This window comes from Chenopodium quinoa, unplaced genomic scaffold (genome assembly GCF_001683475.1).
Source record: "Chenopodium quinoa cultivar QQ74 unplaced genomic scaffold, ASM168347v1, whole genome shotgun sequence".
Lineage (NCBI taxonomy): Eukaryota > Viridiplantae > Streptophyta > Magnoliopsida > Caryophyllales > Amaranthaceae > Chenopodium > Chenopodium quinoa.
This window is the reverse complement of record NW_018742292.1, coordinates 2,389,849-2,461,452: the sequence shown is the minus strand read 5'-3', so window position 1 is coordinate 2,461,452 and position 71,604 is coordinate 2,389,849. Positions and strand designations below refer to the sequence as shown.

Genomic DNA, 71,604 nt, shown 5'->3' with positions numbered 1-71,604 from the left:
TGAAAATTCTAAATCTAGAGTTTTCACGGTCAAATTTGACCTGAAAACCTTCGTTTTGAACATGGGAAGAGAGAGAAAGGGAGAAAAAAGACCATTTTGCCTAAATCTGAAAACCCAAACTGGTTGTTGTGCGGTTTTGTTGTTGGTGGTTGTTGTTGATGTCAGTGTTGGTTCAATTTCAGCGGTCAGTTTCGCCGGTAGTGGTTAGAAGATGAAAGTGAAGAAGAAAAAGAGAAGAAGAAGAAGAGAGAAAGAAAGAGAAGATGAAAAAGAACGAGAAACAAAGAGAAGAGGAGAGAGAAGGAGAATGGATGAGAGAGAAAGGGGAAGGAGAAAGAGAAGGGGCGGAATGGAAGGAGGGGAGGTGTAGTGTGTTTTAGGGTTTTGTTTAAAAAAAAATTTTCTTTTAAATATTCTGACGGAAATTCCGTCGGAAATTGAAATTCTCGACGAAAAATTCCGTCATAAATTGAAATTCCCGACGGAAAATTCCGTCATAAAGTACATATTTTCCGACGGAATAATTTTCCGTCGGAAATTTTTGACGGATTTCCGACGGAAATTTTGAATTCGTCGGAAACATCCGACGGAATTTAAATCCGTCGGAAATTTCCGTTTTTCCGACGGATGTACGTGTCCGTCGGAAATCGACCTAATCCTAGTAGTGGTCGCACTCTTCCACTTTAACCAACCCGTTTTTGTCCTATGACCTACATCTCCATCCAATTCTCGCCTCCCATACGGCTTTCTTTAATTATTTTATAGCTTATTTATACTTCTCATAATTTTCATCACTTCTGCATTTCCCTTACATCTTATAGAAATTTCGTTTGATCTTTATTTCCTGTTGCACTTGTTCATTCCACTAAGATGTATCCTTAATTACTCGCTGGCATGCTTCCCTTAGATTCTCCTACGATTTCTTCCGCCACTTTCTTTATGCCTATGCTCCATTTTACTCCACATTGCATCTACATCCAAATAAGTGATGGTACCCACCAAATTCCTACCTCCTCCATCTTTCTTTCAAATTTTTGTTGGTATATTATAGTTAAATATAAAAAAAATATAATATTAATAAAACAACCTGATAATATTATCTGATGAATATCATTTAAATTTAACTAGCCTGATCCAATGACAAAGTTTTGAATGAAATCTTGAATTATTTTTTGGAAAAAATTATTTTGAGAAACTGGGTTTTTCAAAAAAAATTTACTATAAAATGCGGGTATAATATTTACTTATTTAAAATAGAACTCAGAAATTATCACGTTTGTTACATTTTAACAATAGTTCTTTTTACTTTAGCTATATGTTATTTACAATTCTATAATAAGTTCTTTAACAATATGTTTTTCTTTTTACTTTAGCTATATTTCTTTACATTTCTGTAATATGTTCTTTTCATTAATTTTTGGAACAGATGTATCATATGCATGCCTTCACGAACCACGGATTAAATATTTACTTATTTGTTCTCATTAAGGTTAACTATCTTTTTAGTCAAAAACTTTTAAAAATAGTATGTATACGGACAGTTATAACTCTAAAAGTATTTGCTTACATAATTTCCCTCATTATATTGCCAACAATTAAAAGAGCTCCTCAAACATGACAAGTTATGACGCGCACATCGCTACCATTTGTCTAGATAAAATTACTCTTAATAGTCTCAAATGAGACACGGTACGCGGTCTCTCCAAATCTCCAATCTCCTTCAAGTGATGTGCTAATATCTCAATTAACTATAGTCATGAGTCTTTTTTATTTTAATTTGTATAACCTTCTTCTAGTCAAAGTCATATATATACCTTATTTAAACAACACAACTTCTTACATCCATTATTAATAAGTTAGATTCACCTCATTACATACTCACATCAAATTCCCTCTTCTCCTATGATACCTCCCAAACTCTTGGCTCTTTGAAAAGCCAACTTTCAACCCTCAAAAAAAAAAAAAAAAAAAAAAGAAAAAAAAATCCTTACAAAGTCATGGTAGACAACACAACCATAGTCCCAATAGCTTACATTAACAACTCAACCTCGGTACCACCATGGCTAAACAAAGGCGACAACGCATGGCAAATGATCGCGGCCACCCTAGTCGGTCTCCAAAGTGTACCGGGCCTAGTAATCCTCTACGGAAGCATAGTAAAAAAGAAATGGGCAGTCAACTCGGCCTTCATGGCACTCTACGCCTTTGCAGCCGTAATAATATGTTGGGTAACATGGGCATACAAGATGTCCTTTGGTAAACAACTTCTTCCATTTTGGGGTAAGGCCGGTCCAGCTCTAGGGCAGGACTTCCTCCTAAGCCAATCCGAAATCCCGGAATCAGTCCATCGGAATCACCTGCTTCTCAAGCAAATGTATCCGATGGCGGCCATGGTGTGGTACCAAGGGATGTTTGCAGCTATCACTATGATACTGCTAGCAGGGTCATTATTGGGTCGGATGAATATAAGGGCGTGGATGATGTTTGTGCCGCTTTGGTTGACGTTTTCGTATACGGTGGGTGCGTTTAGCTTGTGGGGTGGTGGCGTCTTGTTTCGTTGGGGTGTGTTGGATTACTCTGGTGGTTATGTTATTCATGTTTCTTCTGGTATTGCTGGCTTGACTGCTGCTTATTGGGTAACCATTTTCTCTCCTTCCCTCAATTTGATTGTTTTTAATCATTATTTTTTTGGTACTTTATGTCATCTTACATGACTTTGACAACATTCATCTTTGTTCTGAGTTTTAGGCGATAAGTTGTTGTTTGATCATTTTTAATGTGGTAGGTGTAAGACCTTAATGAAATAATGAGGTATTATTTCTAAAATGAAATTGCAAGAAGGTTTTTATACGAAGGATCTTTTTTTTTTCCCTTGGTGGAAAATAATTACTATTACAAACTTTAGAAGAAATAAAAACAGAGTAACATATTATAGAAGCTTCACAAAACGATATTCGATTCATTTTGTTTGCTATACTTGGTGTCTTGGTCATATTTCTATACCACACCTTAATACCTTATCTCTTGTCCAGGATTTTTTTATTTTTATTTATTTATTTATTTTTTATGAAAGAATCTTGAGTTGAGAATCTTAGGTGGCTAAAATGAATGAAAATTAAAATACACTACTATAACTAATTTGGTCAATTAATTACTAGTAAGACTTAGTAGATTCCAAAAATCAAAAAAAAAAAATTATACTTTGTGTATATATCAAAACCTGGACTTATTATATTATAAATTTGAATATAAATGTAAAGATTTTTTATATTAAAAGAACATATTAACAAAGACAGAAGGGTTAATTAATGAGCTAGCAATATTATTCCTTTCGTTGTCAATGATTGTTTTATTTATATTTTCTTTCTAAATTATATTTGATTTAGATTGTAAAATCATTGAACATTTGATTTTATAAATTTGATTGTAAATTGTTTATATTAGTCAATACAAGTCTAGAGCTGGAACATGTACATCATTGACTTGTAGTTAGTAATTAAAGTAAGGAGGCTTTAAGTATCTTGCCTTTCTGTTGGTTTATTTTTTGTTAGTACTCTATTAATTAGACTAGGCATGTCCATCACCTAACTACAAACTATCGTTCCTTTATTATTCCTTATGTAGGATAAACATTGGACAATAGATTCGCAAAATGTTTATGCAAATAAATTTTAGAACATAATTTAGTATAATTAATGGAAATGCATAGTTAATACTCCGTACGAGTCATTGTCCATTCTTTTAACGGTTATTTCACCAAATGTCACTGAGTAATTGCGAAATTCACCAAATGCCATTCGACTTTTCAAAATCCACCAAATGTCATTTCCGTTAGTTGACCGTCAATGTCCGTTAGTTGACTGTTAGTTGACCCCACCCACTTGCCACGTATCACCTTCTTATTGGTCCGTTTTTTAAAAAAAATATATTTTTTAAAAAAATTAAAAAAATAACAAAAATAAAAATTAAAAACTTTTAAAAATAGTAAAAAAAAAATTAAAAAAAATAAAAATTACAAAAAAAAATTTAAAAAAAAAAAATTAAGAGGTGGCAGCCACCACCTCCTCCCTAACTGCCCACCCCAAAACCCTAGCCACCACCACCTCCTCCCTGATTGCCCACCCTAAAACCCTAGCCGCCACCACCCCCTGCCACCGGGGCTAGCACCGGAAGGCGCGTCGGCCGCCGGCGACCCCTCCCCTTCCCCTCCCCTATCCCGTCGTGACCCCCAAACCCGCGAAATCCCCCAATCCTTTCGATTTCCGGCCACCCCCACGAAACCCCGACCAAACCACCCACGCAACCCTCTTCTTTGAAAGCCGAAACCCCGACTAACAGAAGCCTCACCATCGAAAATCTCACTGTCGCCGGATTTGAGGTAGGTTTGGGTTGGTTTCAGGGATAAGAAACGGTGGCAGGGGAAGGTGTTTAGGGGATGGTGAGCTGGGCTGCTTCTTGTGCGATGGTAGTAGGGTGGGTGGGTCACGACGGGGAATGGGAGGGGGGTTGGCGGTCGCCGCTGGCACGCCTGCCGGTGAGGGACAGATCGCCGACGACAAGGGATTGGGGTTCGGTGACAGGGAGGGGTGGTGGCTGGGCTTCTGGCTGCCGATTTTATTTTTTTAATTTTTAAAATTTTTTTAATTATTTTTGGTTGTTTTTAATTTTTTTTATTTAAAAAACGGACCAATTAGAAGGTGACACGTGGCAAGTGGTGGGGTCCACTAACGGTCAACTAACGGATGTCAGTCATTAATGGCACTCGGTGAATTTTGTTAAAACTCAATGGCATTTGGTGAATTTTGAAAAGTCCGATGGCATTTGGTGAATTTCGCAATTGCTCAATGGCATTTGGTGAAATAGCCGTTCTTTAATTTTAATTTAAAGAAAGTTGTCATCGTACTAGTAGATTCAAAAAACCTAATAAGGTGTTAATGCACATATATACAAGGAACACCCTACATGGGACATGGCTACATCAGTTTTAGTTTGCGAGGCGAGTTGCACAACAAATGATACAAATAAGGTTCAAGATTTGAAGATCGGCACACTTGTTAATGTGTAACTTTAACCAATAATATCTGTAATTATTAATACATATATATTATTAAAAAACATATATTATAAAAAATTGATATATAAAAAGTATATATTGAGACGATTCTATCAAGTACCAATATGACTATGTTTTATGTTATATACTTACTCTGATTCATATTATATGCAAGTTTGGTGTATTATTTGTGAGATATAAAAATTTTAAAATTGCATACAATACGAACTAAAGGTAGTATAACACAAATAGAAATTAATAAAGTACATGTAAATAGTGTAAAAGTAAGTGACGAAATTATTAAGAAACGGAGAGAATACATACGTATATACTCCATATAAAAGCAACTTAGCGTAAAACTTGGTCCCCTAGCAACGGTACGGATCTTGTTTTTTAAGTATTAGACAATAGACATCTGTTTAAACTAGAGTCTTATTTTGTTTGTACAATGATAGTTATGGCCGCCTTGATTGACTAAATTAATATAATTGGTAAAACATTAGTTGTACAAAGAAACTATTACCATTGCATCCTAAACTATGGCATGACCCCTTCTGCCCTTCATGACAATTTCCTATCAATTCAAATATTTCTATTACTCAGCTTTCTTTTTCTTTTTTTTTTTTTTGTACAAAAAAAGGAAAACTATAAAGATTAATAGTTTTTAATGAGTAATGCAAGTTGTTTGTTGCATTATCTATTCTCTTTCTTCAATTAAAGATTTAGAAATAGTACTTAGCTTTTAATATTCTAGAAGACGTGGAAGAGATAATTAGAATGAGAAGATTCAATACATAAGATTTGGACAGAGAATTTTGTTTATTTTGAAAAAAACAAATATATATCTTTAAAAAAACAAATGAAAAGACCAAGTCTATTATGCTTGATAAAATTAGTTAATAATTTTGATGATCTGCGTCAGGAAAAATCTTGCGTGGACATGGTCCACAATAATATTATTGTGGACTTAATGCTTATACGCACACAACAGACATTATATTTAATATAGTGATTCTAATTTTTACATAGTAACCTTATTTTTGATATAGTAACCTTTATTAAATCTTGTGTGACCATTAATATTATTGTGAACCTGAAGTACGATGTTACGTTGAACATAGTGACCTTAATTTAAACATTTTGACCTTATTATTCAGATTGACCAATTTATAAAAAATTTCATAAAAAAAAATAAAATAAAAAAAAATTACCTCTCATAGCCTTTATAATATCAAATGACTTTAATTTCTACTTAATAACCTCTATTTCAATATAGTGAATTTTTTTTATTAATAAAGCAACTATAATGTCTCTAATATTAATGGTCCACAATAAATTAATGTGAACAAGGTTGGTTTAAGAGTTTAGCTCTGAGTCATCATTTGATAACCACAAATATTTCAAGTATTACACTTTTAGAATTTTGTCTCCATCAAAACTATATACTGAAATGATAAAAGTAGTGTTTGATAATTAGTTGGGTGTTTTAAGGTATTGGTTTCCAAATATAGAGTTAGAGTTTTATGAAATTAAAGTTAGAAATACTTGTTATAGGTAGCTTTTGGACTTTAAATTAAAATGTAATTTCTAGCTAATGTATTGTCAAACACTATTAATTAGAGGCTTAGAGCTATTAATATTTTAACTTTATTGTAACATGAAAAAACATACACTAAAAGCTTCATCAAAAGATATACTCTTGAACACGCCCCGCTGTTTTAATTTTACCCATAAGAGGTTGATTTTGTTTCGTGTTGTACATGTACTATAAGGCCTTGTTTAATTGATGTAGGAAGTAAATTTCCATGAAAAATTCTAATTCATGATAAATTACTTCCTTTATTAAAATTCCTAGGAATTGCATAAATATATTTGGTTGTCATGTGGGAATTTGTAAATCCTAGAAATTGTAAATGACCAAGGGAGGAGTGGGTAAGTAACTTCCCATGTTTTGTTGTAAGTGAAAATTCTCATGAATTGTGACTTCCCTCATTTTTTGCTTTTTAATGTCAACCAAACAACATACCTAAAAGGAAGTTTATGGAAATTTTGAGTGCCCATGAAAACTAAAGGCAACAAACAACACCTAAGTAAGTTTGCTTGGTGGTTGTTAACTGTTGTAATAGATGTTACTGTAAGGGTAAATGTTAGCTAATTGCCAACAAACTAACCATACAAAAACAAAACAAAAGTAAATAAAAGAAGTATGAAGTATCATACGAAGTATTATATCTATTATTTCAAATTAAATTTCTCAAAATCAATCATCAAATGTCAAAATTACGCGAATTCTCTCTATTTTTCACTTTATCCAGAAGTAAAGATGTCACTTTTTTCCATCACTCTCTTTTTTCATAATCGTGACAAATGACAATATTGCATTTATTATAACAACTTGGGAGTATGCGTGCATAAGTACATGTACTTTCATCCTTATCACATTCTTACAAATTATATGGTAGGCTGGTAGCCCATTAAAATTATTTGGTGGCATAGATTGACAAATATTTTGAATCAATCAATAGGATATAATGACTCAAAAAAAAAAACAAAAAAAAAAAAATGATTGCATTGGCTTGATGACTCTTATCGGAATAAAAATCTATAATTTCGATGACGCGCTACAATTATCCTATTCTTTACATCTCTAAGAATTTAAATGGAGTAGAAGTTTGATAGTAAGACATTCACACCCCAAGCATTTTGGCACCTTATTTCGTAAGACGAGCATGACTTATAAGCATTAACACTAGACCAACATTAATACATCTACCATAACATCATGATCTAAGTTAAAAATAGAGTTCATTTTTGGAGCTTATATAGTTATATTATACGGAGAGAATAAAGTGTTCATGTTTGAATTATGACAAGTTGACAAATGACCAATTTGTTCTTGGCCTACCACAATTGATTGATGTTGATATAATATATGGTTCGTATTACATACAAATACTTTGTATATATGTCTATAGAGAAGCCAATATAGTTTAAGACTTTAAGCCATGTTTCTACCCTAATTGGCTTAACCTACAATATTTCTCAAGACAAAACGAATTTGTACTTGATAATATAACTAGAAGCAAAATATCAAATCCAATTTTTAATATTATACTACCATACATATTTTGAATAATTTGATACTAAAGAGGTCGATTTTGACTTATGATGAACGAACTTGAATTAATATAATCAATATTTGATTATCCTTATCCATCCGTTCTTTTTTTATCTTCTTACTTTTCATTTTGCTTTTTTTTTTTAATCTTTCCACTTTTATTTTATTCCTTTATTTGTAAAGAAAAACTTCACTTTTCTCACTTCTAATCCCACCACATGATCCACATAAATTATCTACCTAGAAAGTAAAAACAGGAATCTACTTTCTACTTATGACACCATTTTATATGAGCATTGTTAAAAGATAAAAAAAATAATTAAAAAAAAATGAAAGAAGTATATCATATTAAAAAAAATAATAATAATAATAAAAAATAAATAAATAAATAAAAACTAAATATGAACCTGTGATCCGATTGAAATTGGACCTAACTCGGCTTCATGAATACGAATGAATTAATCCGAACGGAATACAATCAATTTTGTCAACCTTAATTACCATGTTAATTATGTAGCTTGATGTCTTGTGTAGTTGTGTGTGATCTAAGTGAGAAGATAATGCATGCGTCATCTTAATGGACAAAATATACGTAAGATCGAGTGCAATTGGAAAATTTGTATGTAGGTGGGTCCAAGATTGAAGAAAGATAGAGAAAGGTTTCCTCCAAACAACATATTATTGATGTTGGCAGGTGCAGGACTACTATGGTTGGGATGGTCAGGTTTTAATGGTGGAGGCACATTTAGTGCTAATATTGAATCTTCCTTGGCTATCATTAACACCAATGTTTGTGCTGCCACAAGCTTGCTCATGTGGACGTTACTCGATGTCATCTATTTCAAAAAACCTTCCGTTATCGGAGCTGTTCAAGGCATGATGACCGGCCTCGTCTGCATTACTCCTGGTGCTGGTAATTAGTTACTCACTGTGTCTCACATTATTTTAGATGCAGGAAGAAGATGAGAGATGATGATGATGATAGGAAGAAGATGAAGATCGAAGAAGATGGAGGAGAGAGATGGTGGGGAGATGAAGATGGAGGAGAGAGAATTGATCTGATTTTTTTGGGGAAAAAAGTTAGATAATTAAGTTAGATTAGGGTTATAATAAATTGTAATTATGTGTAGTATTATGTGTTAATAATTTTTAAATGAGGGTAGTTTAGCCATTTTACCATAAAAAAGTTACTGAAAAAGGAAAAAAATCAGTTTGTTGCAAATAATAGATAGCACCTATTTATAGTATATGTTGCAACTAACCATTAATGGAGGAAATATATATATATATATATATATATATATATATATATATATATATATATATATATATATATATATATATATATATATATATATATATATATATATATATATATATATATATTTATTTTTATTTTTATTTTTTTTTTTCAAATCTAATTGTTGTAGAATGTGGTAGCTATTAATAAAATGTACTCGCAGTAACTAGATTATTAGTGGTCTAGTTCTAGATTTACTTAAAGGTTCGTTAGCTGTAAGAAATTAAAGTAGACAAGAATTTTTTAGAATTGAGCATGCATGCTTGTGAAAGTCAAGCTATATATACATTCACTAGATTAAAGCCACTAGGTCTAGCTCATAAATCTAGTGCTTCAATTTTGTAGGTTCTTTTATTTTCACTGGTTGTGATGCTGTAATGTAAAGCTGTCAAACGGATCGTCTCATGTCATCAAATTTGTATTCATATTATTATTAGTTAATAAATTAGTCGAAACTCACGTGATTCACTTAATCATAATCAGTTGTATTTAAAACTTTCTAAACTAATGCAACACGTAAAATTAAATGATTAGATGTATCAACTCAATGACTCATTACCTTGTTTGAATTAAAGTTTTCAAAAAACTTTATTACTCCCTCGTTAATTTTTATTTGCTACTTTAGGGGGAATTGCGATTCACGAGGCAAAAGTGAACCGAGGCAAAAGTTAAGGGGCAAATATCAGTGGGATTAATTGAATGTGATTAAAGTGTTTGGAGAGAGAAAGGTTTGGCCCACCACTAAGAAAAGTAGTGGGAAAACTTGTACAACTTTTGGAGGGATTGTATTTCCCCCCAAAATTTCAAAGAAATTTTGTTCTAGGCTAAAATTTGGAGAAATTTCATTTCCCACCAAAATTTTCCAAAATTTTAAACTTCAAAACAGTGTACTGTTTAAAATCTGCAGACTTATATAAGCACTGCATTTCATATTACAGAGGCAATTAAATACAACGTCTCCATGGCAAACAACATTTAATGGTTTCTTATTCACCCAAAACATAAACATTGTTCCTCCAGAAGATAATCTACCTTACAAATTACACGACGTTAGCCCATTATATACCCAAAAAAATTCCTACAATTAAGTTAATACTACCCAACTAAGACCCAGAACCCTTCATAGGCAGCTACAGCTCCTTCTTCCTTCATCTTGTTCTCAAAAACACAGCAGCCACCGTTACATCAATCAGCTGAAGCTAAGGAAACAAACAAGGTCAGACAACCATGGCAAACTCATTTGAAGCGACGTACTTCGATGTGGATCAAATTTTGACAGAAGAACAAGAGGTAGAATTGTACTACGAATACGTAGAAAATATGCAAGATTTAGGCATGGATTACTACGACTCTGAAGATGATATGATGCAAGACACAGAAGGAGAAGACCAAGGCCAGCAAAACACTGAACACACACAAGCTGAGGGTGGTTTCCAGGGGACTCAACAGAGACAAAGAAAGCAGCTCACCATGAAACAAAGAAGAGAAATAATGGATTCAATGTTGGTCAACATGCATCAAGGCAACTTACCAAGAGGTCACTTAAAGCATTTGGCAGTTAATTACAATGTGCACAAATCAAGCATCACAAGAATTTTTGCAGACATAAAGAAACAAATGGCATAGGGCAATTTTATTGATGTCAGGAGCAAAAAATTTGACAGAGTAGGCAGAAAGCCAAAGGAATTTTCTGATGAATTCCTACAATCAGTGCCTTTACATTTAAGGCAGACATAAAGGAGCTATGCAGCAGCATTAAAGATCTCCCATGTAACACTTCACAATTTGAAAAAAAAAGGGGAAGGTTAAGAACACACACAAGTACCAACAAGCCAGCCCTGACATCAGACCATAAGGTAGCAAGAATGAAATGGATTTTGTCACACATAATTAAATCCGGTTACAAGTAATGGGGACCCAACATTTGTTGAAATGAACAATGTGATACACATGGATGAGAAATGGTTCTATATGAACCCTGACAAGAGGAGGTTTTACCTCCTACCTAGTGAGGAAGATCCTTATAGGCCTATACAGTCTACAAGATTCAAGCTCAAAGCAATGTTTATGGGCTTAATTGGGAAGCCATTGTATGACACAGATGGGGGACTACTTCATGATGGGAAATATGGAATATTCCCATTTACAGTCAAACAACTAGCCAAGAAGTCAAGTAAAAACAGAGTAGCAGGAACATGGGAAACAAAAGCAATACAAAATGTAAACAGAGAGGTCATCAGAGACATGTTGGTGGCCAATGTCATTCCAGCAATTATTTCAAAGTGGCCTGACAGTCAGCCAAAAATTATTGTAATCCAATGGGACAATGCAAGGCCCCACCAAGTTCCTACTGATGCAAAGTTTATGGCAGCAAAAACAGCTCATGGATTTAACATTCAATTTGTTTTCCAACCACCACAATCACTAGATTTGAATGTGCTTGACTTAGGGTTGTTTAGGTCAATTCAATCATTGCAATATCAGTCTTTTCCTAGCAACCTAGATGAGTTAGTTACAAAAGTGCAAGAATCTTATGAGGCATTCAATCCTCAAGTCAACAAGTACATTTGGTTGTCTTTGCAAAAGTGCACGATTGAGATCCTTAAGGTACAAGGTGGGAATAAGTACAAATTACCCCAAATGAACAAGAAAAAACTCGAAAACCTTGGAGAGTTGCCAAATAATGTACCAGTGCAGAAGGAACTTGTTTTGGAGGCAGTGAAGTACCTAGACACTATGTTTAGGCCAGTAAATGAGGGGATTGAACAAGGAACAGAAGAATTTGAGGTAGATGCAGACTGAGGGACTCATCACATCAAAGTAGAGACACATGGACTGCCACACATAACCACTTACAGTTGGTATGGTAATTTTATTTTATGTTCTGTTTTTTATTCTGGTATTAGGTGGTTAGGTGTATTTTGTTTATTACAGTGATGAATCATGTTAGGCAGTCTAATGTAAAGTACTTTTGTAACCACATGTTCAATGGAATAGAAATGGTTAAGAATCTGATGTTAAGTGGGCACTCAATCCATCAGAAGTTTTTTTTTCCATGTTTCAATAAAGCACCAACCACAAGGTTACCTCAACAATAACAGCATAAAGCACATCATTGGAGCAAAACACTTGTGGGTTGGGAAGGTCAATAGAGTCCTTTCCTCATTTGGATTTGGACAGAGTACACAACACAGACACTTAGGGGACTGAATACAAGTCATGCTACCACATAAAGGACTGTCATGTGTTCTCTACTTAATTGATCATTGAGAACACTTCAAGGTATGACCAAGGCACCTTTAAAAAATGTACAGACACATTAGCCTCATCATTCATCAATCAAACACCCATATGCCATTTTCCAACAATCCAACAACTGCTAAAATATACTCCAACACATGCATACATGCAACATAGTCCAGAACAGCAGACATAGCCAAGCATCCAACTGACCAGCCAATAACAAACAGGCTATCTAGCCTTTTCAAATTCCGGAACAGCAAACATGACAAAATAGCAGGCAATCAAAAACAGGCAACCATCCATGCTAAAATATACTCCAACACATGCATACATGCAACATAGTCTAGAACAGCAGACATAGCCAAGCATCTAACTGACCAACCAATAACAAACAGGCTATCTAGCCAACAAATTCCGGAACAGCAAACATGACAAAAGAGCAGGCAATCAAAAACAGATAACCATCCAACATTAATCCAGATCTACGCATACAAAACCAACTAAGCCAACATGCATCTAGATCTAGTCACAGAATCCCACAACACCAACCAAATAACAAAGCTAATCAACAGTATATCGAAAAAATCAAAAAATAGGGACTCTTTTTTAAAAAAAATTAACACATGAAGGGTTAGAAAGTGTTACGCAAGGGTCACTTGGAGGGTTGAACCCTAAGGTTCATCCGCCTTGCAGAGTGCTTCATCAGAAGAGGGCCAACCACTTCACCGTCGTCACCTTAGTCAGCCTCGTCATCAGAAGTCAGGATAATGACCTCCTTGTCAGGCAACCCCCGAATACGACTCAAAGCCACCAGGGTCGCCTTCCTTTTAGGCCGAATCTTGCGTGGTGGCCTTGGATTGTTAGATCTGGGCTTAGTTTTGGGCATAACACTCCCCTCAGCACTGTCGCACACTAGATCTACGGAAACACCAGTGCAGTCTAGCGCTTGTTTCCCCCGTGAATCTCCTTGACCCTCACCGGTCTTTCGACGCTCATCCTCGTCTACGCTTTCAAGAACTTGGCCCAAGGCCTTGTATGTGGTCGGAGTATAGTAATTCAGGGCCTCCTCAAACGCGTATAACTCACGAGGAAAAGAAGATCCTTCGGCGATACCTGTCATCAGGGTTTTTATCAAGTTTGCCTCGCCCTCGTCATTGGTGGCAATATAAGCGTCGCGAAGTGGAGATAGGTTAACCATGGTGGTGGGGGACTCTTTTTTTTGGAAGTTGAGAGGACGAAAACTCAGATTTCAGGAGGAACAATGGAGAAAATTACAGAGGCGAAAGAGAGTGAAAGGCAGATCTAGGGTTCTTAAGAAGACTCGAGAAGCCAGAAATAATCCCAATGTTTTTTCAATTAAATGTTGGTGGTTGGGAATGTGGCTGATGGGATTGGATTGGGGGAAATAAATGGAGAGAGTAATTAGATTAGGTTAATTTAGATGTTTTGTATATAATGTGGGATTAGGGTTAATAAGGGGTAGAATTAAAAAAATCACAAAATTTAAGTAAGGGTAAAATAGTAATTTTTAGGGTTTTTGTTTACCAAAAATGGAAATAAATTAGAAAGTTGCAAATAATTTTTAGCGGACTAAAATGGCAAAAGTTGCAAATAAAAATTAACGGAGGGAGTAGATAAATCTCTTATGCCCAATTTGTTAAATTGTTGTATAAATCTATGCTTGGCTAGCCAGCTAACCTCTTATTTTGTACTCCGTAGTATATATTCTAATACCCTCCCGTCCCTTATTTACATGCCTACTTTTCTTTTTGAGGGTTTCAAAATTACATGTCTATTTCTATTTTAAAAATACACTTTTTGACAATATTTCCTCTTTTTGATGAGTTGTCATTATTTTTTTATTATTATTTTGTACTTTTGACATCATTTTCTAACACTTTCTCTCTCCCTCTCTTCAATAATTACCAACTACCTTTTTTTTCTCTCTATCTCTCTCTAACCCCACATGCGTATTTGTACTTCCGAATCATGGCTTTTAAGTTCATTAATTTCTGTGTAAAATGAGAAGTAGGCATGTAAATAAGGGACGAAGGGAGTAGTAAATATTTGAAGATTCAACAAAACTATGCTATAATAGCTATTTTCTAGTATTGGATTTAAAATACTTTCTCCGTTCCAGTAATATTGCAACAACTGGACTTTCGCACTATTCATCATGCTTGTTTGACCACAAATTATGATTTATACGTAAGATAAAATATAGTCATGTGGGGTCTTGTTAGATTCGTCTCGTAAAATACTTTCACAATATCAACTTTTTATAATTTTTACTCTTATATAATTATAGATATTTAACATATAAAATGTGCTTTGGGATGCGTAATTTCATCCTTGTTACAATATTTGTGGAACAAAGGGTATTATTTATCATACAAAAAAAAAGCCATGTTAACTCGCTTATGTAAATGGGTGAAAAATCTCAAAACCGCTAACCACTTTTTTTTTTTTTGTCTCATGCAAGATTCAACTTAAATATGACCCGTCTGTACTTATGTGGATTTGGGACTAGAGGTGTTAATTCGGATAATCGAATGGAGTTTGGTTTTGATCTATTCAGGCTAGGTCTGTGTGGGTCGGGTATGTTCGGGTCAAAATTATTCTATTAATTCGGATCAGGTTAGGTCGAGTCAAATTCGGATCAGGTCAAATTCAGGTCATGGTCTATCGAGTCCCGATCGGATATGGGTCGGGTCAACTTCAGATCGGTTCATGTTCGGTTCAGATAAATTCAAAACGGGTTTTACCGGGTTAATTTCGGGTTGGATGATTTTAGGTCGGGTTGATTTCGGTTCGGTCAAGTTGTGTTTGATTAAGATAAGGTTGATTCAGTGTTTAGTCAATTCCTATTCAAATCCTTTCCGTGTTTGTCTAGATTTTGGTCGAGTTGACCAAATTCAATATTTAAATAAGGTCATTTTTAAACTAGAGTAATTATTGAATTTTTACCTTATTATAGGGTTTATATTAAGTCATTCATGCGTCATTTCTCATTTTGCATGGTTAATTATTACGAAATGCGAAGAATTCATTTTCTCATTCAATCAATTCTTGTGTAATATTTATCTTGGAGCCAAATTTAAATTGAAAAATTATTGGTAAATTATGATACCTACGTACATAAGTGAGACGATTAGTAATGAACTAGTAATAGACTGATAAATTGATAGATGACAGTCACATATGGTGATATACAAAAAATAATGTCCTCTTTTTAAGGTACTACTCTTCAATTGTTTAATCTCATGAGGCTACGAGTACTATTAGTTTGCTTTATTACTAATTCAATTTGTATAAGATATTTGTTAGAGTTTTAGACTTTCTAACTTATTAATAATTAGTAAATTTGTAAATATATAGTAGTATAAGAACTTGAAAAAAAAAATCAATAATAGGTTAGGTTTTAAATTATGGCTGGGTTAAAATCAGATCGGCTTAAAATCAAATCGGGTTAATATCAGATCGGATTAATCGGTTATTTGTCGGGTCATTTTCGGATCGAGTTGAATTCAAGTCGGGTCAAATCGGTTAGGTTTGAGTTCAAGTCGGGTCATATCGGGTACGAATTGAGTTCAAGTTGAGTCAAATCAGTGCCAGATTAAGTTCAGATCGGGTCAATTTCAAATTCAGATAAATTTCAAGTCGGTTACAGATCGGATTTGGGTTCTGAATTTCTTGAGTCAAATCGAATCGGTTATAATTCAAAACGGATGATTTTTTTCGAATCGGTTCGGTTTTGACAATGTCCAATAGAGGTTAGATATTCAATATAGACTAGTGTTATCAAGACATCTTTAATTTCCACCTATATCTTGACAACATTAATTTTCACCTATCTTCGAAAACATTGTACAATTCTTTTAATGCATACAATAATGTAGACATACATGATACAACATAGTTACAAGCTTCAATTACAACATAAATATAAGGTGCTTGCCCACCTACGTACGTCACTATAAAAAGCAAGAGCATTAGACCATTGAAAATAAGTTTTAACTCGAGAATTTTTTCCATAATGTGTTGGAGTATTTCCATGACGTCATGTCAGGATAATTTTTAAAGTTTTGTTATGCTAAATTATTGTATTCACATAAGTTGAAATTTGAATCGGATATTTTTCAGGTCGGGTGTGGTAACTCTAAAGTGGAAATACAATCGGAGTAATCTTGTACATTTACTAGGGCGGATAACGTGCACGATGCGCATGTCGCAGCTAACCATGTTCCGAAGTTCTTTCGGTTTGGAGTTGTTAGCAGCGTTAATTAAAGAAAATATATAAATATATATTTTTAAAGGTATAAATGTCCACACATTATTCTTAAGAGTTTAAAAATAAAAACAACAATTAAACTTAATTAGGGAAAATATATAAATAAACATTTTAGGGTCATAATCGTCTCAACACTATTCATAAAGTGTGGTCATACATTCATAAGAGCTTACGCATATTTTTGAAAGATAGGGATTAAAAATAGGCAAAAATACACATTTAAATGGAGATGCGGGGGATCGAACCCCGTGCCTCTCGCATGCAAAGCGAGCGCTCTACCATTTGAGCTACATCCCCATTTTGCTATTAGTTTCATTAAAATGAATTTATCGCAATTATCCCACTAATTGTTGTTTCCCTTACTCCTGCTCAAAAACAACGACACCACAGTCGAAGCAAAGACAACAATGGCGGAGGTGAGAGAATGGATAACCACCGACGAGACGGCGGAAACCTACTTATCTAGGGTTTCCACCTCTCGTCCTCCGCTTCTTCTTCCGCCGCTTCACCGCCTTCCTCTTCGTCCCGGCAATGTCGTCGAAATCGTCGGCCCTTCTCCCTCCGCCAAAACTCACATTCTTCTTCAGGTCCTCTTTCTCAATTTCCATCAATTTTCTCCAGAATTTCAAATGTGTAATTTAAATTTTTAATAGTTATATGATTTTTTTTTTTTTTTTAAATTTTAGGTTGCGATTGAATGTATTTTGCCGAAGGAGTGGAAAGGTGTGAGTTATGGAGGGCTTGAGAAATCGGTGATGTTTATTGATTTGGATTGTCGCTTTGATGTTTTGCGTCTTCTTCAGCTTCTAAAATTGAGGATTTCTAGTTTTCATCGTATGTTTTTCTTATTCAATTTTGATTGTTTTGGTGTTTTGAGTTGATTTCTGGAGTAAGATAGTGTGGGTTGATTTGTGTTCTTGCATTGTATGTCGCTGATTAAAAAAGGCAAAATTTTGTATGAAACGGACTAATAATATGATATACGAAGTTGTTTATTGTGAAGCCCCTGGTGATTTTTCTATTTTTTTAAGGGCATACTTGGATAGGGGGTAATGTATTTAAGGTTTAATAGCAGAAAAATCTAAGAGGATGATGGATAATGTTGTGATTGTGTTAAGAGGGAGGAATAGGGAAGTATTATGGTCATTTCGGGGGTAAGTTTTATCCATCATCTTCCTAGGATAATGTATAATTCCCCATTTCATCGTTTCTCCTTGTGGTATTGCTTCATCATCCCTTCCACTGCCACCTGAACTTATCTTCGTTCTCTTTAACTTATGTTCGGTTTCCTCAATCCAAGCATGTCCTAAGGAGTGACTTCTTACTATGTTAGACACACTTAAGTGTCACTATCAGTTTTCAATTGCATCCATGGACATTGGTTTAAGCGATTATGAGGGAAGATAGGTTAAAGAGCACAAAGATTTGGGTAATAGCCTAAGGCTTGGAATTTACGAGTCTTACATATTTTGTTTCTAATTACTGTACAAGTGACACTTTAGAGATTGCCTTATTCTTTCTTTGAAGTAGAGGGAGTGTTTAGAATTGATAACTTCGATTTTGAGGCATTAGATGCTTAACTATTGGGTTGACCGTGCCATTATAAGTTTTGCTGATTGTTTAGAGGAATCTTTTTCTGCTCTTTTGTTAATGCGTTGTTGGGGAAGGTCTGGAAGGGGAAGGCATTTAAAGTTGTAAACTGCTTATTGAATTTTATACATTACTATGAAATGTGGCAGCTAAATTTGGAGGCTTCCAACCCCGACTTTTCTTTCCTTAAACGACGTCTTATGGAATGATAAAGATAATATGAGGCCACTCTTTACTGCTTTTGTGCTTACACATTATGACTATCAAATGTTTAGCAATGAGCCATGATGACTGGACCATTTTTTTTTTCTGAGATCGACTAATGGAGGTCTGGACTTTCATTGATTTTAAGTTGGGTGCTGGATAAAGTTTTTGAAAATTTGGCACTCTTTTATAATATTGCCTGACCACCAGAATCTTCTGAATCTAAACTTATCGCTTTAAGGTGACCTCAGTGTATGACATTGTAAACTATGTTAGGCCACTGAGTTGCTGTAATTTTTGTTTAACTTTGTTGAGAATTATGTACAGAAGTGAAAAACGAGCTACACTCTGCCAGAGATTGGACCTGTGATGAGGAACTAATTCACAACTGTTTGGAGCGCTTCCTATATGTTCGTTGTTATGATAGTTTAGAGTTTCTTGCTACGCTGAAGGTGATGAATGTCAATCTCTTCGTGTCAGTAGCTAGATCTGCTTTAGAATGGCCATTTTGGCTTGACGAATATGAAGATTAGCTAATAGTCTTTTGTTCTCAATTACCTGACTAATATGCTAAAACTGAAAATTTATATATGTGCCATTTATAACAGCTGCATCTGCCATTATTATCTTTTATCTGTTACTGAATTTATATCAATCTTGGAAGTTTGGAATCATCATCTGATCAACTTCTCCATATGTTATTTCATTTTAGTTTGTCATTATAGATAATTGTTAGTTCATATTAATTGGCATGGCCTTATCATCTGATATAGACATTGAGTTTAGTTCTTTTTGTTGCCTTGTAGACATTAAATTATCAACTTCAGACCAAAAGTAAGAAGCTTGCTTCAAGAGTCTGCTTCTTGATGATTGACAGGTTTGCCTAAGATTATAACTGAACTAGTAGTCCTGCTTCTTTTGATTTGATAGTAATTTCCTATGTTTGCATTTCTTTTTGTTAATGTCAGTACAATTATTGTCAATATCACTTATATAGCTATATCACTATGTAGTTTTAATAGGTTGGTTATATTTATCTCTTGTAATTTTAAAGTTGGATCTTTCTACTTAAGCTGAAAGGATAAAAGAAACAAAGGAAAATCAATAGACGGCATATCTTTTAAATTAGGATGTCTAAAGGAATTAGTACTCTTTGGCCATAGCTAATTAGTGGGAGGTGTTGATTTATTTTGCTGAATTAGTGATTAGCAGATAGTGAGCTGAACTTGCAACTCTTTTATGGTTATTATTTAGTCCTCATTAGCAAAAACTCAAGGCAATAATTCGAGATCTCACACTAAGCCTGTAGGTTTCCTGGTCTTTTGAATTGGAAGAGTAGTATCACAATGAGATTTCTTTAATTAAATGCTCAGGCTCTTTTTTCTGTCAGTATAGGAGCTTACTATTGGGTTGACCGTGCTTCAACATCCATGCCTCTTGCGTCAAAAAATAGGTACCTTCTTTCCCAAGTTATAAGTGTTTTTTTGTGTTTTTGTTCATTTTCTCTTTTGATGTCCTGTGCTGAGTCATATCTGCTGATGTTGAACTTTCATGATTAGAATTTGAATGTTCCTTGTTTCTTTTTCTCTTCTCAAAACATTTTTTATTTCGTACATTTGAGAGACGGATAAAATTTTGTAGCTGAGATCTACCTGATAAGTTTTTGCTGCTATTCCTAAGGACCTTTTGTTATCTTAAGCTGTAAAGCTTTCTTCTCCCTCTACCTGCCCTTTTTGGGGATCAAAGTGTGAATTCTGCCTAATATTTTGCATTTTGCGCGGGAGCCTGGAGGTCTTAGAGTGGCTTTGTGGCTTCTAAATTATAGCAGAAGTAAAGTGATGCATTGTTGATCTTATTGTCATTGTTTTTTGAATTTAAGTGGATGACTGGAATTAGAGCGACTGAAGTTGGTGATTTTAGATTTATACGCATGACCACTTTCAAAGCGTTTTTTATTATAGTTATGCCACTTAGGTCTTTTTTGTCAGCATGTTGAGGTGAGTTGCCATCTCTCTATCTTTCATTTTTCCTGCTGCGAATGTGTCAGTCGTATTGCTCCTGTCAACTGTGATTCATAAGAAGTATTTAGAAACCATAACTACTTTGTCAAAGAATTTCAGGAAATTATTCTCTCTTCAAAGTGTGATAGAAGCTGTAGTCTGTGAGATACAAAATTGTCTGCGGGTGCAACCAATGCTTGTTTTGGCTACAAAAGCTACAATATTCGGTGATAAGCCTGTAACCAATGACATGAAAAGGTAATCTGTAGCTGTTAATGAAAGCCTTGTTGTTTAGAATTGGATAACTATTTCCACTCTAAGCAATTAAAAATTTCCCATGTAAGATTTTAAGCAAGACATGAAGTGTTATGGTCAGCTGAAGGAATCAAATTCATTAAACCTTCATCCATTAGCCCAAACTCATTAATGCACCGTAGTCTGTTGTCACTTGTCTTCTCCTGAAAGCATGTAGATGAGAATAATAATTATTATCTTCCTTTAGGTCCATAATTTATATTCTTATAGAACAGATAAACATAATTTACAAAAGGATTCAGTATTTTACAAGACGATGTACTACTATCCTTTGTTTCCTATTGGTTGCAAGTTTGCAACATACCATTTTGGCAAGCATTTTAAGAATGAGAGTAGAGAGGGTAAACATACAACTTAATCAAAATAACTTAAAACCTAAAAACCCAACCCTTCCCTCTTACTGGCTTTTAAGTTATTTAATCAAGTTGTTCGTTGACTTTTATGTAATCTGTTCTTTAAACTGCATTAGTGCATTCCCAAAGGTTTGTGTTACATGTATAAAAAAACAAAGGATCATGATGATGATAATAATGATAATTTAGAAGTTCCAATGAAACAACAGCAGACCAAACTTTAAATAAAGAGAGAAAATCACACCAGACTTGAATACCCCTTTTTTTTTTTTTTTGAGGTGAATGGAACGTTGTCACTAATAATACATTTTCACTGTCAAGGTAGTTGCCCTTGGGGAAGCAATCTTAGAGTACTATATATTATTTATACATGATTTCTTATTCAATTTTATTTACTGGACTTCCTGTTAGTAAATTTTAAAATCATTTTGGTATATAATGGATTAAAAGTCTGGTGACTGTATGCTATCTCAACATTGATAAGGACCTTAGCCTGGTTTTAGTTGCCATTTGAACAGGCCATTCAGAAAGTGGTCTTCACAAGATGCATCTGGTCAACACACTATAGAAAGCAGTGCTGAGAATATATTGCACCGTGAATATATGCCTTCGGCCTGGCAGGTAAATTATTTGTATAATGAATTTTGCAGATGTGATGATGCTTAAAGCTTCCTTCTTTTTTCCTTTCTTTTCCAATTATTATTATCATATATTCCATTTTGGGTAATAAGATATGTATTTGCTATGTACTATGAGCTTTGAATTTGTCCTTCATGATCACTTGATCAGCTTTACCAAAAGAGAGGAATTTGAGGATAGTTCCATTTGGTGGATTGGTTAACCCTAGTTGAACTCAAATTAGTATCAATGTGATCAGTTGCCATTTGGATTATCTTGAAGGGGCTTCACTAAATGGCTAATCTCAGAGTTACTGTTATTCTAGTTGGCACACTTATGGCCTGTTCAGTACAACAGTACATGACATTGTCCGTGTAGAGAGAAATGAGGTAAACTGTATAGTGTAAACTGTAAAGGATCGTTCCTCTAAGTTTGTGACCAATGATGATGATGTTAAACAGGTTATTATTGTTTGTACATTTGTTTACATCTGAAGGCCACCTCCCAGCAACTTTCTGGTTGCTTATTTATGCTTATATTGCTGTTTTTTCCATCTAAGATAGTCAAGTTATTGTTTTTTTTATTGGACAAATGGACAGGAGTACAGCAGACTCAGTAGTATGCAAAAATTGTATCTAATAAACTCCTTGTGTTTCCCCACCCCCTTGGACTGTCATATAATCATTATTAGACTCTTGTCACTGTATTTGGCTTTAAAATCATTATTCTTCCTCATGCTTAATTAACACTTTCTCTAATTGATCTTGCAGTCCTTTGTTACACAGAGGATATCGGTTCGACCATCAAGTTCAGAATACTGTGCCAGTAATTGTAATTTATGAGTACTCTTCTTTTCCTTTTTTTTCTTTTATATCATTATAAGTAGAATAATGCAGTACTATGCATAATCATGGTCTTTTGGGAGCAAAGTTGTGTCCCTGCCTGTCAAATGCAAGGCTGCAAGTATCATGAATTCTGTAGAAAGTTAGAAACTACTAGTGGCTGGGTCTCCTGAATGTTTTTCTTTTTTGTTGCTTTCTCTGCATACTTGCACCAAATTTGTAATTAATTTTTGGTGCAGATGACACTACTGATGAGCAAGTTTACTTAGCACAATGGTTGCTGCCACCACTAGGCTTCAAAGACAAGTTTGTGATTAAAGATGTAAGGAGAAAGATTTGATGTGCTTACCAAACTTGCTGAAGTTTCCATTTTGGGTCAATCTAATTACAAGAGTCAATTAACCCCTGCTATGTCATGCTTATCTATTGTCTACTAAGTCATTTGTGCTTGTCCACAAAGTGCAGCCATGTTTTTGCTAAAGTTTCTTCTTTGACCTTCTTTAACCAACAGCTAAATTAACATTTTAGCTATATATGTATCACTATATGTGATGCTGGACTTAATAGAATCTGATGTTGTATTGTTTACATCCAATATATTTCTAAAACAGTACTATTTTCTTATAAGAAAAGGACTAATCAAGTAATCGCTTTAAAGGAAAAAGGGAATTAAAGAGGGCACATCTATTTTTTTTTCCACATTTAATCTCTACTTCCCCGTGTTATACTTTTGTTATGTAAGGGTTGTGCAATCTGAAGTTTGATGCTTCTTGCATTTTAATGGGAAGCAAAAGATAAGGGGGATGTTAAAATAAAAATAAACTCATGTTTGTGCCTTGGTACCTTATGCTGATTTAGTAGTCTACGTGCAGGCTGGCATATCAGCTGTTCCTTAATATTGATGTACGAAGGCCAAAGCCATGGAAGTTAGTTACGGATCTCATGGTATGTTTTTTTATCTCGACCTTGAATGGACAAGGAATTTGCAAGATATACTTTTGATCAAATTCAATTAGTTCACTGAGCTCGTTTTAACTATTTTATCTTTGATAGTCTCGTGATTAATGGATTTAGAATTAAAAGTCAATCAGAAAGAACCTCTCTGTTATTGCATTGCAGATATAAATCCAGATTTATTCAAATTCTCTTCTCCCTAAATCTACCATGGACAGTACATAGCCTCTATAGAGGTTGTAGGCTTATGTTTAATGATAATGACTGTAGAATGTGGAGCTGTGGAAAATGTTCTTTCATTTAAAAACATATTTATAGAATAAAAAAGATATATTAGTAGTTTAACCAGTATTAGTAATAAATATGTTCAGTGCTTCACCGTCGTTCTCCCAAAAACCAAAAATGCTTTACCTAAGCTGCATCATCTTGTATTATTCATGCAACATCAAGCACTATTAATGGGTGGTTATTTTGTAACTTGTAACTACAGATCTTGGGGTATAAAATGCGCTTTGGACATTGCTAGTTTTGTGACTTTTGTTGATTTAGAGAAAGAAACTAGCCTTTGTATGAGGAGCCGAGTTTTCTGATATCGGGGCTGTTCTAACCTTTGTTTGCTAGAGCATGGGAATTGGACAAATTCAACACGTCAAGCAAAAGCAGGATTGTCAAAACTCATGGAAAAGATACAAAACATATGAATTGTAAAGTTACGATCTGTGATCCTGTTGTGTATTATTTTATGTAAATACAGACACTTTGACCAGATAATCCTGAAAGAGTTTTGTATTACCCAAGGGACCGGTAGCTTGCAAGTTATGTTCTTTCAATATTCTTCGAGGATCGGAAACGAAAAGTCTCATCTTACTGCTTGAAAATACTTGAGATTCTTAATTGATTCATTTAGATGTTAGCATTTTATAGTGGTCAAATAGGATCATTTTCGTCCCAAACCCTTCAAATTAATTTTTAGTAACGGGATTTAGAATTTAATCCTGTCTATTTAACCATAGCTTATCAACGTAGGCAGGAAAGATGATGGATCTTTTCATTTGGGGTAAGTATAAGGAGTAAACTTTCTATTTGCAGTGCCTTGTGTACCAAGAACAGAATATAAAGGGAATATGTTTTGAATTATAAACGTGTATTGTAGTACTTCTCCTAAAAGAGGTTGGCCAACAGAAGCAACTTTTCTTCTGTAAAATTATATAATTGCTTTCCTTCAGGTTTTGCTGCTTGTTTGATATAATACCTCCTTCAAAATCTAAAGCTGCAATATAACAATTGTGTGATACAAAGGAAGACGTTTTGTCAGAAGATATTAAGGAAGAATACAATGGAGAACAATGACCAGCAGGCAAAGCAGCAGCCGCAGCAGTCACAACAGCAGCAGCAGCAGGCATCGAAACAGCTTCCGTTGAATCAGTTGCAGCAGGATTCGGATCATGCTTTTGCTATCGCGTTGCAAGAACAGGTTTTCCTCTCTTTGCTCCTCTGAATTCTTCCCTCTCAAATTTAGCCATAATTTTACATGGTAGAGGTGGTCCGCTGTAAACAGTAGTCCATCGTAACCAGTTTTATAAAAAGCTTGGATGAAATAGGCCTATTGGGTTAGTCTTGCACTGCTCCAAAATAACCGGGTGCAACCAGTGTCGTTTGGGTCCGGGTCCCTGCCAATAGCCATATTGTACTTCAGGCATGGCATGTGCCGGAGTTGATTTTAGTAAGCTAGGCTCATGGATGAATAGGATCTTCCTGGTTTCAAGGACTGGAATCAACTCAAACTAGAGTAGTAGTTAATAGGGATTTTTATTCTTTTGTTTTAAGCATGTTTCCTCCGAAAGTTAATTTTTTCATAGTAACTTCTCTTACAAAGTTTGATTGTTTTTATGATTAGGAAAGTACATTTACATTTCTGGAGACTATTAGGAGTGACTCAGATGACGAAAGCGAGGACGAAGAAGAGGATGAGGAAACTGGAAGCTCATCATCTCATGACTTCGCTGGATTTGATACCCAAGAAATTTATGGTAATTTTTTCTGCACACAATTTTAATGTATCTTACAACTTGCAAGGCACAACCAAGACTATTTTTTGGCCCACGTACTCAAAAGATACAAGCAAATGGACGAAGAAATAACCTTAGTTGTACCGTATACAAAATACAACTGATTATACATAAAAAAAAAAAAATTGTCATTACTTCGTAGAAGGGAAGCCCAAATTAATTGTTTTGTCTTCTATTTTATATTTATAATATTTAAATTGGATTATGACTTTATGTTGTTTGCAGATGAATTAGAATTTCTCGAGGAGGATGAAGAAGGTAGCTACACCGACGAGGTTATTCCAATTGCTTTTATTATTGTATCAATAATTTCTTCTCTCTTTTCATATAAACCATTTCTGTCCAAAAAAAAAAAAAAAAAAAATCAAAATAATATGAAAATTTGTACACTTGGTAATACTTGTATAAGTAATATTGCATTGGCAACTCAGCATATATTGATATATAAAGATTTAACTTGATACGATTAATTTATTGTACACCTATCTATGCCTAAAATTAAATGATTGAATTTGAACAAAATCGAAATCGTATACTCCGATTTTTTGTTTGTTTTTAATATCTTGATTGTCAACCTCAAATGGGCAAACCTACTTTTCTTTTTTGTAGATTGAGGAAGATGAGATTGATCCAGACGAAATGTCTTATGAAGTAAGTCACATCTATATATTTGGTTTACATTTTACGATCCAAGCTCAAAATACTCTAGTATGATCATATATCTTATACGTACTATTTGATCTTAAAATATCTAAAGTATTTCAAATAAAAAAGGGAAATTCTACATTATAACCCTCTAGTATTGCGTTTTTTACGCTGTGCCCCATCTTTTTGAAAGTTACACATTGTAATCCTCAGATATAATTCGTAACCATACGATGACCTTGCCGTTATCTCGCCGTTAAACAAATTTCGTTATGTTGTTTTAATCACCGTTAGTGGAGCTCACTCTTTACTAATTAATATGTTTTTATTGATTTACGTGATTGAAAATGTATCTTAAAAGTTTTAGGGGCCATTTTGGCTCTTATGGGCCCAAATTGAGCTCAGACATTGCAAAAAAAAAAAAAAACAACGCAAATGTCTCATTTTGCGTATTAAAAAATGTCCAGTTTGCGTTTGAAACATTTCTTAATATGCAAAACGAGGCGTTTACGTTATTTTTTTTTTTATCAAATGTGAGCTCAATTTGGGCCCTAAAGGGCCGAAATGTCCCCCAAAACCTATGACGAAATATTTTCTACCATGCAAATTGACAAAAAAATATTAATTAGTAGAGAGTGGGCCACATTAACGGTGATTAAAACAACCTAAAGGAATTTGTTAATAACGGGATACCGACAAGGTCACCGTATGGTTACTAATTAAATCTGAGGGTTACAATGTGTAACTTTCAAAAAGATGGGGCACTGCGCAGAAAACACAAAACTAGAAGGTTATAATGTAGAATTTCCCAATAAAAAATAAAAAACTCATCAATTTTTCTTATTAGTCTTTTACGTATTTTTCATGCACTAAAGCATTAAAATAAAATTCATGAGATAAAATGACTAGCTAGCAATGAGGTTGAGATGTTAGTAAAGCTGTATTTTCATTATCAACTATTAATTTCAGGAATTATTGGCATTGGGAGAAGTTGTTGGAGAGGAGAGTCGTGGATTATCTGCTGAGGAAATTACTTCATCATTGTCATCATGTGTTCACAAATTTGTTGAATGCAAAACCACAATTGATAGGTGAGTCTTGTTCAATGTATCTCTCTCTTTTGTTTTTTTGCCTAAATAAATGTACTTTAATTTTAATTTATACGAATTATTTTCTTCAATGTTCTTTTTATTATGTTGCTACTAGATGGAAGCCTGTGCGATGCACGGTTTTTTCATCTAAGATTTTTAATTATTTGATTTATTGTATTTAATAATTTCAGACAAAATTACAAAAGTTTAATATTTATTTTTTCTTACTATAATTTATAATGAATTTGTTAAATATAAATAAATTGTAAATATGATATTTTTTCCTATAAAATCTTTAATGTGAAATGATAAATTTTTAATAATTTAAATTCTAAATCATTATTCATTGTTTTACCATATCTTTTATTTCATGCAATAGAATCACCAACCTCGTCCACAACTAACCTACTACTTCAATGATAAATTGAACCGTGTTGCGGTATAAAATCAAATCTATGCATTGAAATTTTTTCATCATTTCCAAAAATAACCAAAGTCATCCATATATTAAGTATACAACATCTAACTATGCCATTACATAAACAAATAATCGTTAAGTATCGTAAATAAATACAATGTAACTAACAATTACAAATATAAATTTAAACATAAGATTTTAAAAATTACCCGAACAATGATGACCTAAAACTAACACAAAATTACTAACACAAAATTCGCTTGATGGGGTTTTGTATTGATACGAAATTTTATTTGTGTCGTATGATGTGTTAGATCTGCATGTAAAAAAACATTTAGTAAATAAAACATAAACATATAATCGTTGAGTATCCCAAATTAATACAATGTAAGTAATAATTAGAAATACTAATTTAAACATAAGATTTAAAAAATTAAGCTAAAAATTACGCGGCCATTGATGACCAAAAATTAACACAAAATTCGTTTGATGGAGTTTTTTATTGATACAAAATTTTGTTTGTGTCGTATGATATTGTCAATTTATAATGGTAGGTATCACAAATTTTAATTTAATTATTGAAGAGCTCTTTCTGAAGACGAAGTCTTTTAGTTCTCAATCCTATATATGTTTATGAACCTCTCTTTCTCTTAGTAAGCTATTCACTAGTTGAACGATGTCCTATTCAACATTCCACGAGTAGGTCTTGAAAAGGCACCTATTGAGGTGGGGCCTATTCTTCACGCAAACCACCTTCATAGCGAATTTTAATTAACGAACAATTTGTATTTCTTATCATAAATACTATCAAAATTTATCATAGTTTTTAGTATATTTTTTTGGATTTCTTATACTCGTATTATTGAATTAATAAGTTTATCTTTTCCTATATTTTTACTTTATTTTTTTCATTAAAATTATTTAATTCGTGGATTATAATTTACGTGGCATTAAAATTTTAGATATATCAAATCTAATTCGTTACTTTTATTTAGGTGGCGACATAATTTTTTAATTCAAAAATAAAATACAAATCTGTCTTCTTATTGGTCGAAATAAGTATATTTTTTACGTGACGCTCCGAATGCTTTCCAAAAATGCCTACTTTATTTATATATATATATATATATATAAGATTTGCATTAGGACATCTTTTGCATTATATTTCTATGCTATTATATTAATAGAGATACTTGGTAGTTGTTTTTAAATTGATGTGCGATCACAAGTCCTTGCAATACACCTCTTTGTCATTTTATTTAAGAAAGTAAATGACTAAAATAATTAAAATAAGTCAAACCGAATAATCTAACCCTTTCTTATTATAGTTAATAATTATTTTGACCATATTGTATCATTTGTATGTATATCTTATCTAATCTATTCATTAGAATACTTTTTATGTATCAACTAAGTAGGGATGACAATGGATCGGAGGTGGGTCGGGTGTTGCTAGTAGAATTATGTATGGTGAAAATGAGTTGTCAGTCCTTGCTAGAACCAATGATTTCTCACATAACTAGACAAGTTTCAATTACTAATCAAATAATTTTTTTTTTTTTGAAACCAATCAAATTATTAATTAATGTAGACTTAATCTTTGAAATAAATCAATTTAAAAGGGAAACAAAATAGTAAGGTCACCATCCTAGTAGTTTATAATGTCGTCCAACCTTAAAAATACAACTAATTACAGCATTATCATGATCTTTATAATATCGTCCAACGAACCTTAAAAATACATACCATATTGATTGCTGATTATTGGTTCTGGTCTTCCATGTAAATCCCTAACAAATATGCTAAACTTTTAAGCTAATAGTTAGAGACTTAGAGGTCTATATCAATAACAACTAATAAGCTTTAATTTATATATAGGCAAAGTCAGACTCGATTGTTGATAGGGCGGGCTAATAAAAAGCTACATAATTTACTTAGTAACTTATAAGGGCACTTGGGCCTTTGGGGGAAGGGAACATGATGTACTTGGGACTTCATAATGTCTTGCCTAAACTTATATGCTAATTTTCCGGATCATCTTATTTTGTAGGTGTGTAATATGTCAAATCGAGTATGAAGAAGGGGAACAATTGGCTGCCTTGCATTGCCAACATTCATTTCATAAGGATTGCATAAATCATTGGCTTCAAATAAAGAAGGTAAATCTTCATTCAGCACATACATAGTATATATATATTTTTTTATATGGTCTAAATAGTAAGGAGAAGGAACCTGAGCATACCTCTAATGCTCACGGTTGTTTTTTGGTCAGACACTTTTGAGAGTGAGGGGGGAAGGGTAAGGGATCCCTACCCTCACAGTGTCTTTAGTGGAGATTGAACCCCCAACTTCAAAGTTGGAAGGTGCAATCTTTCCCACTAAACCAAGCTTAGCTTGGTTGATAATACAAATAATTGAATGATAGAAATTGTATGTCAATTGGAAATCTACTGTTCTGATTAATTTTCAATAATTTATCTTTGATGGCAGGTTTGTCCCATATGTTCTGTAGAGATTACACCACGGTGCAAATCTTGACAAGATAGAACATACAACATTACTATTTTCCTAAACGTAGCCCATTCTTAAATGTTTCGATTCAATTCGAATTTGCACATTTATTTTATGGGAATTGCATAAAGATTTTAAGTCTACTATGTAAATATACATATATAATTCTCTTAAAAAAAATGTAAATATACACTATATGTAATTGAATTAAACTAATAAACTTATTGTGAAATACTGAAATGCAAACAGGGTTACTTGTTTTAGACTGATGTAGTCCACTTTTTTTAAACATATATAGGTTTCCTCAAGACCTAAAATTAAATACCTACTCTTCTTTTAATAGTAGTAAGAAAATCTCAGTTATGGTATGGTCTAATATAAACAAATGCCAATCTCAACTAATTCTAATTACATTGCATTCTTCAAATGTTTGGATTGGATTTAGACTCAAAGTTGAGTTCAATTATTGAATACAAAACATGTTTCTCAAATGGTAAACTTGTAATTAAAAGCAACCTTTTTTTTTTTTTTTTTTAACTAGGGTGGCCTACGCGCGCGATGCGTGCGGAGGGACTAGCTCTTGCGGAAAAGTTGTATTGGCGTGTGTTTACATCTTTAGTTTGGGTGGTAGTTTTAATACGTACTATTTGGTTTATGTGCATTTGAAATCTACCAAAATCTTTTATGACGATTATTTTTTAAAATCCTCTAAAGTTTGACAGTATTATTCCAAAATTATTATTAAATACTACCTCTGTTTTTATTTAGTTGACATCATTCTATTATCACGCTTGCCAACGCATTTATTTAACGATTAATATTTCTAATTCTGGACATTGTAAAATTATAAAAAAAAGTAGATATTAATAAAATATACATTAAGACGATTCAAATAAGATCTAACTTGACTATGTTTTATCGTAGCTATAAATCACAAAAGCAAGCCAAAGTGTAGTTTGTGAATAGTGTAAAAGTCAAACGATGTCAACTAAAAAAAATGAGGAAGTAATATTTGATTAATTTGCGTCCCTTCCTATCATATTATTTATCCCTTCATCTCTTAAGGGGCAATTGTTAGCTTGAACTCTTAATTGATTTGCATGTTTCAATAATACTTAGTATAATATTTCTAATGTGTTTTCAGATGATTTTTTTGTGAGCTTAAGTCATACGGAGTAGTAATATGTGAAATATTGTAGCTAAAAACTTAATAATGTAAGTTCTTTAATGTTCTACGACCATCTAATATCTATATCTAATACTAAAACAATAACCACTTAGTTATATTTTTCCTCTTAAATTCCTTCATTTTCTCTCTCATAATTAATACCGTTTTTTTTTTTTTTTTTTTTTTTTTTTTTTTTTTTTTTAAATCATCGATTTCCCTTGATTTTAGGATTTTTAAGTTCTTTATACCTTTTGATAGCATCTGCTCAAATATCACTATTTAATATGAATTGCATTCACAATTCCATAACATTGTTTATGTGCCATCATATGATTAAAAATAGTTGCAATTAAAGGACGACAAGATTGTAAATAAGAAGAGCAATCACGAAGGAGTAAAAATTAACAGTTTCTTCGTACATATAATTTTTTTTCTTTTTAAATAATAATAATAATTACATATGAAGTATAAACCATTAGAAGTTATTTTTTTTTAATTAGCATTACAAGTTTTTTTGTTAAAAAAAAAGCTTTAAATTAATTGATGATATGTTTAATGAAAAAAAACATTAAATATATTAATGATGGTAAACATATTAAAGAGGGTAAAATTGTAAATACACATTTTTGTATACATTTTTGAGGGTATAATTGGTAGCACACTATTCCTAAGAATTATCTTATACATTTTATAAGGTAGGGATGTAACCGCTACTTAATACTTGAGGTAGCGGTTTTTAGGAGTAAAAGTAGCGGTTTTGCCTGTAATATTACAAAATTAACCTTTTGATTAGCAAGTTTTGTTTCACAATATGAGAAATTGGGGTGCCCTCGAAAACCACCCCCAAATAAAAAGGCCCTTTTAATGTAAAATTAGGGGTGGGACTTCAGTCAGGCGGTTCGGTTTGACCTCGGTTTAAGTCGGTTTTGGTTTGAAGCGGTTCGCGTTGAAATGGTTTTATTTAGCTGACGGGTTAGGTCGGTTCGGTTTTGATTAGTCATGGATCGGTTCGGTTTTGGTTTATATCTTTACGGTTTAAATTCGGTTTGGGTCATAAGCGGGTCGATTTATAAACGGTTCAGATCATGCCGGTTCGGTTTAGGGGGCGAGTTTACCCGGGTCGATGTCGGTTCGGTTTACAAATGGTTCGGATCATGCCGGTTCGGTTTGAAACGGGTCGGTTTAGGTGCGGGTTTACCCAGGTCAATGTCTGTTCGGTTTATAAACGGTACGGATCATGCCAGTTTAGGGGCGGGTTTACCCAGGTCAATGTTGGTTCGGTTTATAAACGGTTCAAATAATGCCGGTTCGGTTTATAAACGGTTTGTGTCATGATCGGATCGGTTTGAAACGGGTCGGTTCATGGACGGTTTTACCCCATCAATGTCATTTCGGTTTATAAGCGGTTTGGGTCATGATTGTTTTAAAGATCGCGTCATGACCATGATTTAATGAGTTGATACTTAGAATACGATAAATCGATAATTAAGGAAGTACAAGTATTCATTTAGATCGATCAACAAGTGTTTTAAGTTTTAATAATCATATATGTTTATCTATTATATGTACATACCAATGACTCAATGAGGCAATGATAGTATGATACCAATCGTACATTCGTACCATATATTATTATTTGTTACATATACAAATACACATATAATGATATACATATACATAAACAATGTCGTATTGAATCAATTTCAATTTCCAAACATTTGCATTTCTTATAATTTATAAGTTACACGAGGTTAAATGGATTAGTTTGTTACTTTATTTAGATTACTAACTCAAACAGCTTGATAGGCTAAATGGACGAAAGTCACTAAAGTGGTGATGAAATCATTATGCAGTACTAATGTACAAATATACAACGGTTAGATTGAATGCCCATGAAAAACAACGGTTAGATTTCATTAAAAACTAAACCTGCCAAACTAAACCCTAATCTACTCATACTCTTTAGTCTCTATTATTTATTATTTATTAATTATTATTACTTTATTAGTTATTACTTATTATTTTATGACATATACAGTCACAAACTCACAAATGTATACATATAGAGATGTCAGATATTGATATACATGAACTATGTCGTATTGAATCAATTTCAATTTCGAAACATTTGCATTTCTTACAATTTATAAGTAATAACTTACATACTACATTATATAGTTCGTTGGATTAGTTTGTTGATGTATTACCTACCAAACTAAACCCTAATCTACTCATACTCTCTAGTCTCTATTATTTATTAATTATTTAATATTATTACTTTATTAGTTATTACTTATTAGTTTATGACATATACATTCACAGACTCACAGATATATACATATAGAGATGTCAGATATTGATATACGTTAACTATGTCTTATTGAATCAATTTCAATTTTTAAACATTTGCGTTTCTTACAATTTATAAGTAATACTACGTAACTTACATACTACATTATATAGATAGTTTATTGGATTAGTTTGTTGCTCTATTAATATTATCAACTCAAACAGCCCAAAAGGCTAAATGGACGAAAGTCACGAAAGTGACGAAACCATTATATAGTACAATTGTAAAAGTGACAATGAAGTAAGAATCGTTTAAAGCTCAATTACGGTAAACTATAAATTGCAATTTTCTAGAATAATAATAATAATAATAATAATAATAATAATAATAATAATAATAATAATAATAATAATAATAATAATAATAATAATATGATGCGGCTAATCGGAAGCGGGTGAAGTATGAGGCTAGTTGTCGGCTGATTGGATACGATTTCATTCCCTTCTCCTTTTCTTCACTTGGGGAATTAGAGAAGGAGGCAGTTGCGTTGCTGAAGCGGGTTCAGAGGTTCTCGACGACGCAAGACATTGGGGCTCGTGTTGCAGCTTATATCTTCACTAGGGTAGGCTTTGCTATAGCTAGAGGAGTGGGGGCCCATATTGTATCTCGGCTTCACACTAATTTATTGTAGGTTGTATGACTTTGTCTGTTTTTGAGATAATAATAATAATAATAATAATAATAATAATAATAATAATAATAATAATAATAATAATAATAATAATAATAATAATAATAATAATAATAATAATAATAATAATAATAATAATAATTTATTGCTAGTGCTCCTCTTACTCCACTTGTCAAGCCTGGTGGTGGTATTCGTCCTATAGCTGTTGGTACTGTTTGGCGGCGGCTAGTTTCGAAGGTCGGTGCTTTTATGGTTGGTCAGTCTTTAGGAAGCTACTTTGATGGTCTCCAATTTGGTGTTGGAGTTTCTTCGGGAGGTGAGGCGATTCTTCATGCTGTGAATCGGTTGATTGAGGATCCTGGTTCCGATGTTGGTCTTTCTATGTTATTGGTGGATTTTCAAAATGCCTTCAATCTAGTTGATCGTGCGGCAATGTTGCGCGAAGTTCGTCTTCGTTGTCCGGGCCTTTTGCGATGGGTTAAATTCTGCTACTCTAATCCAGCTAGATTGTATTATGGGGACCACACCTTATGGTCGTCTCAGGGAGTGCAGCAGGATGATCCCCTTGGTCCCCTGCTTTTTGCTTTGGTTTTACAGCCTCTAGTGTGTAAAATCAGAGACACTTTTCATGTATGTCTTCAGGCTTGGTATTTGGATGATGGTACCGTTATTGGTGACACATTGGTTGTGGGGAAGGTTCTGCAGTTAATTATGGAGGAAGGGCCTCGTTTTGGGTTACATTTTAGCGTGGAGAAAACTGAAGTATTTTGGCCTTCAGAAGACCCTCGAAGCAGGCTTGTGGGTGTCTTTCCACCTAATATTGCTCGACCCTTGCGTGGTGTTAAGTTGCTTGGTGGTCCCGCTAGTTCCAATTCTGGTTTTGGAGGTGCGAGCTGTTGTTGCTTAGGGCTTGTACCGGAGTTTCTAAGCTCTACTTTGCATTGCGTACTTGTCCTCCTAGTACTTTTGAGACTGCTCAGCGTACATTCGATGGGGCTCTTAGATTTTCCTTGGAGCGTATTGTTACTGCTTCAGGGCCTGGGTTTGGCGATTGGCAGTGGCGGATTGCCACCTTGCGTTTTGCGTATGGCAAGCTGAGTGTTTATTCTGCAGGTGATGTTCGTCATTATGCTTTTCTTGCTTCCCGGTTGCAATCTGCTGGGTTGCAGACAAGGCTTCTACGGCATGCTGGCGTTGTTGGCCTTGGTCGAGCCTTTAAGGATGCGTTGAGCTTGTTTAATAGAACGGTCGAGTCTGACATTATGTGTAATCCTAGTGAGGTCGCTGCCCCTAAACTCATGAAGAAATTGGCAGATATATACTTCACAAAGGTTACCGCTTCTGAAGAATCCACCTATTCTTTGTCTCCTCGGCAATCGGCTTTGTGGAAATCGCAGCAGGTAGATCACTCCTCCTCTTGGCTTCTGGCGGTCCCTATTTCCGGGTTGGGTCAGACGATGAGCGCAAAGACCTACCGATGTGTGTTGTGCTACCAGATGGGTGTTCCATTGTTCTCTATCTTGGCGCCGTGCTCTACTTGTTCTCGGGTTTTTACTCGGGATATTTTCGGTGATCACGCGGTATCGTGTGCTGGTATTGTGGGTATTAAACATCGGCATAATGTTGTCCGGGATATCCTTGTTGATATTTGCTACAGATCTGGGATTTCGGCAAAGAAGGAGGTTGACATAGGGTTGTCTGGAGGAAATGATGGGGCCTTGAGACCTGCTGATGTGCTACTTTATTCCTGGGATCGTGGTCGTGATGTATGTGTGGACTTAACAGGGTCTTCTCCTTTGACACAGACAGGGCTATCTGACTTTGTTCCTGGACGGGTTGTAGCTGATGTCGAAAGAGGGTGAAATATGAACCCAGATGTCGGCTGATTGGATATGGTTTCATTCCCTTCTCCTTTTCTTTGCTTGGGGAATTAGTGAATGAGGCTGTTGCGTTGTTGAAGCGGGTTCAGAGGTTCTCGGCGACGCAAGACATTGGGGCTCGTGCTGCAACTCATATCTTCACTAGGGTAGGCTTTGCAATAGCTAGAGGAGTGGGGGCCCAGATCGTATCTCGGCTTCCCACTAATTTATTGTAGGTTGTATGACTTTGTCTGTTTATAATAATAATAATAATAATAGTAGTAGTAGTAGTAGTAGTAGTAGTAGTAGTAGTAGTAGTAGTAGTAGTAGTAGTAGAAATAATAATAATAATAATAATAATAATAATAATAATAATAATAATATATTTATAAAAAATAAAAAATAAACGTTCAAAATGACCTCGAAAAAAACAAAAAAAACTGGATCGTTAGATCTGGATGAACATTCTGGATGCTTTGTTACTACCACAAAAAAAAAAAAAAAAAAAAAATGAACGGTGAAATGCTGAGATTGAAATTTGGACGGTTAGATCTAAGGAAACAAATAAAACCTAAACTTAGAAAAAACAAAGTAACCCTAAATTAGTAAATTCACTCCAACGACTTTCTCTCTCCCACTACCTCTGAATCTTTCTCTCTCCCTCTTCATCTGAATCTCTCTTTCCTGCTGCCTCTGAATCTCTCTCTCCCTCTGCCTTTGAATCTCTCGTTGTCTGAACGGTGAACGCCTGAATGGCGAACGGCGAACGCCTAAACAACGACCCTTCAATCTCTTTTTTTTATTTTGTAAGTTTTGTTTTTTCATTTCTTGATTTAAGGTTTTTTTTTTCATTTTATTTTCATTATGCGAACTGTAAAAATTCATTTTGTGAACTGTCATTCTTTTGCAATTTATAATTTCTGCTTTTTTTGGAAGTTCTAATTTTTATATTCTTCTTATTTTTTTCTTTTTTTTTCTTTTTTTTTTGTAGATTTGTCATATTTATTCTGCACTCACGGTTATTTAAGGTATTTTTTTTATTCTAAGTTTCGATTTTTATTCTAAGTTCTGTTTTTTATTAAGTTTCTGGTTTATTTTGGTTTTTTTTTTGCTAATGTGTTGTAGGATTTTTATCAGAATTTTATTTTGTTAGAAACTTAATTCTGAGTCTGTTTGTTTTAAAAAAATTTGATTCTCTTTTTTTTGCAATTTATTTTAAGTTTGTGATGTTAGATCTGTCATCTGTATTTAACTTCTGGTTTTTTTTTTTCTTTTGTTAAATGCTTCTGCAGTCACGGGTCATGAGTATGATGATTTTGACCTTTAGAGGAGTGAGGGTGAGAGGCCATCTAATTTGGAGAGTGTGAGCTCTAAAGCTCTCTCTGGCCCGGTTGATGATGCTCATAATACCAGCATTATCACTATTGTTGTTAATAAAAGTCAAAGAACCTCAAGTATATGGAAGCATTACACATTTTTTTTTTGACGATAGGTAATGAAAAGGTAGAATATGCTCGTTGTAATTTGCGTGGCAAAGAATACAAAGCACCTGGTAGATCAAGTACTTCAACTTGTAGAACTCATACTAATGCATGCTTGCTAAACCATGGTCTTCAGCAAGGTGAAAAATCAGCATTTGATCAAAAAACTTATTTACAAAAGTTTGCTAAAGCTATAATCTGCCATGCATATCCTTTAAATATTGTAGAGCATGAATATCTTAGGGAACTTCATGCATATTTGAATCCTAAGGTGAAGCATGTTTGTAGAAAAACTATGTTAAAGTATTGTATTGCTGAGTATGATAAATATAAATCCTTGTTGCATGAGTCTTTGGCTAATGTTTTTGGTAGAGTTAGCTTTACATGTGACTTGTGGACTGCATGTAATACTAACCGAGGCTATCTCACCTTGACTGCTCATTATGTTGATGACAGTTGGTCTCTTAGGTCTAAAATTTTAAATTTTAGATATTGTGGGCCTCCCCATACTAGTGTTGAGGCTGGAAAGTTTGTGTTTAAACTGATCAAAGAGTGGAACCTTCAAGGTAAGGCTTTTTCAATGACCGTTGATAATGCTCGTTCTATGAATGTTATGGTTGAATGTTTGAAAAATTAATGCAATGCTCTCCTCTTCCTTGTAATGGTAAATTCTTTCATGTTCGATGTTCAGCTCATGTTTTAAATCTTATTGTTCAAAGAGGTTTAAAAGAAGTTCATGAAAGTGTTGAAAAATTGCGTGAAGTTGTTAAATATATTGATGCTTCTGATTCTAGATTAACTCAATTTGAGCATGCTTTGTCTGAGTTACAGTGTGCTTTTAATGGTAAGTTATGTCTCGATGTTGTGACTCGTTGGATGCCACTTATACAATGTTTCGAAAATCCTTAGAAGCTTAGGATGCCTTGATTCTATATACTAGTAGGTTTTTGGGTATTTCTTATAGACTTGATGCTGATGAATGGGATACCATTCAAAAAATTCGTGATTTCCTTCGACCATTTTATGATATTACTGTGTTTTTTTCTGGTACTGAATATCCCACTGCTAATTTGTATTTTGTTAGTGTTTTAAAATTTGAGTACGCTATTAATCAAGCCCATAAAGACCCTAAACTTGCAACCATGGCAGCAGTTATGCTTGAGAAGTTTGAGGGTTATTGGGAGGATTATTGTTTGATTCTTTCAACTGCTATTGCTCTTGATCCTCGTTATAAGCTGTATCGAGTGAGAAAAATGTTGAACTCATTGTATGATGGTGAGTGATAAGTGTTCTATTTTTCCACTTATTGTGGTATTTTTGACACGATTTTGTAGTTATTTTTCCTTCTTTTATCCCTTTTTTGTCTCCTTTTGTGCATGATTATAGCTTTTAGCTTCCCCGATCTTTTTTGTGTGTGTGTTCGTGTTTGTAGATGCAATGATAAATTGGTTATATAGCATAAGCATGAAGAACTATATTGGAAGCAAAGCACAAGAGGAGAGGGCGTGCAGCCCCTGAGGAGAGGGCGCTCCTACCCCAAGCGCCACAATCTGCCTCCCTCTTTCCCAGCCATGAGCGGGCGTGCACCAGTCAAGGAGCGGGCGCTCCTAATCGAGCTCCAACATTCTGCCTTCTCTGATGCAGCGAGGAGCGGGCGCGCACCTAAGGAGGAGCGGGCGCTCCTCCCTGAGTTCCAGCAACCTGCCTTCTTGTTGCAGCTAGGAGCGGGCGCTCCTATTTGTAGGAGCGGGCGCTCCTACATGCAAACCCGGTTTTCTCTACGGAATTCTTTATGCGGCTTTGGGGGAGTATAAAAGGACCGTGAGTCTTTAATTTTGGGGAGCTTCTTCTTCCTTTTAGTCTTCTTAGGTACTTAGTTAGTTCTCAAAAACTCTCATTAATTAGCTTAGTTTCTTTCAATTTCAATCATTGAAGTAGTTAATTGAAGTTTGTACTCTCAATTTCAACACTTTCTCAACCTTGAAGCTTCATTAGTAAATTTCTTCCTCTATCTCTTGCTCCTTATTTTCAGTTTTTAATTGCTTTGAATTGTTAATTTCCTTCTGAATCTTGTTAAATTGTTGTTGCATGTTTGTTCTTACTAATTTTCTCAACTTGTTGGATTTATAATGAACTTAGATATTGTTGTTAAGTTGTTCTTCACCATGGATTGTGAGTAGTCTATTTTCTAAGGGTTGGGTAAAACCCTCAATGTAGTCAGTAATTACTTGTTGCATGTAATAGTTTGGTAATTATTGGGTGTTAATTAGTTGAGCTTAAGTGATTTAATTGCTTAGTTCTTGTATATGGCCATTGCTAGAACTATTTATCCAAGCTTTCTCAACGAAGGATCGAGAGATGAACTTGAGTTAGCTCCCTTATGCTTGATTGACCCGAAATGCCATGAGAATAGGAATTTCCGGTCAAGGGAATGTTTATGTCATCATGATTATGCTTTAACACTTGTTTTATGCTTTGTAACTACGAGAGTAGGTTGTATTCATGACTCAAGTAATCCCTCTAGCTTGAGAGAGTAGTTGGGTGCCTTAGATGACTTCCTCTAATTTATCCCATTAATTTCCCTTGATTGTTGCATGTTAATTGTGAATTGTGATGAAGTTGAGTGGTATAACCCGAGCCCTAGATTCCTCTAAATATTGTTAATCTCCTCTTAGTTTTAGTTGAATTGAATTAGTAGAAGTTACTCAAAACCAACCCAATTTCGACTTCATTTAGCTTATTTAAACGGTAGTACTCGGTGGTTGATTCAACGCCTCTCTTGGGTTCGATCCTTTCTTACCCTTACTATTGTTAGTGAGACCAAGATAGGAATTATATATTTTGGTAGGCTCGACGACGGCCTATAAAATTTTGGCGCCGTTGCCGGGGACTTCGGTTGACATTGTCTAATTATTGATTAGATGAGTCTAAGTCTTTGTACATTTTTTTTCCCTTTTCTTCTTCTTTTTAATATTTTATTTTAGGGTTTCTTCCATTGAAATAAATGGCAATTTTTTCCCCAATACGAGAATGAAACATTTTGGAGATATTACCATAGGGTTAATGATTATGTTGGTTATAATTATGGTCATAGACTTTTAAAGGTGGATATTTGTGGAGTAATTTTTGAAGGTTTAAATGATGAAATGCGAGTTGTTGTTAAATCTATGTCCGAAGGTCAATTTATGTCTAAAACCATTAATGAGAATTGGAGTATGTTTGAATGACTAGCTAAAGATACTTATGATTGGGAGATGGCTAGTCATGAGATGTATGACCATTTTAATGGTGCGTACTCATTTGAAGAATGTGATGATAATGTTTTGGATTCTAATGTTTCGAGTTTTGGTGATGCAAATTGTCAAAATTCCCCAACTTTTTTCTTGGATTCCAATTTTATGTCATGTACTATTGACACCTCTTCTCAATGTGATTTTCGAAATTTCTCCCATCCTCAAGAACCCAAGTCTTCTTTAGAGCTCGCTCTAGAATGTTTTTTGGAGGGTTGTGAAGAGATTTCTAAGAATCTAATGGACATAAAGAGCAATTGTACATCCATGAATCATCTTAGTGAAGCTTCTAGGGTTCAAATGAATGAAAATGAAAATTTTGAGAAGCCTCTTCTTGAAAAACCTTTGGTTGATGACCCTATTTTTCCAAATATCATCAATTTGTATAATGAGCCTTATGTACCATTAATTATGAATAATGACAAAGTTGATGATTGTTTGTTGAATTCCACTAATGATATAAGTCTACTAAAGTCCAAATATAATGTTGATGGTATTCTTCAATTTGATTATATTGATGATTATTCAAGAGGTGTTGAGGATAATTATCAATTTGGAAAGAGTAGCCTAGATATTCATGATGAATTTTGGGAAAGTAAGGAAAAAAGGTATGAAGTGGAGGAAAGTCCCTATTTTGAGGACCACAGAGTTGAGAGTGAGGTGATTGTTGAGACTTTACCAATTGACCATTCTTTTTTTGAGCCTCATGTCCCTTTCTCAAAAACTCTTGATATTATTGTCTCATTTCCAAGCCTTTACCCCCCTTCTCTTCCCAAGTTAATTCACATGAGCCTCTTTGTACTTCATTCTATGATTTGCATGATCAATTTCAAACCAACGATACTCAATTGGGTGAATTTGATGTAAATATGGTTTTTGATTTACCAAATGAATCTCCAATAAAGTGTTTTGTTGATAGTTATACTTTTATTTTTCCTTCTTCTTTTCAATCTAGGACCTTTTTTAGATCTTTTCATTTTTATTTTAGGAAACTTTGTAGATTAATGTATATCCTTTTCTTCTTCTCTTTAAACTTTCTTCTTATTTTTATGGTTGCAATTTGTGAAATGTGCTCAAGCGCATATGATAAGCTCCTTAGGAGTTTGTCAAATTACTTACTAGCTAAGGTCTAGACAAAGACCGAAAAGAAAGGCAAATTTTCTTTTCCTTTTTTTTATTTGTTTATTTTTGAATAACAATGTGCATGAATTTTAATTGTATGATGATTTGAACTAACGAGCTTTATGAAATGATTCTCAATTAGGTACTCTTTATCACTCCATTCCAAATTACATCATATAGTCTCAAATTCACAAGAATTTTGGAGTTTTTGCTACATTGGAAAGACACAACATACTCTACAAAGTTTTAAAGAATTTATGAAGAATTTTGCATCAAATTGAGTAATATCTCTTCCTCTCTTCATCCCTTCTCAAGCTATTGATTTTATAATTATTTTTTCCATTCATTGGTTGCTTGTTAAAGAGTTTGGTTTGGGGCTAGATTTTATTGTTGTGGTTTTCGTTGTAGTTATGGATGTAGGATTAGATGTACTTGTTGAGATTGATTGTGCTCCCTTCCCTCCCTCCCCCTTGATTATCTCTTCAAAGCATTGAGGACAACACTTCGTCTAAGCTTGGGAGGAGGGGGGGTAGCTTCACACTTTGATGAAGGGGGGTTGATTGTTAGTTTGATGCTTGAATTCGTTCATAGTTGTACATTTGAATATTCATGCTCTTATTTCTTTTTCTTTAATATAATTTAAAAAAAATAAAAATTGCTTAAGGATGAGACTCAAATGACGATACTTATATGTTTTGCTTGCTTGACTCTTGAGTGATGAGTAAAAGTTCTTTAAGAAGGGTGTGTGTAAGAGTTGGGGTCATTTAGAGATCTATTAATCTTGATTGCATTAGAGTATATGAAATGAAAGCCAATGAATGCTCAATTGCACGCCTAGTATAGGAATTGTCTAATTTGCTCAAGTAGGATATGTTTGAATTAATTTGCGGTCCCTTGTGCCCTTGATGTGCCCCATTTCCTCCCCGAAATAAAACTCTATTAGGGAATTGGTTCTACTTGTATCATGTGTAATAAGTGGTGTAATAAGACGCACGTTCTCAATAAAGAAAGAGCCTCTCACAGTTAAAAGAGGCGAGGGCATTGAAAATTGAAAAGAAAAAAAAAAACATAGAAAAAGGGGAGAATAAAAACTCCCACAATACTTCTCAAAAAAAAAAAAAAAAAAAAAAAAAAAACTCTTCTTTAGAGGTCAAATCGTGAATGCCTTCCACACCTTGATTGCATTGTTGTTTCTTATGAAATTCCCGAGTTAGAGTGTAGTTAAGGGGCATTGGGCGTGCATTTTGGGAGGTGGACTAGCATTTTGAGATTTTATAACCGAAAGAGGGCTTGTTACAACTTTGGAATATCTAGGTGTGCTCTAATGAACTAGTAAAAGGCCTAAGGAAGTATCCTAGTGCAACCTTGCTTAGTTCTCCTCTCTACCCCCAACTCATGTGTACATTTGTATGGTTGGTGATTCTTGAAAGTTGTTCACTTGTCTTGCTTGTGTCTCATATCCCGATGAGTTGACTTGGGCGAAAAATTGAAATTGTGTGATTTTTGACCATGTAATGTGGATTGCGTGAGTTGTGGGGCAAGCTCATTGGAAACCCTCACGAGATAAAAACTCGTCCTCTAGGGCGACTTAGAGGTTTAAATTGTTTCTCACTTGCGCTAAAAGTGATTGTGGTTGCTACCATGTGGATTAGTGTGTATATGAATTCTCCTTGTTGCCCCTCCTTGTTTAGATTCTAGCACGTTATTTCCCTTCTTTGGTTTGACATTATTGTTTTTCTCGAGGACGATCAAAAGCTTAGCTTGGGGGGATTTGATAATTTGTTATTTTGTATGATTTTAGAGTGATTTTAGAGTGATTTTGGGGGGATTTTTTTTTTTTTTTTTGAGAAGTATTGTGGGAGTTTTTATTCTCCCCTTTTTCTATGCTTTTTTTTTTCTTTTCAATTTTCAATGCCCTCGCCTCTTTTAACTGTGAGAGGCTCTTTCTTTATTGAGAACGTGCGTCTTATTACACCACTTATTACACATGATACAAGTAGAACCAATTCCCTAATAGAGTTTTATTTCGGGGAGGAAATGGGGCACATCAAGGGCACAAGGGACCGCAAATTAATTCAAACATATCCTACTTGAGCAAATTAGACAATTCCTATACTAGGCGTGCAATTGAGCATTCATCGACTTTCATTTCATATACACTAATGCAACCAGGATTAATAGACCTCTAAATGACCCCAACTCTTGCATACACCCTTCTACAAGAACTTTTACTCATCACTCAAGAGTCAAGCAAGCAAAACATATTAGCGTCGTCATTTGAGTTTCATCCTTGGAAATTTTTTTCATTTTTTTAAGAAAGAAAAGAAAAATTACAGCATTAGGCTAGCTAAACTAAGCATAAAAATAAAAATACTATACATCTAAATAAAAAGATAAGAGAGGTATTCACAAGATAAGAAATTTGGATTTAGGGTATTGGATTTCAAAGGGAGCAAATTTGGATTTAAAGGATTTGGATGTTAGGGAAGAAGGGAATGGGAATAAATAACATGCAAACTCAACATGGAAACACGAAACATTAGAACACAACATGAACCAATGACACATGAGAAAACACTCCCCCCCAAGCTATCATAAACATTGTCCCCAATGTTAAAGCGATGCAAGCACAAAGAGAAGGGGAGGAAGAAACTAACTCATTGGTTCGGGCCCCCTTGGGAGCTTGAGCCCCCCGGGTAGAGATGCCGGTACACATTTCGGAAATTTCCCAACTCCGATCTAAGACCCTCGAAACTTGTTCTCATTCCGTTGAAGGAAGTCCTCATGTCTTCATTTGACTTCCTCATGGTCTCAAATTCGGTAGTCATGCGGGCAAAATTCGCATTCATGTTGACGATTTGCTGCTCAAAAGCAAGGTAGGGGTTGTTTTCACCCACGCCTTGATCTTGGTACCCCTCTTGGTGCCCTTGTTGGAACTCGTGTTGTTGATGAAATTGTTGATGCTGAAATTGTTGATGTTGTTGTTGATGATGCTGCTGCTCTTGCCCTTGCTCTTCTCCCTCTTCACCAGGAGCCCAAGGAAAGTCCATTGCGAAAATCCAATTGCCTTGGTCATAGATGGCGGTGGCTTCCGGGTCAAGGAGGTAGGCATAGGGACGCCTACTCACCAACCACAAGTAAGGGTAGTTCCCCTCTACATCTGTGAGCCAATTCATGGCCCTCAATGACTGCATGTCCAACTGTGTCGGTCCTGGGACAATCTCTTCATCTGCAAAATCAAGGTTAAGAGCAACATCAATAATAGTAATCATGCCACCTATGGTAATGTTTCCGGATCCCGTGGCAACATCCTTAAGGTGGTCTACAAACCAAGACCCAACATCCAAGCTAGTGTTGCCCTCACTCAAGTGCTAAAGGAAGTAGAGCTCCCTTGTGGACACCACCCCCGAGCTATCCCCCCCTAGCAAACGTCGTGTTTGCTATAGTGCGCTGTGAGAGTCTGAATGTAGGGTGGATAATGGCAGTGGCCTTATCAGACCTAGGGTTGTACTCAAAAGCCCCCGAGATTCTTCTCCAAAAATCTCCCGTATTATAGCCACGGGGTTGCCTATCCTTAGGTCCGATGGTTCCAGTTGTGGGCCACCCAAAAGCTTGGTTAACTCTAGCTATAGTCATTTTGTGTTGGGTGTTCATGAGTTGGAAAGTTATGTAGCGGGGCGTCCTCGTAGTGTCTTGATTCACATAAAGGGTGGAGAGGAATTCAAGGGTTAGTCTCCTATGGGTTTGGGCATGTAATTGTAGCCAAGAACCTAGGTCGGTACCCTCAAACACCATCCTAACATCGTCACCTACCCCTAGGGCATTGGCTACCTCTTCATCGTAAAACTTAGTGGGCCTAATTCGCCTCCTACTATTCCTAAGAAAGTTGGCCGAAAAGGCCGGGTCATTGAAAACTATTCCCATTGTATCCACTTGTGGTGGAGCAATGGGGGGAGGAGGCGATGGGTTCCTAAGTCTAGCGGAGGAGGTGTTTCTTGGGCGGTTTCTTCTTGACATGGTTGGTTCTTATGCAAAACAATTAAACACGCCACAAAAATTATAGTCACCACACCAAACAATTCAAGGCTCAACCAACACCAACACAACACCACACAAATCACGTTGGGGCTCTAAGTACACCACCTAGGATCAAGTTTAATCAATCACAAAAACAACCAAGATGGTCTTCACTATTTCAATTCACAACAATTCAACACCAAGGGTTGAAAAACTCATGCATTCATGTCAACAATTCATCACAATCAACAACACAACTAGGCTAGCATGCTCTTCATTCACCAAATAAAATCCTCCAAATCCTACTCACTTACAAACACCCAATTTTCACAAAATTCATAAAACACTATCAATGTCAACAATGCCTAACATATATAAACAATTATTCCCTCACTACCAATTCAAACAACTTTTCAAGCAAAATTAAGCACAAAATATCAAGATTGTAAGTATGGAAGTAGTGAGTAGAAAGAACGATTATACCGGGTCTAACGTGGGTGTAAAACCCGCAAATGAACTTTTCTAACCTTCCTTGTGCTTGCTTGAGCCTCCTCCTTCAACCAATTTCTTTGACTTTCAACCCACAAGAAAACCCCTAATTTGATTTTTTTTGTTAGGGCTTGAAAATTTTGGGTGTTTTTTGGGTTTAAATATGGAGAATGGAGTAGTATTTTGCAAATTTGTTGAAAAGGAGTGAGATTTTTGATGAAAAATGTTGAATGTGGGTGAGAATTTGAGTGTTTGATGGAGTTTAAGAGGAGGAAGATGGAGTTTAGAGAGAGAGGGGAGAGAGAATCGTGAGACTTAGAGAGGTGAGGTGAAAATTTTATTTCTTGAATGCTGTCAAACCGTGCGAAATGGGCCTTATACTGGGGCTGCACGGACGTGCAGGGTCGGCATACGTGCAGCTCCAGTCAGAACTGGTGCTCGTTTCTGGCTTCGACTGCACGGACGTGCTGAATTACGCACGGACGTGCCACTTAAACAGCACGGACGTGCATATGATGACACGGACGTGCAGGGTCAGCCAGAATTGCTGATGGTTCTGACTTCTGATACACAGACGTGCAAACTAATGCACGGGCGTGTCACTTAAGCTGCACGGACAGGTCACTTTGATCACTTGCCACGTGATCCACCCCCACGAGCTATGGCCAACGATGACGAGGATGCACCTATACCCCGTCGTATGAGTACATCCTCCATTCCCCGATCTAGGATAGATAGTTCCTCCTCCTCCTCTTCCCTATTTGATGTCGAAAACGCTTTCAACCAATTAAATTTAACCAACCAAAGAATTTTAGAACATAATGAATATCAAAGTTTTGTAGCGGAAAGAAACTATCAACATCAAGTTGAGAGGGGATACTTTCTCCCTTACCTCAACTATCCCAACCGTCCCGTTCAACAAGGGCCGGTTCCGGGTTGGTCCAATGGCCAACCCACCTACCCTTATTGGCAAGGCTCGCGTAGTTCGAATGGGGAGCTTCGCTCCTATCCCCCTTATGAATATACACAACCCAGGGGTAGTGATTATAGGGGTGACCCTAGTTATTACTACGTCCCTGAGGTTGGTAGAGATTTCGGCCACTACCGTACTTGTACCAAATACGATCTACCTCCTTATGTAGATGCCCCAGCTTCCCCTAGTGATGTAGATATTAACTACAACTTTCATTATTCACCGGAGCGCCGACATGACTAGTTGATCTAGACATTTTACTTACCGTGTCATCGCCCCTTTAGACCCTTGGGACACCGAGGACGGTGCCAATCCCAAGCTTGGGGGAGGTTTTGTCATTGCCTATTTTCTTTCATGAAACGGTAATTAAATGTCTAGCTTGGGGGAGCATTTAGGCCTTGTATAGAGTTGGGATTCGGTGTTGTTAGTTTTGTGCTTAATTTGATTATTCTCCGCTTATCTTGGTTGGTTAATTAATGGTTGAATGTTTGCATTTTAATGAACTTGGCTTGGTTTATGTGCTTCCCATTGATGATGATGTTTGTTGATGAGCCTCCTCTCTTTCCCAAACCCCAAAAATCCAAAGCCCTTCATCCAAATTCTTTAGTTAGTTCCTCTTCTCCCCTCCTATTTATAAAAAAAATTTGTGTTTTTTTTTAGAATAGGCTTTGTATATATTGTTTTTGCTTGTAGTCGTTTGGCTAAGTGATTTGATTAGTATCTTTGATGGTAAAATGAATGCAAGTGTGCATGTGATATAATTGTCTTAGTTTTGCAAGTGATATTTTATCAATGAATTGTAGAATGATTGTTAGACTCTTATATGTATGATCCACTCATGATATTCTTTATTTGCTTTGCTACTAATCACTATTCTTTTATCATCTTGTATATATGAAAGATACTACTACATCAAGATCAATGGTAACTCCTCCCCCCCCCCTTTTCCTCTAGTAATAAAAAAAAAAAAAAAATTAAAAACCTTTTTGCTTTTAGAACAGTCCTCAAGAATGATATTGGATTACATGTGATGGATATTTGCTTTCTTTAGGTAATAAAATTTCGAGCATGGTTTAGATGCCTTTGGTTGAACATAGAATTGGCTAGTTTAGGTTAGTGTGAGAATAACCTTACCGAATGTACGAGGCCTAAAGTCTAGGATTGTGGTAAGAAGGTGTCGCCCATATCAAAGGAATTTGAACCCCGAAAGGTAGTAATTGATCCCACATTGTTCCCAAAGGTGAGGTTTTTAATATCTTTCAAGCCTACTACATTTTGAATGAGTGGCAAGGATCCTCTTTGATTTAGTACCTAGATCGAGAACTTGAATCCCAACTCCCAATATCGCGGCCTAAACTACTCTTAGTGTTAATAAAAGTTGTTATGTACTGTCTATTCACAAAAAAAAAAAAAAAAAAAAAAAAAAAAAAGTTAAGGCACCTCATACTTTCTTCTTTAGTTCTTTCCTTTGTTTATCGTAATTATTAGTTTGTAATGTAAATGTTCAAGTTTGAAGAAAAAAAATTATGAAAAAAAAGAAGAAGAAAGAAAAGAAGTGATGAATAGCCACCGCCCTAGCAATTAAACAAGCTTGGGGGTGCGGTTTTGTTTCGAATTTATTCATGATTTGTAATTTAGGCCAAGGTTAGAAAACTCTTTAGGTTTGCTCTTAATGTTTACATCTTAGCTTGACTTTAATTGCAAAATACTTCTCTAGTTTCCTCTATGCCTTAACTTTGTGTCGTATTTTTCAAGTTTTGTGTAATGTTAGTAAGAGTAATTGAATCCATTGTCGGTGGAGGGAGTTGGTCCACAAGCATATGGAGAGGGTACTTATCATTGGGATGTCGAGTGTTCTAAAACCCTCTTTTGTCCATTTTTCTTCCGGCTCCTTCGAGGAGTCATGAGACACTACCATTAGGGGGAATTTAAACTTTGTGCTGGGGACGCGGTAAGATTGGTTGAATGGACCAAAGTTGAGTACATTCGGGAAGGTTAGCTAGGCCTTGGCTAGTCATGACCGTAGTTGATTTTAGGCATATATCTCATGCTCGAGTTTTAATTGCTTAAGGATTCTTTTATCTTTACATGTGCTTTTCTTTGAGTGGACTAATCTATCGATTTCTTTTGCACCAAATGAATTGCTTGGGGACAAGAAATTGGCTAGCTTGGGGGAATTTGATAAGTGTTCTATTTGTCCACTTATTGTGGTATTTTTGACACGATTTTGTAGTTATTTTTCCCTCTTTTATCCCTTTTTTGTCTCCTTTTGTGCATGATTATAGCTTTTAGCTTCCCCGATCTTTTTTATGTGTGTGTTTGTGTTTGTAGATGCAATGATAAATTGGTTATATAGCACAAGCATGAAGAACTATATTGGAAGCAAAGCACAAGAGGAGAGGGCGTGCAGCCCCTGAGGAGAGGGCGCTCCTACCCCAAGCACCACAATATGCCTCCCTTTTTCCCAGCCAGGAGCGGGCGTGCACCAGTCAAGGAGCGGGCGCTCCTAATCGAGCTCCAACATTCTGCCTTCTCTAATGCAGCGAGGAGCGGGCGCTCCTCCCTGAGTTCCAACAACCTGCCTTCTTGTTGTAGCTAGGAGCGGGCGCTCCTACATGCAAACCCGGTTTTCTTTACGGAATTCTTTATGCGGCTTTGGGGGAGTATAAAAGGACCGTGGGTCTTTAATTTTGGGGAGCTTCTTCTTCCTTTTAGTCTTCTTAGGTACTTAGTTAGTTCTTAAAAACTCTCATTAATTAGCTTAGTTTCTTTCAATTTCAATCATTGAAGTAGTTAATTGAAGTTTGTACTCTCAATTTCAACACTTTCTCAACCTTATAGCTTCATTGGTAAATTTCTTCCTCTATCTCTTGCTCCTTATTTTCAGTTTTTAATTGCTTTGAATTGTTAATTTCCTTCTGAATCTTGTTAAATTGTTGTTGCATGTTTGTTCTTACTACTTTTCTCAACTTGTTGGATTTATGATGAACTTAGATATTGTTGTTAAGTTGTTCTTCACCATGGATTGTGAGTAGTCTATTTTCTAGGGGTTGGGTAAAACCCTCAATGTAGTCACTAATTACTTGTTGCATGTAATAGTTTGGTAATTATTGGGTGTTAATTAGTTGAGCTTAAGTGGTTTAATTGCTTAGTTCTTGTATATGGCCATTGCTAGAACTATTTATCCAAGCTTTCTCAACGAAGGATCGAGAGATGAACTTGAGTTAGCTCCCTTATGCTTGATTGACCCGAAATGCCATGAGAATAGGAATTTCCGGTCAAGGGAATGTTTATGTCATCATGATTATGCTTTAACACTTGTTTTATGCTTTGTAACTACGAGAGTAGGTTGTATTCATGACTCAAGTAATCCCTCTAGCTTGAGAGAGTAGTTGGGTGCCTTAGATGACTTCCTCTAATTTATCCCATTAATTTCCCTTGATTGTTGCATGTTAATTGTGAATTGTGATGAAGTTGAGTGGTATAACCCGAGCCCTAGATTCCTCTAAATATTGTTAATCTCCTCTTAGTTTTAGTTGAATTGAATTAGTAGAAGTTACTCAAAACCAACCCAATTTTGACTTCATTTATCTTATTTAAACGGTAGTACTCGGTGGTTGATTCAACGCCTCTCTTGGGTTCGACCCTTTTTTACCCTTACTATTGTTAGTGAGACTAAGATAGGAATTATATATTTTGGTAGGCTCGACGACGGCCTATCAGTGAGGCATGCGACGAAAAGATTAAGATGATTAACGAAGCTCTTTGTGACCTTTATAAAATTTATTCTGCTGCATCTAATACAAGCTGCAGAAATCCTGCCCCTTCCGTCACAGCTCAATCTGAAAATTCTAATCGCATGTTGAATTCTCAAAATATTTTCACAATAATTATATTATACAATATTAATGGCAGTATTTTATTTTTATTTGTAATGTTATAATTGAACTTTTTATAAAAAAATTTGTTTCAGTTGTGTGAGATTGATGATGACGAAGATGGTGATTCAGCTAGATGCCCTCTGGCTGATCTTGAGTCATATTTGAATGAACCTCGTTCGCGAGTAATTCAAGGGGAACATTTTGATGTTCTCAAGTATTGGGAATCTCAAGCTTCTTCTCTTCCTATTTTAGCTAATATAGCAAGGGATGTTTTGGCCATTTCTATTACATCGGTGGCCTCTGAATCTTCTTTTAGTTTGGGTGGTCGTATTTTGAACAAATATAGGGGTAAGCTTTTGCCAAAGAATGTTGAGGCATTGGTTACCACCCAAAATTGGTGTCGTGGTTATCAAGGGGATGTTGAGGAAGACATCCTCCTTGTTGGTAAAGAGATTGAAGCAGAAAGTGCTTCATCTACATAAAAGGTATTTGTGCAACGGTGTTGCCTCATTGTGGCTGTTGTTATATATGTACTTGCTGTTGTTACCTCACTGTGGTTGTTTTATTTTATCTTGAAAAATCGTTGCCCTTGTCATTTATTTTGAGACTTGCTAGTAGCATTTTTCAAGATTTAGGTTAAAACACCCACTGCTCGGTGATGAAATTGTATACTTAAATCTGAGAGCAATTTTTAAAACAAAATATTGTAAACTTAAATCTGGTTACAATTCATGTTGAGCTGCTTACTAAGCTATTGATCTGTTGCTGCCTGAGCTGGTTCCTGCCTCCTGCCAACTTGAGGCTGCTGCTGTTTCTTCTGCTCTTGGGTGCTGTGTTGCTGCTTTAGTATTATTGCTGCCTTTTGTGTTTATGATAAGTTTTGTTGCTGCTGTTTCTTATGCTTGCTGTTTTAATTTATCTTGAATCATCGTTGCCCTTGTCATTTATGTTGAGACTTCAATGTATATGTACTTGTTGGCAGCATTTTTCAAGTTTTAAGTTAAAACAACCATTGCTCAGTGATGATACGATTAACGTAAATCTGAGAGCAATTTTTATAAACAAAAATTAGTTCTGAAGTTGGTTGAACTGATGTTTTATGAGCTGCTTATCTGCTTTTGGTTGTTGTTCCTGCTGAGTTGCTTCTGCTTATATTGTTGCTTGATTCTGCTGAGTTGCTGATCTGTTGTTGCCTGAGCTGGTTCCTGCCTATTGCTGTTGTTTCTTATGCTCTTGGGTGATGTGCTGCTGCTTCAAGATTGTTGCTGCATTTTGTTTTAGGATTGTTTTTTCAGGTTAAATTTTGGTATTAGGATAATTTATGATCATATGTAAAATGTAAATCCTAAACTTATTTATTTTTAATGTAAAATGTAGATGAAATGTATTTTTTGGAATAATTAAAGTTATTTTAAATTTATATTTGTTGTTACCTTTGTTTAATTAAAGTATATATATAATAATACTAATATGTTACATTTTATATTAATTGAAATAAATAAGTAATTTAAAACGACATCAATAATGTCGTTGGACTAGGTTAAATATACCGTTGTATTAACCTAAGCTGTTTGATTAGATCTACATTTATTAACTTTTTTACGTTGTAATCTAATTCAACGGCATATTAGATGTATATGTTATATTTACAAAATTACCAATGGCTACGGTTAATTTACTTTAAACATTAATTGTATTTAGGTTGTAAATAATTCAATTTGAATTAAGCAGTTTGTAATTGTATCGGTTTAAACGGGTTGCGGTTTGAAAACAGTTCGATTTTAACGGTTTAATGGGTTATAGCGGTTCGGTTTAAACGGTTAGCGGATTACGACGGTTCGGTTTAAACTGTTTTTCCTGCGGTTTAAACAGTTTCGGTTCATAAACAAGTCGGTTTAAACGGTTCGAGTCAATAACGGGTTTATAAACCATTTGGTTCGGTTCCCTTTCGATTCGGTTTTGAGCAGTTCGGTTTGTTATCGGTCTACGGTCCGTAACGGGTTGATAATTAAGCGGTTCGGTTCGGTTTCGATTTGACATTATACGGTTCAGTTCGGTTTTTGGTTTAAAATTAGCGGTTTATAAAGAGTTCGGTCCGTGATGGTTCGGTTCGATAACGGACGGTTTCACAGTTCGGTTTGAAAAGTCCTGCCCCTATGTAAAATCATTAACATGGTTGTCATCTAAGGCCTTGTATTTTTGAGCTTTTGGGCAGAACATAGCAGATTTCAGCAAAGTAGAGAAGAGCATAGCGGATTTCAGCAGAGCAAAACAGATTTTAGCAGAGTAGAGTAGAGCACAGCAGAGCAGAGCATATTTCAGTAGAGAAGAGCAGTGCAGAGCAGAGCAGATTTCAACATTATTAGTTTTAATATAATAATAATAATAATAATAATAATAATAATAATAATAATAATAATAATAATAATAATAATAATAATTGTTATTATTATTATTATTATTATTATTATTATTTTTTTTTAATTTTTTTTAATGCAACAGCATCCCTCTCTAATATATTATTATTATTATTATTATTATTATTATTATTATTATTATTATTATTATTATTATTATTATTATTATTATTATTATTATTATTATTATAACAAAAACCTACAAATTCAAATGATTTACAAGAAATTAGTGGGGAGCCGAGATACAATCTAGGCCCCCACCCCTCTAGCTATAGCGAACCCAATTCTGTTGAAGATGTGAGCAGCCGCACGAGCACCAATATCCTGAGTCCTAGCGAACGCTTGAACCCGCTTCAGCAACGCAACAACATCCTTCTCTAATTCCCCCAATGAAGAAAAGGAGAAAGGAAGAAAACTATAGCCAATAGCCTATTAGTGGGATAGAGGCCTAGATGTATGTGTTGACTTGACGGGGTCTTCTCCATTGACACAATTTGGGTTGTCTGACTTCGTTCCTGGTTGTGTTGTGTCAGCTGCGGCTCATCGGAAGCGAGACAAGTATAGGGTGCGTTGCAGGGCTATTGACTATGGTTTTCTTCCTTTCTCCCATTCGACCAGGAACGTAGTTAGACAACCCAGATTGTGTCAATGGAGAAGACCCCGTCAAGTCAACACATACATCTAGGCCTCTATCCCAGGAGTAAAGCAACACATCTGCTTGTCGAATGGGGGGTAGAGGCCAACACATCGACCAGGAAGGAAGAAAACCATAGCCAATAACCTATTAGTAGGATAGAAGCCAATAATAATAATATTAAAACAAACACATTATTATTATTTTGCAAACAAACTAATGATGACATAAACTTGATTTGATCATCATCATCATCATTATATCTCAAAAATAGATAAAGTCATATAACCTACACTAAATCAGTGGGATGCTGAGATACAATTCAGGCCCCAACTCCTCTAGTTATAACAAGTCCTATCCTAGTGAAAATGTGTTTGTTTTAATATTATTATTATTATTATTATTATTATTATTATTATATTTGTAATCTTTTTATAACATTAGAAAATGTGTTAAATAATATAAAATAATTTTTATTACCATTAAATATTAGTTATTATTATCAATTAATATTATATTTTAATCTTATTATTATTATTATTATAAAATATAAATTATTATTATCTATAAATATTAATTATTATTAATAAATATTAATTATTTTTATTTAATTTTAATTAATATTATTATTATTATTATTATTATTATTAATATTAATTATTAGTTTTAAGCAGAGCAGAGTAGGGCAAAGCAGATTTCAGCAAAGCAGAGCAGAGGAGAGCAGAGCAGAGTAAGGCCATGTCCTTTAGAGCAGAGCAGAGTAAGGCCCTGTCCTTTAGAGCTGCTCTGCTCTGCACTCCTCTCCTATGCTCTTCTCTACTTAAAAATAATAATTAATATTAAATTAATATAATAATAATTAATATTTAATAATAACAATAAATAATTAATATTTAATAATTATAACAATAATAATTAATGTTTAATAATAAAAATAAAAATAGAAATAAAAATAGTAATAATAATAATAATGATAATAATAATAATTATTATTATTAATAATAATAAAAATAATTAATTTTTTATAATAAAAATTAATATTTAAAAGATAATAACTAATATTTAAAGATAATAATTTTTAATTTTTAATAATAATAATAAATCATTAATATTTAATAATAAATAATAATTATAATAAGAATAATAATTAATATTTAATAATAATATTCAATGATTATAATAATAATGCGATAATAATAATAGTGATAATAATAATAGTAGTAATAATAATGTAATTTATATAAATAAAGTAGGAATTTTTTAAGAGCATTCGGCGCGCCACAGAAGTATATTTTCAACCAATTAAAAATTAGATTTCTATTTTATTTTGGAATTAAAAAATTATTTTGCCACCTAAACAAAAGTGACGAATGAGATTTAATAATTTTTCCACGTAAGTAAAAACAACGAATATTGATTTATTAGGATTTAATTTATTTAAAAAACTAAAAATTATCTTTTAAAATAATCATTTTTAATTATAGGATTTATATACCTACTATTATAAGATAAATTTTGATAGTGTTTATGATAAGAAATAAAAATTATTCCTTAATTATAATTAAATTAAAATTTGTGATATTTACCATTATAAATTGATGTATCATATGACACCAAAAAAATTTCGTATCAATACAAAACCAAACCAAGCAAATTTTGTGTCATTAATTTTTTGTCAGTTTTATTAGGTCATCAATGATTGGGTAATTCTTAGCCTAATTTTTAAAACCCATGTTTAAATGTATATTTGTGATTATTGCTTAAATTGTGTTTATTTGGGATACTTAATAATTATATGTTTATGTTTTGTTTATACATGCATATCTAATTTAATCAGAGAATTATATTCGAGCAAAAATCTTTGGAATATCAAAGTACGAGTTTCTCGCCTGATGATCCTATTGGGGAGGTATTATATCTTTATAAATCGTTTACATTTATTAAATTTTTTAATGAACCATTTAGTTTTTATCAATTAATTTTATGATTAAAACAAATTTTTTGTGATTTAGGTAGCTTAATTAAGTCTTAAAATTAACTTAATTTTTTATTTTTAATTACAGGGTGATTACGTTCATACCTCAATTAAAGTCAACTTTGTTCTACAATTTTGTTCAAAATTGATTGAAGGAAAAGTTTACTCCATTAGATACTTTTCAGTCATTACAAATAAGAAGCAATATTGCACGCATTGTCAGCGACAACAAAATAATGATTCAATTTTCCAAAATACTATTGTTTGGGCGATTGGGGACGATGAAAAAATTCCAATGCATAGATTTAATTTTGTATACTTACAATTTTTAGATTAATTTCACAACAATTATTCACTTTCTGGTAAATATTTTAATTTATTTTATAAGACTATAAAGATTAATTTTATATAAATATTATTTTTGCTAGCATGTTCTATTTATCCACTTTTATTAGATAGAAGAGATATGGGTGAGAACAAAGTTGGTGATCCTATCGAATTTTTTTCTTAATACAAATTTTTTTACATCGAAATATTACATCTAATAACTATTATCATTAATGTTCTTCTTAAAATATTTATTAGGGGAATAAACTACATAAAATTATCCTTAACAAACAATAGAAAAGTAATCAAAAAAATTATGAGTATGATCTAATTACAAAAAAAAAATTATGAGATTTTATGTATAAAAAACCATGGGATGTTAAGATTTAAAGTAAAAAAAAAAAAAAAAATTCTCTTATGAAATTAATGGTTTTATCTAAATAGCCGATTAATAAGATGTTTTTTCTAAAAAAATTTAAAACTCATAACGCAATAAAAAAAACTTTACCTTCTTTAAACATTTTATGTCTAAAATTTGAAAAGACAGATAATTTGTTAAAGATCAAGAAATCACAAGAAATACACAAAATTATATATATGTTTGAGAGTTTAATTTCAAGAGTAAAAAGCAACGAATAAAGATTTAGGATTTAAATTATTTTAAAAATAAAAAATAATTATCTTTTCACATTAAAGAGTTTATCCTAATATGTAATCAATGAAATATTATATTTACAATTTTTTTTTTTTGAAAGATATCATATTATTGTTGTATAACTAACAACAACAAATAAAATACAAAACAACAATAAATTAAGTCGCATTATAAATTACATTAAAAAATTATACTTTTGTAATTAGCAATATCATTTTAATTAAATTATTATTTGTTTTTTTTTTTTGTCTGAAATAATTAAATTTTAAAATAAATCAAATAATTATAAAAAATAAACTTAGAGTATATAGGAAAATATCTTTTCTTGAGATATATGTATGAAAATTCGTGCATCGCACGATATTATTTCGACCAATTAAAAGTAAGATTTGTATTTTATTTTAGAATTAAAAAATTCACTTTCCACATAAGCAAAAGTGACGAATGATTTAAAAATTTTGCCACGTAGGTAAAAACGACGAATAATGATTTATTAAGATTTAAATTATTTTAAAACTAAAAATTATCTTTTTTAAAAGATGATATTTTGGTATTAGGATTTAAATTTTAAAAAAAACTATAAATTATACAATTATTATATACAAACACTTAAAAATTAAATATTTTAAAAAGGAAAATATATGTTCATTTCGTTTTTAAGAAAACGTTCAATCAATTTTTTTTTTTTTAAAAAAAACATTTTAAAAGAAATATAAATTATTAATAATTAACTAATATTCTTCAATTTTTGTAAAAAAAATCAATATTCTTAAAAAAAAAAATAACAATATCGTTCAGTCTTTATAAATATTCTTCAAAAAAAAAAAAAAAAAAAAAAAAAAAAAAAAAAAAAAAAAAACCAATAATGTTCAATTTTTATCTTATCTAGCAACCTATTTCATGATTAGATAAAAAATTTTATAAGAGATTCATTTGCTACTCCACAAATATTTAAGATAGGATGATATTAAAGATTTGTATACATCCTCTCAAAAATATAATTTTGATTTTTTTTTTCAATTGTAAATAGACAATATATATACTATACAAAAAAAAACACAAACATGTGAATATTATTTATCTACACTTTTTCATGGTGTGAATTTTTTTCGGGTCTAATTCGTTGATTAACGAAAAATATTGGAAAAATGTAAGTATATCAAGGCTTTCTGATGGTAAACAAAATAAATTGATTGTTATTCATTATTTTATAAGATGTATGTTTTGTTTTATTTTACCTAATCTAATTATGTTACTTATCGTATTAAATTTTGTTAAACAACTTAATTGTAACTTAATATTCATTATTTTGTATTTGAAGGGATTATGTCCATGCGCCAATTGAAAGAAATTATTGGAAAAGTAAGGGGCTGTTCTCTTCAGCTTATTTTCAGTTCAGTTCCTAATTTCCTTCTCTCATAAAATATTCAGTTTAGTTCAGCTTCAATCAGTTCAGTTCAGTTTACTTCAGCTCAGTTCAGTAAATCAGAACAGGCCCTAAGTCAACTATAATGTTACAATAGTAGGAAAAAAAATTAAAGATTGTAAGAGATGTCTCTGATAATTTTGATTTTTTGTGTATTATAGTTTCTGGTAGAATATCTTGTAAAAATCATTATAGTAGTGTATACATATAACACTATTATTAAGACATATGATAATGAAATTTCATTATAAAGATATAATTTTATTCCATTAGATTAATTTTAGTAATGCAACACTCTTGGTAGTATATATATATTTCATTTAACTATTTAAAAATTTATAAAGTCATATCTTTTACTATTAATTCCACCGTCTTTATTTTAACCCTATAGTTTTGAGTTTACTTTATTAATTTTTCATTGTATAAAGTTGATACGGAGTAAAAGAATAATGGTGGTCTAAGTTATTGTTTGTGAAAAAAAAACATAGTGATTCTATAACTATACATGTATAGTGGAACAACGTGTTTTCGTTATACAAACGAATCATAGGTTAAAAAAATACGAACATGATTATGATTTTATTCTAATATCTATCATACTTATAATTTTCATATAACTAATATTAGTAATTTAAGGTCGCATTATAAGTTGCATAAAAATAAAACAAATTATCCGTTTTCTAACAAGCAAAATAATAAAAAAATTATAGGGTTAAATTAAGAAAATAATATTTTCATGAGATTTATGTATAAAAAACCGTGCATCGCACGGGCTTACATCTAGTATATATAAATAAAGTAGGCATTTTTGGAGAGCATTCGGAGCCCCACGTAAAAAATATACTTATTTCGACCAATAAGAAGAAAGATTTGTATTTTATTTTTGAATTAAAAAATTATGTTGCCACCTAGATAAAAGTAACGAATAAGATTTGATAAATCTAAAATTTTAATGCGACGTAGATTATAATCCACAAATTAAATTATTTTAATGAAAAAAATAAAGTAAAAATATAGGAAAAGAGAAATTTATTAATTCAATACTACGAGTATAAGAAATCCAAAAAAAATATACTAAGAAATTTTTAAATGATAAAATCTTATAGTAAAGTTTGATACCTATCATTATAAGATAAATTTTGATAGTATGATAAGAAATACAAATTGTTCGTTAATTATAATTAATTTAAAATTTGTGATACCTACTATTATAAATTGACACATCATACGACACTAAAAAAATTTCGTTTCAATAAAAAAAAACCCATCAAGCGAATTTTGTATTAGTAATTTTTTGCTAATTTTTGGTCATCAATGGCCGAGTAATTTTTAGCTTAATTTTTAAAATCCTATGTTTAAATTAGTATTTCTAATTATTACTTACATTGTATTAATTTGGGATACTCAACGATTATATGTTTATGTTTAATTTACTAAATGTTTTTTACATGCAGATCTAACACATCATACGACACAAATAAAATTTCGTATCAATACAAAACCCCATCAAGCGAATTTTGTGTTAGTATTTTAGGTCATCAATGTACAGGTAATTTTTAAAATCTTATGTTTAAATTTATATTTGTAATTATTAGTTACATTGTATTTATTTAGGATACTTAACGATTATTAGTTTATGTAATGACATAAGATTAGATGTTGTATACTTAATATGGATGCCTTTGGTTATTTTTGGAGATGATGAAAAAATTCCAATGCATAGATTTGATTTTATATCGCAACAATTTTTCATTTATTGGTAAATATATTGATTTATTTTATATAAATGCAAAGATTTAATTTATATCAATTTCAGTTTGGCTAACATTTCACGGTTCAATTTATCCATTGATGTAGTAGGTTGGTTGTGGACGAAGTTGGTGATTCTATCGAAATAAAAGATATGGTAAAACAATGAATAATAATGTAGGATTTAAATTATTAAAAATTTATCATTTCACATTAAAGAATTTATATAACGGAAAAAATATCATATTAGTAAAAACAAATAAATATTAAACTTTTGTAATTTTGTCTGAAATTATTAAAAACAATAAATCAATAATTAAAAATTTTAGATGAAAAAATCATGCATCGCACGGAATCCTATCTAATAACAATAATAATAATATTAATAGTAATAATAATGCGGTAATAATAATGAAATCTGTTCTGCTCTACTTTGCATTTGCTGCAATCTGCTCTGCTGTGCTCTACTGAGTCCTGCTCTGCCCAGAATCTCAAAAGAATAGGGCCTAAGTCTTTACTGACTTAAAACATGACGGCATCTCCAATTCCTTGAAACCAAAGATTGTAGAAGGGTAGCGCATCTGTTAAATGCAAACTTCATTGAGCCGCACTCGTCATTAAGAGAGATAGTTTATTTTACAAGTCCAAAGGAGATTCCATCCCAAAATCATACAACAATAGGAGGATCGAAGTAGCCCCTTATGTTTTAAGAATTGTGACACTCACATGTATTGTTTGGAAAGGTCATGGCTTCAACACTCCCTCTCACATGTGATACGCTTTTCACTTCGATTGGTCACATGTGATGTTTCATGGAGGTTAGAGTGCGATTTTAGCAGCTGTCACCCTCACATAGATCCAAATTCAATTTGGCCCAGAGTATATTAAAGTCATTAAACGACCTAATCGTGGGCCAGACTTCGATACTAAGTTAAATAAAGGCTTGGGTTGCACCCATCATAAGAAAGAGACACGTCATCACAAGTCTAAAAAAGGTTAAATCCCAAAATCATATGACAATAGGAGGATTACTCTCTTAGCCTTATAAAACATTTAACTCCTTTTTACTTTATAAATGTAAGACACTCATATAGTCATATGTAATGTTTGGGAAGATCTTGCTTCAATATGTTCTTAATCAATCAACCAAGGATATTTATACAAGATAGTATCCTAGTTTACCTAGACAATTAGTAAACTAGAATAGATTTTATAAACCCTAAATTATGGTATCAAACCTCCTAAAGATTTTTTTTTTTTGAAATCCTTAAGATAATATATTATTTCGGAAATCATATTTAAATCAAAATGGCTAATATATCACAAACAGTATATTTTTCTAATCTACAGGCCCTGCTCTTTTGAGCTGTTTTGCTCTGCTCTGCCTTGCTCTGCTCTATTTAAAAATAATAATTAACAATAATAATAATTAATATTTAATAATAATAACTAATATTTATAGATAATAATAACTAATATTTAATGATAATAATTAATATTTTATATTATTTAACACATTTTCTAATGTTATAAACAGAGTAAAAAAAATTAAATAATAATAATAATAAAATAATTCAATAATAATAATAATAATAATAATAATAATAATAATAATAATAATCAAAACAACAACAACAACAACAACAATAATAATAATAATAATAATAATGATGATGATAATAATAAATAATTAATGATAATAATGCGATAATAATAATGATAGTTATAATAATGATGACGATGATTGCTCTGCTCTATCCAGAATCTCAAAAGAACAGGGCCTTAATATCCTAATAACACCATCCATTCACCACCCTAATCCCTAAACCTAATTACCCAAAATCCCATCCTTTTAATTACATCATGCAAATATATTCCTCACAAAATCAAACACTTTGACTAGTTTTCAACTAGTAAAAAGTCAATTGTAAACAAAAGCAGTGGGTGATTTAGACTCATTGACTTCTATTGACTTTTCTACCAAAGTAACATAAAAAAACTCTACATAATCTCCAATGAAAGAGTGACACGTGCGAAAATAAGAAGAAAAAAATTGAGGACCATAATTAACGGCATTTAAGGTGGTCTAAGCTGAAAGTTCATAGTCACAATATAGAGTTGTTACTACTTCTAATTCCATTAAGAATATCATGATCATAGTAATTTTGTGTCGTTATAAATAGGTTGGAAGTTCATTCATACCAATTTGTTTGTTTATTTAGAAGAATTCAATTTCTCCAAAAAAATAAAATAAAAAGTGTAAAATTTCCCACATAAAAATGAAGGCTATTAGCAAGAGTAGTAATAATAATAGTGGGAAATCTTCATTCACTTTTATTTTTGTTCTTTGCATTTTCAGCTTTTCTCTTGGATTGTTTTTCTCTAACAGGTTTATTTCTCTGTCTCTAGTTATATTGGTTTTCTTGCTTATCAATCTTTGTTTATTTCTAATCTATTTTGCGAATTTTATCGTGAAATATTGCTAGATAAATTAAAGTCGAGTTTCTTCAATGTTTATGCTTCAAGGTTTTTTTTGTTATTTTAAAGTTTAACATTCTTTGATTTTGATGTTAGAAATCACCTATAAACAAGAAATTCAAATACTTTAGTTGGTACATTTTAGGAGATGATATCCAAAATATGTGATCAAATCTGTTTACATATTACTTCTCTTCATGGCTTTCTACAACAAAGATATAATGTAAAATTAACACACTTGATAATCTCAATGAGACGATTAGTTTTTGTTGTATCAAAAACAAGTACGAATGTAAGAGAACACATCTTATACTATGAAAATACTCGTATGCATATAGTACGTACAAAGTTACAAGTAATAGTATGTATTTTTATTATTATATGTGTGACGAGTCATATAAGAAATAAAATAATTCACTTCCCATATTATTTTCTTCCTACAGAAGAGCATATAAATGTTTTTGCACAATGTATGCAACTATATATTTGAATTTGTATATAAATACAGATTTTACTAATTTTTTACTACTATGTATTATTTTGTTGGGTTTATGGTTCATGAATTATGAGGATACAAAAAATGCGTAAAAGCTTATCTCTTTACAATTTCTAAATTACAGTTCTAACCTCGCATCAAGACAAAAGCATCTTCAATTAAGCTATAAAAATTGCGCATCAGATGATGAGGTAATTATGAAAATTGAAAAATAGATTTTGTAACTATTATATTTCGTTTAACTATATTTATTATACTCGAAAAGAAAATAAAAAGAGAGAGACCAAAGAAAGGCTTAGTTTTTTTTCGAAGAGCAGGACTTAATTATTTGATATATTTTGCAGAAACTTCAAGAGGACAAAGGCATAATGGTACACGTACGCAATAATCAGAAAGCTATCATGTGAGTAATATTTAGTTTATTGGAATTTTTTTACATATCCATAGACACACGTTAAGTTACAAAAATAAACATTTACTCCATATTATGAATAAAGAATTATTTATTTTTAAAGTTTTATGATAAATTGATAATTTAATACTCTTAATTATTATAATTAAGAGGTCAAACTTAACCCGCTCATCTATTGATTGTAATTAATTCTAAAAATTGTCTAAAACCGCTTTTATGATAAATCGGATGGACAAGTCCTAGTGTTGTCTTGCAACCCATTAATAACTCTGGTTACATGTTACATGTATCATTCCATTCTATTATACCCAAAGTGTTCAAACTCTTGTGAATAAAATGCAGATCATTGGACAAGAAAATGGATGCAATTAAAACAAAGATAAAGGGAGGGAAGCAAAATATAAAGGATAATAAAAGATTAAGCTCCATGACCAAATCGATCGACACTCTCTCGTTGAGTGATAACATGACAACAGAAGGTAGACGACAGAAAGTGTTTATTGTAATAGGCATCAACACAGCCTTCAGCAGCAGGAAAAGGTGTGATTCTGTTAGAGAGACTTGGATGCCTACTGGTACTTAATACCATTCAGTCATCTTATTCTTATACTTAAATCGTTTTTACATAAAATAGCTACATATGTTGTTCAATGCGTTGCTAGCTTGTCAAGGAATGATAACTCCGTCTCAGAGATGATAAAATTCCAGCACCCATACTGCCTAACGGGTATCTTGGCTCAAACTAACATATTGAACTATGCTGTTCCTTTTCAGGATTAGACTTGTTGAAATTAGAGAAAGAGAAAGGGATTATCATCCGCTTTATGATCGGCCACACGTATGTTTTTACTCTATAAACTTTAGGGAGTTTTACAATGATGCAAATCCTGATGTGAAATAAAACAAATTCTACCCTTTGTTTGACACATAGAGGTTCAGGTAATGGAGTTCTAGATCAAGCTATCGATGAAGAAGAGGCTCAGCACAAAGACTTCCTTAGACTTGTATGTGTTGATTATAATCGCCGAGTCCTTTTTTTTTTACTAAGAGGTTGTTTAAATTGGAAAAGGAAAAAAAAAATGTTACAGAACTGACTAAATATACTGATTGAAACTCACAGGATCATGTTGAAGGTTATCTGGAGCTATCTGCAAAGACGAAAGCATTCTTTAGTGCTGCTTTCGCCAAGTGGGATGCCGAGTTCTATGTTAAGGTTGATGATGATATTCATGTTAACCTGGGTATGTGTACATTCAGTTTCAGATGATTTCTGCTACTGTATCTTAGAAATTTAATCTTGAATTCATTCAAATTGTTTTAGTTCTGTTATTTGAACACAGTCTCTAATTAGGTTAACTAATTTTCAGGTACGCTTTCTGCAACTCTGTTTCGCCACCATATGAAACCCAGAGTATATGTAGGGTGCATGAAGTCTGGTCCAGTTCTCTACCAGAAGTAATTCATCTGATTTAACTTATATTCATATTATTTTAGTATGCCATGAAGTCAAAAGCAATGAAACATAAACAAACAAACCAAGAAAAGGAAAAGAGATTAAGCAAAAATGGTGATTAGAATATAAAAGGTCATAATACTCGCCAAAGTTAATCTCACCTGCACACTGCACCATAATGAAAGTTCAAAATAACAAGCTTAAACGTGGTTGTAGCGAAAGTATTGCTGCTCTACATAGCAAAAATTTATGTTTCTAACCTTGTCATGTTCACAGGGGAGTTAAATACCACGAACCCGAGCACTGGAAATTCGGTGAGATAGGAAATAAGTACTTCAGACATGCAACAGGGCAGCTTTATGCAATCTCCAAAGACCTGGCTGAGTACATTTCTATCAATCAGTAAGAACGTCACAGAAAGCTAATTCCATGATAAATTTAAAGTGCATATAGATGTGACAACATTTACGCTTAGTATTTTTCAAGTTAAAAGATGACAGTTTACCTTGATATCCTGATATTCCAGGGAGATACTGCACATGTATGTCAATGAGGATGTGTCACTCGGGTCCTGGTTCATAGGCCTTGAGGTTGAGCACGTAGATGATCACAGTATGTGCTGCGGGACCGAAGATTGCCAGTGGAAATTGAAGGGAGGTGATGTTTGTGTAGCATCATTTGATTGGGAATGCAGCGGGATATGCAAGTCGGTGGATAAGATGAAGGATGTACACACCAAATGTGGTGAAGATTCAGAAGCTCTATGGCATGCACTCTAATAATAGTGAACATTAATAAAGTGTTTTGAGACCCAAAGTTTCTTCTCCTTATTGGGTTCACCCTTAGATTTATTGCAGTACAAGTAACACAGCTACTTGGCTACTTAGCATTACCAAATTACACTTTATACTGGAAACTGGGGTACATAGAAAAGCAATAGAGGTGATAATGCACAAAAAGCTACACAGAAAGGGTTGATATTATTGTTGCCATTAATCCATTATACAAACATAAAAAATGTACAAGTTTTTTCAAACTGATGATTACAAGGAATTTGATTTGAGTTTCTGAAGGTCAACAGCTAACCTAATAGGTTTTACATCTTTTGGAGGATATAACGCTGCTGATCAGTATAAATTCTACATGAACAAATGGTTTTCGCAACTAAAATTCTATACAAGGTATACAAACCTGATCATACTACCTCCTTTTCAAGCTTCAACACAGCCATAAATGCTTCTTGTGGTACATCTACTTTGCCAATAGACTTCATTCTCTTTTTTCCTTCAGCCTGACCAAATGAAACATATTTGTAAGTAAACAAGAAAGTGTCTTTTGATCCTGCCTAAGCCTCAAAATATGATTGGAGGGAGTAAAATTATAATTAATTGACAAATTATAATATTACTCTCTCCAATCATATTTACATATATTTGAAGGGGGAGGGAATCAGATGAAGTACCTGTTTTTTCAGCAATTTCTTCTTCCTTGATATGTCACCACCTGTTTAATAGCAAAAAAGATTAATATGATAAATCAGCCGAAAGCAAACAGTCTGCACTATACTTGAACAAACACAATGAACAAGTGGTCAAGAAATTGCTTGGAGTTTTGATCCTGCTTGAGGCTCAAAATGTTTTCTTAGATTTTACTGAAAAATAAAACTTTTTTTTTTATCATTATTTTTCTATAGGATACAAAGTAAATTATTACTACAATTCCAAAACAGAACTACAAAGTTTGCCTCACCATAGCATTTGGCCAATACATCCTTTCTAATTGCAGAAATAGCTTCACTTGCTATAACTTTAGAGCCTATGCATGCCTGTCAGATGTAGCGCAAATAGACGAAATAGTCAGTCCCTATTCATATCAGACAACAGGGTATGTTTATGACAAAAGAGAAATCATCTTAGTTAATAAGTAGCAGCATAACAAGAGAACCAAATTATATAAGGGAACAATTTCTTTGGAACAGTACAGCAATAAAAGCAGGTAAACAAAGTTCTCATAACCTCACAGACAAAATGACAACAGACGATACATGATTTTGGCTTCCCAATTATGCAGCTGAAGGGCTACATATTCTGTTTGTCAGCAAGATGATTAGGAAAATAACAGTCTATTATACAGAATCCAATAATGGAGTCTTCAATTTAGCATGCACCAGATGAACAAACCTAACCCGGCCTAAAACTCATAAGAAAATAAAACACCTGCATTGTTTTGTCACAAAGGATCTCCTCAGAAACCCCAAGCCACTATCACAAATTCACAATATTATTGTAAATCATACCAACCAGCATTATTTTAAGGAAGCAAAGAATCATTTACAATTGAAGAAAGAAAACTAGATGATATTTATTTCAACAAGAGAGACCCAAACAGTTCTAAGAGAATGCGGAAAGTCCACACCAATTTCAATGAAATGATGAGAAGAGGTGGGAGGGTGAGAAGCAAGGGTTTGGATATTCTAATGCAGATCCTCTTCTAATAGCAAAGATAAGATGCCATTACTTAAACAAATATGATGTTTTTTTATACTCTTTTCTCCTTTTATTTGAACTGAACTAAGCAAGTAAGCTAGGTCCTTTCACTTGTTGAATCAAGGGATCGTCCTTCATGCCTAGTTTTCCAAGGTAGCATAAAAGTCAGATTTTGATCTGTAAGTACTTTAAAACATTGTTACCAGCAAGTTCAATGACATACAATGAGAGAGTCTCAAATGCATTTTTTTTCTATTTAAAAGTAAAAAGAATTATGACAAAAAGGTCAAATAACTATGGACTAGTAATCTTCCCCCACATAGACAAAACACAATGACCAATTGCATAGAGTCACCATGGAAAAGTAAAAATGTATCAAATCATGACAATTTCCTTTTTCATGAATTTTCAGCTTATAGTTGAGATTTCATTATTTTTACCAGAAAGGTTAATAATTTGGGAGATGGGAGATGAATGGATCAAAGACGAGCCTCATATCTAACTGATATCAGTTAAGACTGATGGCCAGCCTATATAATCAATCAATGATGATGAATCTATGCCATGCCACAAGTTTTTATGTTTTGACTGCTTGTTTAGCAAACTTGGCTTTCAAATTAAAAGATCAAACATTCTCTTTTCTTTAAATCCTATATCAGGAAATGATTTAATTAAGGAGCCTATTACGGAAGCTGATCAGCCTGATCATTAGGCACACAAAAAGAGCAGCTATAGAGGGCCGTATCATCCCTTCAAGGGTCCAACACAGCATATATTCCAGGATGTATGGTCGTATTTTGGGTCCAATCTAGTCAAAACACAATACAATTATACAGCCCTATTAGACAAGTCTGAGTAAGAAAACCTCAGTAGTTGATACATAAATCCCTGAATATGAAATGATTTTATTAAACTGAAAGCAGTGTCAGCATAGAATCACGTCTCCATATAGCACTTAGCACAAGAAAACCAGACTGAAGAAAAATAAAATTTGATGTAAAAAAGTTTTCATGCACAACGTGAAAAGCACTGCCAGACTTATCTAAGCAATGTATAAATGAACCCAATCTCAGTTTGTTTTGTTTATTTCTACTTCTTCTATAGATTTCTTGGCTTGAGATTGTACTCTTCTAGAACATCATGAACAGATACTTTCTCCAATGGGAAGATGTGGAACTTACTTGAATAGGTACTTTAAACATCTGACGTGGTATAAGCTCCTTCAACTTTTGAGTCAAGGCCCTCCCCACACTGTACGCCTGTTGAGGAATCAGAATACAAATCAGTGATAAAATTCAACAGACCACACACCATTCAGATTTATAGACATAGAAATTTTAAATTATCTCTTGCATTTAAATTATCCTACATCTCTACTCTTAAAAATAGCTTCATCTTTCATCACTGCTTGTTTACTGATGCGGGAGTATCTTCATTGTAAGGTGGTCAAACTCAAAAGGGAGCAACAGCTCTAATCTTGTGTCATTAGTTGGTTAAGCTCAAAAAACCAATCATTTTTGCTGAGTTCATCAAGATTCATCAATTTGATACTTTCTCCTTTAAATCTCCTCTCTCTCCATTCTATATCCTTTTTAACCTTATGCTCCATTAGAAGTGCATCCATCTCTTTTAATGTCTACTAAGATGTTTTTACAATGACTGACATTGTGTTTTGGTCTTTTACTCAGCCACATGTTGCAACTACATACCTTGTCAGTTCCCATGACCATCTTTGTATGTTCATAATATGTTTGTCCCCTTGCACTGAGGAAATGCACTAACCAACTTCAGTTCAAGCAGTAAGTTCTATTGGCAAAGTATGTATTACAAAAACTTCATCAGGTCGCTCAAGAAAGAAGCACAAAAGTTGATGAAGACCTTTGAAAGTTTAATGGTGGATACCAATCAACCTTTTAACTCAGCGAGTTTTCCTATTTCTTTATTTGTCTTTATTATCTAATAATGCTGGAGAGAGCCATAGTGAACTTTCTTTAAATTTCAATGCTGGAGAGAGTATAATGAACCTTCTTTAAAAAATCACTTCTACAGTTATCCTCAATTATAGGAACTAGGTTAGTTGACTAATTTATTGGGAAAGTGGAAAACATTGCTTTTAAATCTAATCTTTTTAACAGTAAATCTTCTATTCACATGTTCCCAAGTCTCCCCATGACTCTTTATTTCCACAAGTGTCTTTCATTGTAAAAGCCAAGGTCATGAAGTATAACAGTCCTTTTCATGGACACCATGCTTTTCTAGGAACAACACTAAAGATAATCAACAAATCTGGCAGCTGAAAAAGTGCACATTTCCCAACTCTTATGCCCTAAGCCTACAAGAGGAAAGTGCTACAAAAGTAACAAAAAATTTACTCAAATATCCATTAGTAAGGATAATTAGGGATATTAATACCCAATCTACACTTGAGAGAGAGAGAGAGAGAGAGAGAGATGGGGTGGGGGATCCAAAGTGCCATTGTAGATTCAACAAGTGTCAATTACAGAAATACCACATATAAATCTTGAAAGGACTTGATTACCTTATCCTTGTGAACAATAGTAGCCAAAGGATCCACACGATCACCATTTATTTGAATATCAAGTTTAACCAAATCGCTTTCCCTATATCTGGCAATTCAATGGAACACAAAGTATTAGCAATCTTATATCTGTGATGACACATGATAATCATAGGGTGAAAAGACAAAACTAGAGATGTTTAGGCCTTTAGGGTATTAGGGAAAGCACCACTTGAAAGCTTAAAAATCAAAGAAGTCAGAGTAATGACTAATAAATTAAAAAAAAAAAAATCAAGTTTAATTAGAAACAGTAATCAGTACCCCACAAAAGTGTACTCCATGCTGGCATAACCCTTACTCCTGGACTTGAGCTGGTCAAAAAAGTCACCCACCATCTGTGACAATGAAATTATTATTATTATTACTATTATTATTTAATTGACAATATCAAAAATGAGAAAGGGAGAGCAAATAAGAAATCGACCGATTTAATTTAAGAAATCTACCTCCGCCAATGGCATTTCGTAGCTTAACGATGCTCTTATCTCAGTAATAAATTTCATTTCTTTAAATTCTGCCCTTCTATCTTGAGCCAGCTCCATCAATGGACCAATATAGTCTTTTGGTGTAAGTATTTCAATCTGCATAAACCATATTGGAATAGAACTTGATCTTTACAAAAACAAAAATGTAGCACATTTC

The 71,604-nt window shown here is 33.4% G+C and overlaps 6 protein-coding genes and 1 non-coding gene across 13 annotated transcripts in view; 5 read left to right on the top strand and 2 right to left on the bottom strand.

Annotated features, from left to right (window-relative positions):
• Nucleotides 1-1,642: 1,642 nt before the first annotated feature.
• On the top strand, nt 1,643-9,393 carry LOC110686454 (ammonium transporter 3 member 1-like). 3 transcript variants are annotated; one of them, XM_021863086.1, is made up of 2 exons: nt 1,643-2,636; nt 4,952-8,510. In XM_021863086.1, the coding sequence occupies exons 1-2, from the start codon at nt 1,998-2,000 to the stop codon at nt 5,063-5,065; spliced, it is 753 nt and encodes a 250-aa protein (XP_021718778.1). In that variant the 5' UTR covers nt 1,643-1,997; the 3' UTR covers nt 5,066-8,510. The 3 variants fall into 3 exon arrangements, with proteins under 3 accessions (XP_021718778.1, XP_021718783.1, XP_021718772.1); XM_021863091.1 differs by lacking the exon at nt 4,952-8,510 and adding an exon at nt 9,121-9,393 and having other exon boundaries at nt 1,649-2,636; XM_021863080.1 differs by lacking the exon at nt 4,952-8,510 and adding an exon at nt 8,799-9,393 and having other exon boundaries at nt 1,661-2,636.
• Nucleotides 9,394-11,421: 2,028 nt separating this feature from the next.
• LOC110686728 lies at nt 11,422-12,273 on the top strand. The gene has a single exon (XM_021863342.1). The coding sequence runs from the start codon at nt 11,422-11,424 to the stop codon at nt 12,271-12,273; it is 852 nt and encodes a 283-aa protein (XP_021719034.1).
• Nucleotides 12,274-17,229: 4,956 nt separating this feature from the next.
• Nucleotides 17,230-17,302, bottom strand: TRNAA-UGC. The gene has a single exon. It is a non-coding gene; the product is annotated as a tRNA-Ala (tRNA).
• A 43-nt stretch (nt 17,303-17,345) lies between these two features.
• LOC110686418 (DNA repair protein XRCC2 homolog) lies at nt 17,346-25,040 on the top strand. 5 transcript variants are annotated; one of them, XM_021863050.1, is made up of 11 exons: nt 17,346-17,592; nt 17,692-17,839; nt 19,130-19,251; nt 19,606-19,676; nt 20,190-20,252; nt 20,920-21,057; nt 21,971-22,088; nt 22,856-22,916; nt 23,167-23,249; nt 23,800-23,872; nt 24,372-25,040. In XM_021863050.1, the coding sequence occupies exons 1-10, from the start codon at nt 17,413-17,415 to the stop codon at nt 23,821-23,823; spliced, it is 1,008 nt and encodes a 335-aa protein (XP_021718742.1). In that variant the 5' UTR covers nt 17,346-17,412; the 3' UTR covers nt 23,824-23,872; nt 24,372-25,040. The 5 variants fall into 5 exon arrangements, 4 of the variants coding, with proteins under 4 accessions (XP_021718742.1, XP_021718733.1, XP_021718726.1 ...); XM_021863041.1 differs by having other exon boundaries at nt 17,348-17,592; nt 19,127-19,251; nt 24,503-25,040; XM_021863034.1 differs by having other exon boundaries at nt 17,348-17,592; nt 19,127-19,251.
• A 20-nt stretch (nt 25,041-25,060) lies between these two features.
• LOC110686446 (E3 ubiquitin ligase BIG BROTHER-related-like) lies at nt 25,061-30,861 on the top strand. Its single transcript, XM_021863072.1, has 7 exons — nt 25,061-25,355; nt 25,779-25,911; nt 26,176-26,225; nt 26,560-26,601; nt 27,565-27,686; nt 30,155-30,263; nt 30,595-30,861. The coding sequence occupies exons 1-7, from the start codon at nt 25,218-25,220 to the stop codon at nt 30,640-30,642; spliced, it is 642 nt and encodes a 213-aa protein (XP_021718764.1). The 5' UTR covers nt 25,061-25,217; the 3' UTR covers nt 30,643-30,861.
• Nucleotides 30,862-64,090: 33,229 nt separating this feature from the next.
• LOC110686411 (beta-1,3-galactosyltransferase 7-like) lies at nt 64,091-66,771 on the top strand. Its single transcript, XM_021863024.1, has 9 exons — nt 64,091-64,224; nt 64,378-64,436; nt 64,788-65,020; nt 65,220-65,283; nt 65,377-65,449; nt 65,566-65,686; nt 65,813-65,900; nt 66,175-66,300; nt 66,425-66,771. The coding sequence occupies exons 2-9, from the start codon at nt 64,402-64,404 to the stop codon at nt 66,675-66,677; spliced, it is 993 nt and encodes a 330-aa protein (XP_021718716.1). The 5' UTR covers nt 64,091-64,224; nt 64,378-64,401; the 3' UTR covers nt 66,678-66,771.
• Nucleotides 66,772-66,859: 88 nt separating this feature from the next.
• The window catches only part of LOC110686400 (translation factor GUF1 homolog, chloroplastic-like), an 18,596-nt gene continuing 13,851 nt past the window's right edge, over nt 66,860-71,604 (bottom strand). Inside the window, exons 16-22 of the mRNA XM_021863015.1 lie at nt 71,409-71,543; nt 71,224-71,297; nt 70,924-71,011; nt 69,566-69,643; nt 67,648-67,723; nt 67,361-67,401; nt 66,860-67,189 (exon numbers count right to left, since the gene is read on the bottom strand). Of these exons, the coding sequence (XP_021718707.1) occupies nt 67,094-67,189; nt 67,361-67,401; nt 67,648-67,723; nt 69,566-69,643; nt 70,924-71,011; nt 71,224-71,297; nt 71,409-71,543 (588 nt within the window). The 3' untranslated portion in view covers nt 66,860-67,093. The remainder of the gene's footprint in view (nt 67,190-67,360; nt 67,402-67,647; nt 67,724-69,565; nt 69,644-70,923; nt 71,012-71,223; nt 71,298-71,408; nt 71,544-71,604) is intronic.

Excerpts from the sequence above, each read along its gene's own strand:
- LOC110686454 (XM_021863080.1), top strand. The coding sequence starts at position 1,998 with ATGGTAGACAACACAACCATAGTCCCAATAGCTTACATTAACAACTCA. Across the intron at positions 2,637-8,798 it reads GCTTGACTGCTGCTTATTGG|GTGGGTCCAAGATTGAAGAA; the intron begins GTAACCATTTTC and ends ATTTGTATGTAG.
- LOC110686728 (XM_021863342.1), top strand. The coding sequence starts at position 11,422 with ATGGATGAGAAATGGTTCTATATGAACCCTGACAAGAGGAGGTTTTAC.
- LOC110686418 (XM_021863041.1), top strand. The coding sequence starts at position 17,413 with ATGGCGGAGGTGAGAGAATGGATAACCACCGACGAGACGGCGGAAACC. Across the intron at positions 20,253-20,919 it reads CCTCTTGCGTCAAAAAATAG|GAAATTATTCTCTCTTCAAA; the intron begins GTACCTTCTTTC and ends AAAGAATTTCAG. Across the intron at positions 22,089-22,855 it reads ATATGCCTTCGGCCTGGCAG|TCCTTTGTTACACAGAGGAT; the intron begins GTAAATTATTTG and ends TTGATCTTGCAG.
- LOC110686446 (XM_021863072.1), top strand. The coding sequence starts at position 25,218 with ATGGAGAACAATGACCAGCAGGCAAAGCAGCAGCCGCAGCAGTCACAA. Across the intron at positions 25,912-26,175 it reads TGATACCCAAGAAATTTATG|ATGAATTAGAATTTCTCGAG; the intron begins GTAATTTTTTCT and ends TGTTGTTTGCAG. Across the intron at positions 26,226-26,559 it reads AAGGTAGCTACACCGACGAG|ATTGAGGAAGATGAGATTGA; the intron begins GTTATTCCAATT and ends TCTTTTTTGTAG.
- LOC110686411 (XM_021863024.1), top strand. The coding sequence starts at position 64,402 with ATGGTACACGTACGCAATAATCAGAAAGCTATCAT. Across the intron at positions 64,437-64,787 it reads AATAATCAGAAAGCTATCAT|ATCATTGGACAAGAAAATGG; the intron begins GTGAGTAATATT and ends AATAAAATGCAG. Across the intron at positions 65,284-65,376 it reads CGCTTTATGATCGGCCACAC|AGGTTCAGGTAATGGAGTTC; the intron begins GTATGTTTTTAC and ends TTTGACACATAG.